The 72,089-nt window shown below is 46.0% G+C and overlaps 1 protein-coding gene and 1 non-coding gene across 2 annotated transcripts; both read left to right on the forward strand.

Moving 5' to 3' along the window:
• Positions 1-4,934: 4,934 nt before the first annotated feature.
• On the forward strand, positions 4,935-51,999 carry SLC7A5 (solute carrier family 7 member 5). Its single transcript, XM_040329382.1, has 10 exons — positions 4,935-5,708; positions 19,575-19,700; positions 33,649-33,754; positions 37,337-37,381; positions 37,527-37,650; positions 39,190-39,293; positions 40,863-40,959; positions 43,323-43,472; positions 48,744-48,921; positions 51,505-51,999. Exons 1-10 carry the CDS (start codon positions 5,198-5,200, stop codon positions 51,558-51,560), a joined length of 1,497 nt encoding a protein of 498 aa, XP_040185316.1. The 5' UTR covers positions 4,935-5,197; the 3' UTR covers positions 51,561-51,999.
• On the forward strand, positions 34,109-34,267 carry LOC120918013. The gene has a single exon (XR_005744258.1). It is a non-coding gene; the product is annotated as a U1 spliceosomal RNA (small nuclear RNA).
• Positions 52,000-72,089: the final 20,090 nt, after the last annotated feature.

Raw genomic sequence — 72,089 nt, forward strand, 5'->3', positions numbered from 1 at the left:
GAGTACCCCAGTTCCCCCTGCGGGCCCCCGAGATTGGTTTAGCATACTCCACTAATCTTCGTACACAAAACGATCATTCGAGCTGCGGTGGCTCAACGCGATTGGCACTGCGCTGACAAGCCATTCACCTCTGCAGCTAGGGGTTCGGATCCCGGTTTTGGCTACATGTGAATTGAGTTTGGTGGTCTCAGCCCGGCTCCCGGTGGGTGTGCTATGCGAGGTAAGCCTGCGCCTAGTACGCCCACCCCCTCCCACAAAAACCACCACACTTACACGCACTCGAAATTGGGTTAACATGCACGCACTTTGACCACGCGGTCTCTAAAAAGAGAGGCGAAGGACTAACGGGGCTGGTTGAGTGGGCTAGATCCTCTAACTCCCTTGTAGGGAGTCCCTCTGCCCTGTTGGGCTTCAAAGCGGAGCAAGTAGGGCGGGCTGTGTGGGAGGACCCCCTCACGCACCCGCCATTGCCACCCGGGGCATGGAGAAAGATGGCAGATTGCCTCTGGGGGAGGCCTGCCTACTCCCAACTCCTGCAGTCCGGGTCCTCTCTCGAGTACACGCACAAAATACACTAAAAATACAAAATACAAAAAAAACGATCATTCGTTTCCTTCCAAATACATCTCCCCTACACTGAATATGAAAGGCTGTGCTCCTCTCTTATATGCCTAGACATCTGCTTTTTGCTCTTTACGGTCTCATACAAGCCCTTACACATGATTTTCCATCCTATTAGCTAGATTCAGAAAGCTTTACGCCGGCGTATCAGTAGATACGCCGACGTAACTCTGAATCTACGCCATCCTAAATTTAAGCGTATTCTGGAAACCAGATACGCTCAAATTAGGCTAAGATACGAGAGGCGTAAGTATCCTACGCCGTCGTATCTTGGGGTGCAATATTTACGCTGGCCGCTAGGAGGCCCTTCCGTTGAGTTCGGCGTAGAATATGCAAATGCCTAGATACGCCGATTCAGAAACGTACGTGCGCCCGGCACATTTTTTTTTTACGTCGTTTACGTATGGCTTTTTCCGGCGTAAAGTTAGTCAAACAAATAGCTGGCCTAGTCAATGTTAAGTATGGCCGTCGTTCCCGTGTCGAAATTTGAAATTTTTACGTTGTTTGCGTAAGTCGTCCGTGAATGGGGCTGGACCTAATTTACGTTCACGTCGAAACCAATACGTCCTTGCGGCATACTTTGGAGCAATGCACACTGGGATATGTACACGGACGGCGCATGCGCCGTTCGTAAAAAACGTCAATCACGTCGGGTCACCACCCATTTACATTAAACACGCCCCCCTCATCCTCATTTGAATTAGGCGCGCTTACGCCGGCCCCATTTACGCTACGCCGCCGTAACTCAGGAGGCAAGTGCTTTGTGAATACAGCACTTGCCTCTCTGACTTACGGCGGCGTAGCGTAAATACGATATGCTACGCCGCCGTAAAAATGCGCGCATCTACCTGAATCCAGCTATATACCTGGATATGGTGCGCAGGCTTGGGAAGGGATCTCTCAAGGGCAGAGTGGCAGACTTTGTTTCATTTTACTCACAAATCTACTATCTCCTGTTATCCACAAGAAAATAATTACAAGATCCTATCCCGATGATATAGAGATCCCTTTACGTTGCACAAGATTTTCCCTTCTACCCCGGCCTCATGCTGGCGTTGTGGCGCGGCTGTAGGCACATATTTACATGTCTGGTGGGAATGTGAGAGGATACGCCTTTTCTGGACTCAGGTATTTAACATCTATAATACAATTTATGAAAAAATCCCTATCACCCACCCCAGCGATTGCCGTCCTCTCGATGCTCCCGGGCCTCTGGCATCGCAGAAAACGAGTCTTCTCCGGGTTTTTTTTGTCTGCAGCACGACAACTCATTCCATTATACTGGAAGGCTACTACCACACATCACAATGGGGTTCAACTGTGAACGATACCATGAGAATGGAGGAAATGCTGGCGTTAGACAACGACACCTTTAATAAATACAAGGTATTGTGGTACCATTTGGTACTAGATGTACTACATGGTTTTTCAGCTCTTTAGCGCCACACTTTGGGCAACTTCTGCTAATGTTGTCTTAGGCTACTTTCATACTGGGGCGTCACGGGCGTTGGCCGTAAAGCGTCGCTATTTTTAGTGGTGCTTTACTGCTGTTTTTGCGGCGCTTTTAACCCCCGCTAACGGCCGAAAAATGTTTAAAACCGCCCGCAAAGCACCGCTGCTGCGGCACTTTGCTGGCAGTTCGGAGGCGATGCTCATTGATTTTACTGGGCAGGGGCGCTTTAGGAGCGGTGTATTCACCGCACCTACAGCACCTCAAAGATGCGGCTGGCAGGACTTTTTTGAGGGTCCTGTCAGCGCACCGCTCCAGTGTGAAAGCCCGAGTGCTTTCACACTGGAGTGAAAGGAGAGGCTCTTTCAGGGCGCTTTGCGGGCGCTATTTTTAGGGCTATGGCACCTGCAAAGCTCCCCAGTGTGAAAGCAGCCTTATGGTTAGCATTGCCTCTGAGCATGTGTGTTTGTACTTTGGATTTTAGTCTGACAGATTTGTGTACACGAGATCGGATGATCCGACGTAACACATTTGTTGTCGGACAATTTGAGAGCATGCGCAGCCAACATTTGTTGTCGGAAATTCCGACAACAATTGTCCGATGGAGCACACAGACGGTCGATACAAAACACGTCCATCAGACAATTGTTGTCGGAATATCCGATCGTGTGTGCGGGCCTTTACGATGTCTTGTTTTTTATATACGATTCAAGCTGTGGGCGATAGCCATTGTGCTAACTCACTACCCCATATTAATACTCAAGGCCATACTTGTGTATTTTGAACGTTGTTGTTCTTTTTGATAATAACAATAAAAACATTTTCAACACAAAATTTAATTTTCAGAGATTCGCTCACGTAGACTTGTAAAGTTACCACCAGGTGGCGCCTGTGCCCAGTATCTGCTCCTCCACAGCAATCTCAGGCTGTTCTGATGGGAATGTTTGTACAATGTTGAGCCTTCTAAAACTTTCCATCATTGGAGCACCTGAAGGCTGACATCTTCCCATCCCTGGCCTTTACAAACAATTGAATGATTGAAGCCATAACACTAACACATGATGTAACCATGTCATTGATGAAGGTGGCAGTGAGCAGGGGCGTTGCTAGGTTTCTTAAAGTTATGGGGCTAGAGCATGGGCATCCGCTGACATTTTTTCAGAGGGGGGCGCTTCGCCAGCGGCGATACACAGTCGCTTTTTACCCTTTCTTCGACCGCTAGCGGGGCTTAAAAGCGACCCCCCCCCCACTGTTAAATGTAAAAACACCCCACTGTGCCCCCTGCATCTTTCAATATCTCTTTGTCACTACTGTGTACCCCCTCTCCACAACTGCACCTCTGGACCCCTTTACATTACACAGCACCCTGTAACACTGGCCCCCTTTATATTACACAGCACCCTGCATCACTGGCCCCCTTTATATTACACAGCACCCTGCATCACTGGCCCCCTTTATATTACACAGCACCCTGCATTACTGCGTTATTATTTATATATACTGTACATAAAATTAAACAATATATCTCACTTCAGATTTTATAATGTCTACTAATGAGATCGGGAGCGTGCGGCATGTGTCATAGTCAGTGCGCAGGCACCGTGTAGAGCTGACTCTCAGCTCTACCTCTTCGGCTATTTTCTGAGGCTCAGTTGAGTTCGTACTGCGCAAGCGCTGCACCTGCGCAGAACAAGGGGGGTCCTTATCCGCCTGGGGGGAATTTATTCGACAGAACACCGGCCCTGCATACAGGGGGTGTGTTACTGGCCAGATCACCAAGTGGAAAACCAGGTGAAAACAGTGAGAGAAAAAAGAAAAGAAATGATTGGAAACATTATATACAATGTATAATAAAATACAATACATAACATTGTTGGTTTCGGGTATAATACAATACAATATATAACATTGTTGGTTTCGGGTATAATACTGCTTTAAAGCGGGAGTTCACCCAATTATATATTTTTTTCTCTTTTCCCCTTAGATGGATGCTCGTTTTGTCTAGGGGAATCGGCTAGTTGTTTTAAAATATGAGCTGTACTTACCGTTTTCGAGATGCATCTTCTCCGTCGCTTTCGGGTATGGGTCTTCGGGAGCGGGCGTTCCTTCTTGATTGACAGTCTTCCGAGAGGCTTCCGACGGTCGCATCCATCGCGTCACTCGTAGCCGAAAGAAGCTGAACGTCGGTGCGGCTCTATACTGCGCCTGCTCACCGACGTTCAGCTTCTTTTGGAAAATCGTGACGCGATGGATGCGACCGTCGGAAGCCTCTCGGAAGACTGTCAATCAAGAAGGAACGCCCATTCCCGCAGCCCATATCCGGAAGCGGCGGAGAAGATGCATCTCGTAAACGGTAAGTACGGATCATATTTTAAAACAACTAGCCGATTCCCCTAGACAAAACGAGCAGGAATCTAAGGGGAAAAAGTGTCATGTACGGGTGAACCCCCGCTTTAAGCATTGGATATTGTCCAGTGACAGTTCAGCAGTGTGAATTCTCAGCCCAGCACTGGGATTGCACCTGCCGCCTCCAGTAGCAGCAGATGTCGGGGCGTAGTGACTACTAGCTGCCAGCAGGCGGCGACCTCACACCTCCTGGATGCATCTTCACAATTAATATGTGTGTGACGTCGCCGGTGAGGCCGGAGATAAAACGTGAGCCGGGAGAGGAGGATGGCACAGAGCTGAGACCAGCACCGAGCTGCCTGGAGGACTGCGATACAGGAGGACCAGAGGGCAATACAAGGGTACCAAGGGGCATCACAGAGGGAGAAGAAGAGGAGAGGGCAGCAGAGGAGGACCAGAGGGTAACACCGGGAGGGTAGAGGGGTATCAGAGGGGCTGAGAGGGCAATAAGGTAGGGGGAGGAGAGGGTGGCAGAGGAGGCTAGTAGGGTGGGCAGGATCGGTGCTGGTGACAGGCTGAGGAGGGGAACACGTGGAGACAGTATTAGGGACAGGTGGGGGAGGAGTGGTGCCCGGGGCCCCATTTAGGGTCATACAGCGCCGTCTGAAGGGATTTGCCCGGAGCTGTGTGCCCCCCCTTCAGCTTTCAGCACCAGGACAGCGCCGGGTTGTCACGTGGTCGCAGCCGGTCAGAGGTGACAGGTAGTGCCGCCAGGGCGGGATGTCGGTGGTGAAGCGGAGGCAGTCGGGCTCCCCGGGGGCGGAGGAGGAGGCCGGGGAGAAGATGCTCCAAGAGAACGGCGGGGGCGGGGCTCCAGAGGCGGTGGAGCTGCAGCGGAACATCACCCTGGTGAACGGGGTGGCCATCATCGTGGGGACCATCATCGGCTCCGGGATCTTCGTCACCCCCACCGGGGTCCTCCGGGAGGCGGGCTCCCCTGGGCTCTCCCTCATCGTGTGGGCAGTGTGCGGTCTGTTCTCCATAGTGGGGGCCCTGTGCTATGCGGAGCTGGGGACCACCATCTCCAAATCCGGGGGGGACTACGCCTATGTGCTGGAGGTGTACGGGCCCCTGCCGGCCTTCCTCAAACTCTGGGTGGAGCTGCTGATTATCCGACCCTCGTCCCAGTACATTGTGGCCCTGGTCTTTGCCACCTACCTGCTCAAACCCGTCTTCCCCAGCTGCCCTGTGCCCGACGACGCCGCCAAGCTAGTGGCCTGCCTGTGTATCTGTAAGTACCTACCTTTATTTACCCTATACTCCACCCACAATACACCTGTAATGTCTGAGTACCTACCTTCATTCACTCCTAATATACCTGTACTGCCTGTTTGTCTGAGTACCTACCTTCATTCACCACCCATAGTACACCTGAACTACTTGTGTGTCTGTAAGTACCTACCTACATTTACCCTATACTCCACCCATAATACAGCTGTACTGCCTGTGTGTCTGAGTACCTACCTTCATTTGCCCAATACTTTACTCCACCCACAATACACATGTACGTTTGTGAGTACCTACCTTCATTCACCCTACATTCCCCCCACAATACAGCTGTACCACATTTGTGCCTGTGAGTAACCTACCTTTATTCACCCGTAAAACGGCTGTACTGCCTGTGTGTCTGTGAGTAACCTACCTTCATTCACCCATATTACGCCTATACTGCCTGTGATCGCCTACCCTACTTTACCCTATACAATACTCCACCCACAATACACCTGCACTGCCTGGGTGTCTGTGAGTACCTGCCCTCATTCACCCTATAATCCACTCAAAATACACCTGTACTGCCTATGTGAGCAGTACCTACCTTCATTCACCTTGTACGCCAACCACAAAACACCTGTGCTGCTACTGTGTCTGTGAATACCCACCTTATACTCTACCCATAATACACCTGTGCAGTCTGTGGGTACCTGTCTCTACCCAATACTCCACCCACAATAATTTCTGTAAATGTTCGAACCCCCCCCCCCCCCTATATTCCACCCACAAAGTCTGAGTACCTACCTTCTTCCTATACTCCAATGTCTGTTAGTACCTGCATCCACACTAGACTCTACGTCCAACTGACCTCTTATACCTACTTATACTTTACTCCATACACCTGTACTCTGTGTGTGCGCCTTCACCCACCGATCCTCCACCCACAATACACCTGTACTCTGTGTGTGCGCCTTCACCCACCGATCCTCCACCCACAATACACCTGTACTCTGTGTGCGCCTTCACCCACCGATCCTCCACCCACAATACACCTGTACTCTGTGTGTGCGCCTTCACCCACCGATCCTCCACCCACAATACACCTGTACTGCCTGTGTGTGCGCCTTCATCCACCCACAATACACCTGTACTCTGTGTGTGCGCCCTAACCCATCTACAATACACCTGTACTGCCTGTGTGTGCGCCTTCATCCACCCACAATACACCTGTACTCTGTGTGTGCACCTTCATCCAACCACAATACCCCTGTACTGCCTGTGTGTGCACCTTCATCCACCCACAATACACCTGTACTCTGTGTGTGCGCCTCCATCCACCTATCCTCCACCCACAATACACCTGTACTCTGTGTGTGCGCCCTAACCCATCTACAATACACCTGTACTGCCTGTGTGTGCGCCTTCATCCACCCACAATACACCTGTACTCTGTGTGTGCACCTTCATCCACCTATCCTCCACCTACAATACACCTGTACTCTGTGTGTGCACCTTCATCTACCTATCCTCCACCCACAATACACCTGTACTCTGTGTGTGCGCCTTCATCCACCTATCCTCCACCCACAATACACCTGTACTCTGTGTGTGCGCCTTCACCCACCTATCCTCCACCCACAATACACCTGTACTGCCTGTGTGTGCGCCTTCATCCACCCACAATACCCCTGTACTCTGTGTGTGCACCTTCATCCACCTATCCTCCACCCACAATACACCTGTACTGCCTGTGTGTGCGCCTTCATCCACCCACAATACCCCTGTACTCTGTGTGTGCGCCTTCACCCACCTATCCTCCACCTACAATACACCTGTACTCTGTGGGGTAGATTCAAATAGCCTGGCGTAAATTTCTGCGGGCTCAGCGTATCTCAGATACGCTATGCCGCCGTAACTTAGTGAGGCAGGTTCTATATTCAGAAAGAACCTGCGCCCTAAGTTAAGGCGGCGTAGCATATGTGGTCCGGCGTAAGCCTGCGGAATTCAAATTATCCATGTAGTGGGCGTGTTGTAGGGTAATGAAGGCTGACCCCACGTAATTGACGTTTTTTACTAACGGCGCATGCGCCGTCCGTGAACGTAACCCAGTGCGCATGCTCCAAATTAACCCACAACAAGCCAATGCTTTCCACGTGAACGTAACTTACGCACAGCCCTATTCGCGAACGACTTACGCAAACGATGTAATCGACGGAAAATTTGACGCTGGCCCGACGTCCATACTTAACATAGGATACGCCTCATATAGCAGGTGTAACGTTACGCCGGAAAAAAGCCTAACGTAAACGACGTAAAAAAATGCGCCGGGCGGACGTACGTTTCTGAATCGGCGTATCTACCTAATTTGCATATTCCTCGTGTAAATCGACGGAAGCGCCACCTAGCGGCCAGCGTAAAATTGCAACTAAGATACGACGGCGTAAGAGACTTACGCCGGTCGGATCTTAGTCAAATCTATGCGTAACTGATTCTAAGAATCAGGCGCATAGATACGACGCCACACACTCAGAGATACGACGGCGGATCTGGAGATACGCCGTCGTATCTCCTACCTGAATCTGGCCCATTGTGTGCGCCTTCACCCACCCACAATACACTGTACTCTGTGAGTTGCTGAGTACCTGCATCCCCCAAATTCTCCACTTTGAACATAAACAGCCTTTTTTTTCTGTAATATTACAATCACTGAATATCATGTGTGGCCCTTTTGTGATGTAAGGGGGCCACGTATCATGTAAGTTGTCCACCACTGCTATTCTCCATCTCCTGTATACACGTGTATGTATTCCTTTGTGTCTGAGGACCACCTGTACTGTCAGTGAGCACCCTGTACATCCAATAGAAAAATGATCCATCCTCTACACTGTGTGTGTAATGACACCCTCTGTATGTTCTATATACAAGATCATTGTGTGTATCATATTTTGAATTTATACTGCAGCCTGAAATATACATGTGCAGTAATGTGTAGCATATTCTCCATCACATGCATCCTCCCGCCTGCACGGCTTTCATCATCTTCCGTTGTGAAATAAGCGTCTCTTCAGTAGCACATGTTGTGGGGCCCCGCCTCCCATTCATTTCCCAGCCATGGCCCCTCCCCCTTCCGCACGCTGTCATGTGTTACATCAGCCTGCATGCTGCTCAGGGAAACCGGTTCATTCTGGAGATCGGCCTCAATAGCAGTGATGTGACGAGGCCCCCCGCCGCCTGTGGCATCTGTCACCAGATTCTAAATATTTTTGGTGGGTGTGTGTACCCATTGCTGGCCGCAGAGCTCACGGTCATTGTCATGTTTAATTATGCACATTTTCTGCATTTTTTTTTTTTTTACTTTAAGGCTTTGACTTTTATGGTCGTACACTATAAAATCTGACTGTACAATTTTCTTTAGATCTACAATCAGCTATGTAGTGCAAGGGTCTGCCTGATTTGATACAAATCATATGGATTGTTTAGGTTTGTCCTTATCAGTGGCGGCTGGTGCTCACATTTTTTTGGGGGGGGCACATACAAACTGAAAAAAAACACATAATTTGCCGCCAGTGTGCCCATCAATTGCTGCCAGTGTGCCCATCAATTGCTGCCAGTGTGCCCATCAATTGCTGCCAGTGTGCCCATCAATTGCTGCCAGTGTGCCCATCAAATGCTGCCAGTGTGCCCATCAAATGCTGCCAGTGTGCCCATCAATTGCTGCCAGTGTGCCCATCAATTGCTGCCAGTGTGCCCATCAATTGCTGCCAGTGTGCCCATCAAATGCTGCCAGTGTGCCCATCAATTGCTGCCAGTGTGCCCATCAATTGCTGCCAGTGTGCCCATCAATTGCTGCCAGTGTGCCCATAAAATGCTGCCAGTGTGCATCCCCCACCTGCCCAGCACTTACCTGTCTCGCAGCTGGTCACAGTGGTGTCCTCCACGCTCCTCAATGTCTTCACCCATCCTCTCTATCAGGCATCCAATCACATCACCTGTCGTTCCCAACAGACCTGAGCACCTGATTGGCTGAGAGGCGGTTTAGTGTTAGGAAAGCGAATGAATTTGCATTCCTAACACAACGCTGAGTAAACAGCGAGCGCCCAGCATGGCGCCCGCTGTTCACCTTTTTGGACGCCTGTTAGAGCCTACGGCTTTAATCGGGTGCTTCCAAAAAACACCCCCTGCAGCTGTATTTCAGGTGCCCGGGTGGCAGCCGCGACCATAGATAGATTCATGCATTGCATTAATATCTATCTATGGTGGTAGAGAATTGGCAGGAGAGAGAGGGGTGCGCCTGTGCGCCCCTTATGGACGCACCATCACTGGTCATTGGATTTGGTTTGTGCATAGTGTCCAAGAACCCCTGTGATTTGGATTGGCTGGGCTTAGCCCTGACTCCTGGTCATCTATTAAAACTATAGGGATGAAGCGTTCAATAATCGGTTAAACAGATTTAAGAAACGATTTAGTAAAGTAAGACGCCTCTCCTGCCTACATGTCCTGGAAATCCTGTTTACCTCGCTGATCGGCGATTACTGATCCTGTGTTTTAGTGGCTGTTATGCCGCCACGGCTATTAAAAGTAACCGCCAGTTAATCTGAGAAAGGTAGGCAGAAAATAAATACAAAGGGCCTGAAGTTCACACCCGGGGCTCCTTTGTCTTGTCCTGATATTACATAAATCTGATCTCCAGTATTACCTTCAGTCTTGCACAAGCTCTCCTCCTGTGCTCAAATGGCTTACTCTGATTTCACTGCACACTGCGAGCTTCTCCCAATGTGCATTAGAAGCTGCAGAAACTCTGATAGAGCCCGCCTAATTTTCTGGCTGGAGGACATCCAGCATCATCTTGTGGCGGTGTACTCAACCTGTGGCTCTATGTAACCATATTGCTACACTCAGGCCCGGATTTCCCACAAGGCCACTGAGGCCAGGCCTTGGGGCGGCAAGGCGCCAAGGGGCAGCAGTGGCATGGATTCCCCTGACGCCCGTAACATACAGTTAAGGGCAGTAAGTTATGGGGGAATCCGCTCGCTCGTTAACAAGTGATTGCGGCGATGTCGCCTAAATCACTTGTAAAATGTGTGCTCCCATCCGTCCTCCCCTCCCCCCCCCCACCCCACATACCTCATTCTGCTGGCTCTGTCTTCGGGACTCTGTCCTCCCCCGAGTCTGTCTCCTCTCCCTGCTGCCGATGTACACAGTGAGAGGGGTGAGCTGTGCTCTTCCCATCTCAGCTGTGACAGGAGTTCTAACACAGTGCTAGGACTCCTGTTTTGGAGGTGACAGGGTCAATAAAGAGAACCTGTCACCTCCAATTGCTATCATACAGGGAATTGTTTTCTCCTGTGTGATAGCAAAACAGTTAAGTGAAAAACAATTGATAAAAAAAATAATAATAAATAAATAATAAATAATAATTAAATTAATAAAATAAAAAAGTAATTCAAAAGTAAATAATTTAGAAAAATAATAAGAAAATTATACAAAAATAAAAAAAAGTAAGCGACAAGCTACCAATAAATAAAAAAAGTGATAAAAAAGTAAAAAAATATTTGAACTAACCGTGCCGCCCCTGCCATCCGGTTGCCATTCTCCGTTGATTTTGGGGGGGGGGTAGTTCGGTTGGCGGGGAGGGGGTGCATTGTGGAACCTGGCCTTGGGGTGGCAGGGAGAGCAAATCCGCCCCTGGCTACACTTAGAGGCTCCTCTCTTCTATTTTATACTCCGTTGTGACATGACGCTACTCTTATATCAAGACATCGCTTGCATATCAAGTCAAAACTTATTTATTTTACTGTATTGGCAGCGGTTTTACAATTTATTTTATTTATTTTATTTATTTTTTCCTTTTATTTCCATTAATATTCTAGGTGCGTGTGGTGCTTTATTTTATTTTTTTATACACTAAAATAAAGTATGTAATGAGAATAGCAAAGTTTTATTTGTAATGTCATTGGTATGTTGATGGTGGGGGTGGCAGGGATGGCAAAATATAAGCTGGTTAAACTTTTAGTTTTAAAGAAATAGTTTCCAGTTGTCTGGAGTTACTCTTTAATTCTGCGATTCAGAGTCCGGCTCTCTGGCTGGTACATGGTGTCAGGGAGCCGGGTGCTGGCTGTGCAGGTTGTAGTTGGGGACTTGTAGCAATAACACGGCTTTGATCTCCATCAGAAGTGGGGAAGCCCAGTGACCTGTGTATGGCCTGCTATGCCGGGTCAGGGGAAGGACTCCGAATCTGAAATGTCTGCAATTCTCATCGCCACTGTTGGTTATTCCACACAGCTCCCGTCTGGCTGGGCTGCAGATTGCAACGGTTTATTCAAATGTTTTGTATTGTGGTAACCCCGCTGGGTAGAAAAACAAGTTGTTCTTGAGGAACTGATCCCGCCTGGGGCCTGAATGTCCGTGATAATGCAGCGGGCCGGGCTGGTCTTGTGACCATGAAAAACACAGACAGGAATAGCTCAGCAGGACACCAAGCAGAGACAGACGGGGGGCTTATTCCCTTGCAGCATCTGTAGTCTGTGTGAGCAGGGCTGCCATATGTGCTTATCATATGGGGATATACTGCACTGCCCTGCATATAGTGATATACTGCACTGCATATAGTGATATACTGCCCTGCCCTGCATATAGTGATATACTGCCCTGCATATAGTGATATACTGCACTGCACTGCCCTGCATATAGTGATCTACTGCCCTGCATATAGTGATATACTGCACTGCCCTGCATATAGTGATATACTGCACTGCCCTGCATATAGTGATATACTGCACTGCCCTGCATATAGTGATATACTGCACTGCCCTGCATATAGTGATATACTGCACTGCCCTGCATATAGTGATATACTGCCCTGCATATAGTGATATACTGCCCTGCATATAGTGATATACTGCACTGCCCTGCATATAGTGATATACTGCCCTGCCCTGCATATAGTGATATACTGCCCTGCATATAGTGATATACTGCACTGCCCTGCATATAGTGATATACTGCACTGCCCTCCATATAGTGATATACTGCCCTGCATATAGTGATATACTACCCTGCCCTGCATATAGTGATATACTGTCCTGCATATAGTGATATACTGCACTGTTCTGCATATGGCTTATGATTCACTTGGTGGTTCCAGAACACTGGCACTTTGGGGGGGGGGGTCCAAGAGCAATGACACACTTTGGGGGGGCTCAGAGCAGCGACACTTTGGGGGGCCCAGAGAAATGACACACTGGCACTTTGGCGGGGCTCAGAGAAATGACACACTGGCACTTTGGGGGGGCTCAGAGCAGTGACACATTGGCACTTTGGGGGGGGGGGTCAACAATGACACACTGGCATTTTGGGGGGGGGGGGGGGTCCAGAGCAATGACACACTGGCACTTCGGGGGGTCCCAGAACAATGACACACTGGAACTTTGGGGGGGGGGGGGGGTCAGAGCAGTGACACCCTGACACTTTGGGGGGGTTAGCAATGACACATTGTCACTTTGGGGAGGGGGGGGGGTCCCAGAGCAATGACTAACTGGCACTTGGTGGTCCCAGAGCAATGACACACTGGCACTTGGTGGTTCCAGAACACTGACACATGAGGGGTGGGGTCCCAGAGAAATTACACACTGGCACTTTGGACGGTCCCAGAGCAATGACACTGACACTTTGGGGGGGGGGGGGCTCAGAGCAATGGCACACTGGCACTTTGGGGGTTCCCAGAGCAATGACACACTGGCACTTTGGGGAGGGGGGTCAGAGCAATGGCACACTGACATTTTGGGGGGGGGGTGTCAGGGCAATGGCACACTGACATTTTTGGGGGGGGTGTAAGGGCAATGGCACACTGACATTTTGGGGGGGGGGTGTCAGGGCAATGGCACACTGACATTTTGGGGGGGGGGGTGTCAGGGCAATGGCACACTGACATTTTGGGGGGGGTCTCAGTGCAATACCACACTGACACTTGGAGTCCCAGAGCAACAACACTTTTTTGCCATAGAAAAGTTTCTTCATACTGTCTCAATAGACTCTCAGTTCACGGTAGTAAGTGTCTCTGTCCTCCCTGTCTGTAATAACCCCGCATTGACTCTCACAGACTATTACTAGTAGAATTATCGGGGCGGGGTTCGGGGGAGGGGGGGGGTCTGGTGGTTGATAAAAGACTTCTTATAGTAAATATCATGCTGAGTCAGATCTTCCAGTGAACTCTCTGCGGTTGTGTGTCAGTGACACACGTCACATGTATGAAGTCCTCCCTTCCTCGTGTTTTGGAGGCCCCTGACACTCTCTATTTATACGGAGGTTGAGAACATGCCGAAACTTTAATACCAGCTGTGTGACTAATCCAGGATATGGAACGCTGTGGAGGATGTAAAAAATGGCTACTGGCCAAAATATTCCGGCATCTCTCCACTCCATGGACATTTATTCAAAGTAATTGGAAGTGTATATAAGGGCAATTTTTTTTTTTTAGCTTTGGGTGGAGTGGGGAAGGTAAAAAGCCCTATTGCTGTGTGTGTTTCCACTGGGGAGGTTAACCCTCCCTCCTCTCCCCCTGTGAAAGATGAAAATGCCCGTAATAGGCATCACTACCTTGCCGCAGTCCTCTGGTCCTGCACATAGCGGATCCCCTGATGCATAGTAAACACAGGAAATTGCTCACTCAGCATTGGGCACCATTCAGGGACCACTTTCCTTTTTTAAATAAATGCAAAGTGTTCTCTAAATGAGGTGTAGAGGTGGGCTGGTGGCATATTGGTCTTCACCTTCATCCAATTAGGGAATGCTTGTGAAAATGCAAAGCATTCTCTGAATGGCACCCATGCCAAGGGAGCAACCTACTGTGTTCACTAAGCAGCAAAACCGACGCTCAGCACAGGACCCATAGGACAGCGGCAATCACTGTAGTAGGGTTGTCCACTACGGTGATATCCTGCTTCCACTGGGAGTGGCCAGGTATGGCACATAGTTGCATTGATCTATCCAGGGGCCTCCAAACAGTTGTTCAGGAACTACAATTCCCATGATGCCTAGTCATGTCTGTAAATGTCAGAGTTTTACAATGCCTCATGGGACGCGTAGTTCCTCAACAGCTGAAGGGTTGTAGTTTGGAGATCTCTGATCTAAGCTGTATGGATGCAAAACATCCATACCTGGAATCACCTTTAAAGATTATCATTGTGTAAAATTTAATTTTTCCTTTTTCTTCTCCCATACACTTCTAATATCTCCCTCAGAACTGTAGTATCACTCAGTTTAAGCAGCTCGTGGGTGTAGCTGAGCAGCTCAGGGGTGTGACTGAACAGCAGAATGTATGTTTAACAACCATCAGGGAGAGGGAGCAGATCCTCATTCTGGGGATGGTTTGACCTATATCGGTTATACATGCCATTAACTTCTTTTTTTTTTTAATGACCACCTTTTTTCATGTGTGGCTAAGACGCTCATGGGTGTGGCTAAGAAGCTCATGGGTGTAGCTGAGCAGCTCAGGGGTGTGACTGAACAGCAGGAATGTTTAAAAACCATCAAGGAGAGGGAGCAGATCCTCATTCTGGGGATGGTTTGATCTATACGGATTTCTATTGAGGAAAGGAATATAATAAGTGTGTATCGGTTATACATGCCATTAACTTCTTTAATGACGACAACAACCTTTTTTTTTTACTTTTAGTTTACACTCTTCTGCCCCGTACACACGATCGGTTTTCCCATCTGAAAAAGTCTGATGAAAGCTTTTGGTCAGGAATACCGACCGGGTGTATGCTCCATCGGACTTTTTGCAATTGAAAAACTGCCGGAAAAAGATAGAGAGCAGGTTCTCTATTTTGTTGTCGTCTATTTTGTCGTTTAGGGTAAAAATCCGATGGCAATTTCTGATCGTGTGTGTACAAATCCCGACACGCTAAATTCCGACGCATGCTCGGAAACAAATCAACGCATTCTCGGAAGCATAGAACTTAATTTTCTCGGCTCGTCGTAGTCTTTTACGTCACTGCGTTCATGGCAGTCAAAAGTTCACCGAACATTTGTGTGACTGTGTGCGCGCAAGACAAGCTTGAGTGGAATTCCGTCCAAGTTTTTTTCCGATGGGAATTCCGCTCGTGTGTACAGGGCATTCCTTAAAACCTTTCAAATTTTACCTCTTTATCTTTATTCATGGTACAAAGTTGTCACTTTTCCAAAAGCCCGTCAGTTCATTGCGGAGAGGTGGCATCCTTGAGGTGTGGGGTGGGCTTTTCCTTGTGCCTCGGCTATGCTGCTTTAGTGAATTCAGAGTCCGCCATCCTAGGGATTTAATTTCTTCTTCCACATTGTGTTCAGTGCTAATTGGCGCAGCAGTAAAAGACTGGCATACCTGGCAAGGGACACAATCTAACCTTTGTTGGGCTGTGACTGAACTGATCAAAGCATGGCAGCCTGGGGCCCTGTAAAGGGGGAGGTGCTGTGCGGTGGCACCATTCCCGGGGCTACAGAGGCTGCAGAGGGGATTTAAAGAGCCTCTGAATGGAAATTGCATAGTGTATTTAAAATTGGTTCAGGTATTTTAGACTTCAGTAATATTCATGGGTGTGCTCTGGAATTTTTTAGGAAATTATCAGATTAGAAGATATTTTAGTATAAATTGAATGTAAAATAAGAATTGTGTCCATTTATAGGAAGGAAATTCTCCTAACAAACAGGTAAATTGCAGGGCAAAGAGCCCCACAATGTTTCATCCAAAGACTGAAATAAACAATGGGCCAGATTCAGGTACAGCGGGCGTATCTGTGCGGCGGCGTAACGTATCCGATTTACGTTACGCCCCCGCAAGTTTTTCAGGAAAGTGCTTTATTCACAAAGCACTTGCCTGTAAAGTTGCGGCGGCGTAGCGTAAATCCCCCGGTGGAATTCAAATTCGGCGGGTAGGGGGCGTGTATCATTTAAATGAAGCGCGTCCCCACGCCGAACAAACTGCGCATGCGCCGTCCCTAAAATATCCCAGTGTGCATTGCTCCAAATGACGTCGCAAGGACGTCATTGGTTTTGACGTGAACGTAAATGACGTCCAGCCCCATTCACGGACGACTTACGCAAACTTTACTGTGTCGGCCGCGCGTACGTTCGGGAATTCGCGTATCTAGCTAATTTGCATACTCAACGCGGAAATCGATGGAAATCGACGAAATTGCAGTTTAGATCCGACGGCGTAAGAGACTTATGCCTGTCGGATCTAAAGGATATCTATGCGTAACTGATTCTAAGAATCAGTCGCATAGATACGACGGGCCAGATTAGGACTTACAACGGCGTACATGGCGCTGCGCCGTCGTAAGTTCTTTCTAAATCTGGCCCATTGACTAGTAAGACATGAATATATTGGTTACAGACCTGTTATGAGGTAGTGAGAAACCTATGAGATTTTTAGCATACAGATAAAATGGATTTTAGATACTACAATACAAGGGTGTATCCACAATGTATCTGACACTGTCCCTGAGGCACTTTTAACACACAATGGGCAGTGGGGAGTTCAAAGAAAAGAAGAATGCAGAGATAAAGATAAGTGCATTTTCCACTGTACTAAGAACATAGATCTCCTATTAATGTAAATTGCTTTATCACAGTTGCAGTGGTTGCTGGAGATCGCTGTCTGATGTGGCGTGTATTTTGTGAACACCGAGATAAATTAGCATTTCTTACAAAATTAGGGATGGTTCACAAAGCTGGTTCTGTCTTTTGTCTCAGGTTAAACTCGGTGTTTAAAAAAAAAAAGGTGCCCCACCCCCCCTGCAGGTTAATGCCATAATGTGCTGGTATGTACCACATACCAGCACATTAGGACAGACTTAAATGGGTTGTAAAGGTAAAAAAATTCCCCTAAATGTCTTCCTTTACCCTAGTGCAGTCCTCCTTCACTTACATCATCCTTCCATTTTGCTTTTAAATGTCCTTATTTCTTCTGAGAAATCCTCACTTCCTGTTCTTCTGTCTGTAACTCCACACAGTAATGCAAGGCTTTCTCCCTGGTGTGGAGAAGGCCTCCACGCGGCGGCGTAGCGTAAATCAGCTGGCGTAAGCGCGCCGAATTCAAATTGAGAAGAGGTGGGCCTGTTTTATGTAAATAAAACATAACCCCACGTAAATGACGTCTTTAACGAACGGCGCATGCGCCGTTCGTGAAAGAATCCCAGTGCGCATGCTCGAAATTCCGCCGCAAATCGTCAATGCTTTCGACGTGGACGTAATTTACGCAAAGCCCTATTCGCGAACGACTTACGCAAACGACGTAAAATTTTCTAAATTTGACGCGGGAACGACATCCATACTTAACATTGCTTACGCCTCATAATAGCAGGAGCAACCTTACGCCGAAAAAGCCTAACGTAAACGACGTAAAAAAAACGGGTGTAGGTACATTTGTGAATCGGCGTATCTACCTAATTAGCATATTCCTCACGGAAAACGACGGAAGCGCCACCTAGCGGCCAGCGTAAATATGCACCCTAAGATACGACGGCGTAGGAGACTTACGCCGCTCGTATCTTAGCCTAAATTAAGCGTATCTGGTTTCCAGAATACGCTTAAATTTACGACGGCGTAGATTCAGAGTTACGACGGCGTATCTACTGATACGCCGGCGTAACTCTACGTGAATCTAGCCCTGTGTGTCGGGGGTTCAGCCTTATACCAAGATGACATGATACAGTGGGGTAGATTCAGGAAAGAATTACGCCGGCGTATCTATAGATACGCCGCGTAATTCCAAAGCTGCGCCAGCGTATCGACTTTCTGTATTCAGAAAGCTTGATACGCCGACATTAGCCTAAGATACGACTGGCATAAGTCCCTTATGCCGTCGTATCTTAGGGTGCATTCTTACGCTGGCCGCTAGGGGCGCTTCCGTTGTTGTTGGCGTAGAATATGCTAATTTCTTAGATACGCCGATTCACAAACGTACGTGCGCCCGGCGTTCGTTTTTTACGTCGTTTGCATTAAGGCTTTTTCGGCGTAAGGCTGCTCCTGCTATTAGGAGGCGCAGCCAATGTTAAGTATAGACGTCGTTCCCGCATCGCGATTTGAAAATTTTACGTTGTTTGCGTAAGTCGTCCGTGAATGGCGCTGGACGCCATTTACGTTCACGTCGAAACCAATGACGTCCTTGCGACGTCATTTACCGCAATGCACGTCGGGAAATTTTAGGGACGGCGCATGCGCAGTACATTCGGCGCGGGAACGCGCCTAATTTAAATGATCCACGCCCCCTATCATTTGAATTACACACGCTTACGCCGGCCCCTTTTACGCTACATCGCCACAACTTACGGAGCAAGTGCTTCGTGAATACAGCGCTTGCTCCTGTAATTTACGGCGGCGTAGCGTAAAGACGATACGCTGCGCCGCCGTATCAGTGCGCGCCTTTACCTGAATCTACCCCAATATTTTCCAACACCTGTCCATCAGTTCTTGGTGGTAAAGATCCAGCTGTAGCTCTGTTTCGTTTTTGTAATTTCAGCGCACAAAAGGAGTAAATCTAAAAAAAATAAAAAAAATGGTGGTTTTTGGTTCTTTTATATTTGATGGAATTTCAGTGTGAGATGGAAATGTTGCGGTACAATGTATCATTTAAAAAATAAATAAATAAATAAATAAGTCGCCTGTTAGCTGATTGGACCTGCCAGTGATCTCACTCATTGCAGTGAATTGTAGCCGTTTCCAGACCGATATGAGTCACAAATGTAAAAAATGAAATTCATCTGTTACATAATTACCTGTCATTGTAACATTCCCGCCAGTCCAGGAATCAGAGCGGTTGGACTGCGGCTGTTATGTAATGTTTATATAAATCAGGTTGTCAGCGAGCGCCATTACTAAATACACTTCGGTTTTTGTTTTTCTCTTTTAGTGCTGCTGACCGCGATCAACTGCTACAGTGTTAAAGCGGCGACGCGTGTCCAGGACGCATTTGCTGCGGCGAAGCTGTTGGCCCTGTTTCTGATCATCATCCTGGGCTTCGTACAGCTGGGCAGAGGTGAGCCACTTCCTTCATGGAGGATGTTGTAGAGCTGCAAAGTCACGTGACTCTCATTATTTAGCTACCCATTTTTTTATTTATTTTTGCGTTACACACTCTTCCAACCAATGTATGTTGACAGGTCTTAAAGCGGAGTTCCACCTAAAAGTGGAACGTCCGTTTATTTGCCCCCCCCCCCCCTTTCACTGCATTTTTCGGGGGGAAGGGGGGGACAGGTACCCATTCCCCTCCCCTCCTCCTTCCTCCGCTGCCACACCAGTTAGAAAGCGCAGTGCGCAGCGCAAATGCGCAGTAGGGAATTGGCTGTAAAGCCAAAAAGCTTCACTGCTGTTTTCTCTTATGATGAATGGTGGGGCAGCAACCAGCAGCCGATCAGAAAACCGACTGGGGTGCCGACATCGTGGGCTCCCTGGACAGGTAAGTGTCCAAATATTAAAATCAGCAGCTACAGTATTTGTATCTACAATACAAACTTTTATTTTTCCCCAGGTGCAACTCCTCTTTAAAGCGGGGTTCCAACCACAATTAGCATTTTTTAAATGTATGTCCTTTCATCCTGCGTTTTTATGATATAAATCCGGTCACTTACTATTTTACAATCCGCCGCCGTTCCGCATAGTTATTCAAAAAAGATAGGGCTAGATTCAGAGACAGTTACGCCGGCGTATCAGTAGATACGCCGTCGTAACTCTGAATCTACGCCGTCGTAAATTTAAGTGTATTCTGGAAACCATATACGCTTAAATTAGGCTAAGATACGAGCGGCGTAAGTCTCCTACGCCGTCGTATCTTAGGGTGCATATTTACGCTGGACGCTAGGTGGCGCTTCCGTCGATTTCAGCATAGAATATGCAAATGAGCTGGATACGCTGATTCAGAAACCTACGTGCGCCCGGCGGATTTTTTTTACGTCGTTTGCGTAAGGCTTTTTCCGGCGTAACGTTACCCCTGCTATATGAGGCATAGCCAATGTTAAGTATGGACGTCGTTCCTGCGTCGAATTTTGAACATTTTACGTCGTTTGCGTAAGTCGTTCGCGAATAGGGCTTTGCGTAAATTACGTTCACGTCGAAAGCATTGACGTGATTAGGAGCATGCGCACTGGGATACGTTCACGGCCGGCTCATGCGCTGTTCGTGAGAAACGTCATTTACGTGGGGTCATGTTTTATTTACATAAAACACGCCCACCTCTTGACAATTTGAATTTGGTGCGCTTACGCCGGCAGATTTACGCTACGCCGCCGCAACTTACGGAGCAAGTGCTTTGTGAATACTGCACTTGCCTCTCTAAATTGTGGCGGCGTACCTGAATCTAGCCCATAGTTTAAAAACTGTTATGACTGTTGTCATTTTGCTTGTGGGCATTGTAAAGCCCACAAGCACTTACTTCCTGGAAGTCTTGGATGGGGAGTGATAATTGGGTAGCGCACTGCATCCTGGGAAATTATGACACACATTTCCCAGGAGCATTAGAGGGAGATGATGTCAGGATCCTAGGTGATTCCAAAGGCAGATTTTGTGGGACTGCATAGCAACAGGCATCTTTTTTTTCTTTTTTTAGGTCTAATGAGCACAATAATGAAAAAAAGAATTTGGGATGGAAACTCCTCTTTAACCACTTGCCTACTGGACACTTTTCACCCTTCCTGCCCAGGCCAATTTTCATCTTTCAGCGTTGTCACACTCTGAACACCAATTGCGCGGTCATGCAACACTGTACCCATATGACATAATTTTTTTTTAATTTTCAAAGAAATAGCACTTTCTTTTGGTAGTATTTTTAATCACCACTATTTTTATTTTTCTGCTAAACAAACGAAAAAAAGCCTGAATTTAGTAATAAAAACAAACAAACATTTTTTCATAGTTTGTTAGAAAATTTTGCAAACGGTCATTTTTATTTATTTTTTCTCCTTCACTCATGGGCACTGAATGGCGGTGATCTGCCAATATGGTTCCGGCTATCAGGATGGTTCCTGTAAGGCCTGCGCAGGCGCAATCCTTGCTAACGGAAATCTCTGAACCTCGGCCGGCATCCAGGGCGACATGGAATTTGAGGAAATTCCGCTCGCTCGGCCTCCTGGCTCTTTTTTTAACATCCTCCAATCCACGGGGATGTTAAGGAATGAGCCTGGAAGCCGGCCGAGGTTCGGAGATTTCCGTACAGGAACCATCTGGATAGGGGAACAATACCGACAAGTCACCGGCACTGTTCAGACTGCACTGACAATCAGGAAGGACTCTGGCCCTTTACCCCGATCTGTTATCAGCTGAGTTTGAAAGACTCAGAAATCAGAGTACGCAGGGGTGCATGGGCAGTGCAATCAAGGGAGGACATTCATGTATGCCCTCCCAGCAACGTAAGCCCACACTGGAGCTGTCCTTCGGCTATAGCGCGGGCGGAAAGTGGTTAAAGAAGAACTCCCTTCTTTTTCTTCTTCGTACCATTGCGACTGGCCCGTCTTCCGCTTTGACTGCACCCACAGCCCACCTGCCCCCTCGGCTTTTATTCCTACTGAGCCCTGCTTCAGCATGCCAGCCTGTCTAACCCTACCCCACCCTTTCTGACTTTGTATAGGCCTGGTGATCGGCAGCTCACTGTCACATGGTCCACCATACTCAGAAGCTCTGCACCCCCTAGCAGGGGTTCTAGGGGTGTGGTTGAAAAGTATAACTGCTTTTGGATTTGTTTTTTACTTGACCCCAGCAGGCAAATGGGGGGGGGGCTCCTTATTTTGCCACCCCCCCCCCCCTATTGGCTCTGCTCCTCATTTCCTCCTTCTTTGCTTGCTTTCTCATGCCAGCCGTGGTCCACAGGTCCCAGCCTGCCTCTAGACCTGGCAGGAAAACCCGGAAGACAAACCGTGGCGGCGCGCTTGCTTAACACGCCAGCGGCTTGCCGGCGCGTGCACAAAGATTCTTCAGTATCAGCCGCAGATGAGCTTTTCCAAGTTACTGAGGGCCAGATTCAGAAAGGAGTTACGACGGCGTATCTCCAGATACGCCGTCGTAACTCTGAGTGTGAGGCGTCGTATCTTGGCGCCTGATTCAAAGAATCAGATATGCCAGAATTTGTCTAAGATACGACCAGCGTAAGTCTCTTACGCCGTCGTATCTTAGTTGCATATTTACGCTGGCCGCTAGGGGCGCTTCCATAGATTTACGCGTAGAGTATGCAAATGAGCTAGATACGCCGATTCAGAAACGTACGTGTGCCCAGCGCATTGATATACGTCGTTTACATAAAGCTTTTTCCGGCGTAAAGTTACCCCTGCTATAGGAGGCGTAGCCAATGTTAAGTATGGACGTCGGGACAGCGTCGATTTTTACGTCGTTTGCGTAAGTCGTACGCGAATAGGGCTGTGCGTTAGTTACGTTCACGTCAAAAGCATTGACTATTTGCGGCGTGATTTCGAGCATGCGCACTGGGATACGTTCACGGACGGCGCATGCGCCGTTCGTTAGGAGCGTCAATTACGTGGGGGTCAAGGCTCATTATAATACAACACGCCCACTGCCTGGACAATTTGAATTAGGCGGGCTTACGCCGGCCCATTGACACTACGCCGCCGTAACTTAGGACGCAAATTCCTTGTGAATACGGTACCTGCTTCACTAAGTTACGGCGCCGTAGTGTAACTGAGATACGCTACGCCCGCCTAAAGATAGGCAATTCTATCTGAATCTGGCCCTGAGTGTGTGGTTCCTTTAGGAGGAATGTAATCGGATATCTGAAACTGTTATGCACATTCAGGAGCTGAGAGACGGTCACAAAGCAAAGGAAGAGAAACCGGCATAAGTGAGCATGTACTGCTATATTTATATTCAGAATAGAACATTGTTACATCATCCCGCTTGTGACAAGTTCTTTTCAAAGGAAAGAGCCAGATACCATCCCGAGGAACGTCTCCTGCACTCCGAGGTGAATGTTCCCTTTAAAGGCGAGGGGTATTAAGTGATTTTCCAGCACTTATTAGTTTTGGAAGAATTATAAAATTATTCCTGGGGTGCTGCGAAGCGTGCGCGCGTTCCACTGGCCCTCCCTCCCCCCCTGACCTCTCGCTGCTGCCGCTCGCTCTGCCAGCAGCCGTCACAAGAGTTGAACACCTCGATTGGAATTAACATGATAGAATCACTGCTTGCCTCATCAGAAAATCTCACCCTAAGAGGATTACGGAACAAATCCTGAGCTCTCGGGCTGGCTTTGTACCTAAAGCAACCTGTTTTCTGTCTGCGCCGGTGCTTTACTCGCCCGCGAGTCTGCTCAGACTAACAGCGATTGTTTATCTAATTCCTGGAGCCTCGCGGTTCTCTCCAACCAAAGTACAAATTATAACAAATTGCTGATTAGCATTCCAAGAGGAACCGCAGTCAGAAGAGCACAAACTTTAGAGCGGCTTCTGGTTGGACCTCTCTGCAAGCCTACATCAGCACATAAAATGTGACACTGTCAGAGCTGCATACAGGTGGTGATCACCACCAATCTTCTTTTTCCTTCCTTCAGCGCCCGGCTGTTCCACCTTTAACCCTGGTTCACGCTGATGCAATGCGGGAAACACCACAAAGACTGTGCGTTTCCCGCATTGCAATCGGCATGCGATCTGCTGCGGGTGTTAGATTAACGATACCCCAAAACAAAGCGCAAAACGCAGTGCGATTGCCAGAATCACATCCCATGGATGTGAACACCATTGCGATGCAATTCAGGTATGGAGAAAAAAAAAAGGGTCCATGCACCACTATACAGATGTAGGTCACCGAGAAGGAAGAGCACGCAAGTTACTGCCGAGATATATTTGCATTGCAAAGCTGCCAGAAATGTGATAGCTGAGACCTTTACATAGTGCGGCATAGAGGGAGCTGTGACATCAATTGCAGGTCAGACCGGCTATAGAGATTTGTAGAAAACAAAATGAAACTGTACAGACTTTGTAGTTGGATGATATGAAAGAAATCATATTTTTATTGAGACCTGCCAAAAAAAGAAGCCATGACTTAAATCTGACCTCCGGCTCCTCTCCTGGACTGAAACGGCTTCCTCTGATTTCACCGCACACTGTGAGCTTTTCTCAATGAGCTTTAAAGGTTGCAGAAAGTCAGACCCCGCCTCATTTCCTGGCTGGAGGACGTCCAGCATCATCTAGTCCTGTCCTTGGCCTACCTCTTTCATTCATTGGGTTTCAATCATAGGACCTCTGCATTGCATGTGAAAAGAAAGCTTGGCTAGGATCGCAATGCCCACTCCTCTCAACGGGCACCCGTTTTGATATTTGCGTATCTCCTCCTGCTTCTTGCATCAGGGATGAGGCCGGGGGCTGGGATGTTTTTAGGAAGCTAGGTACAGCACCCTGCAGGCCCCTCCAACCAGCCATGATCTGCCTGCATTGCATAGAGATCCAGTGATGACATCACTGGGTCTAAAATAAGGAATGTAATGAAATTTAAAGCTTTTTTTTAGGAATTTAATCAGCATGATGATAAGGGGAGGGAGAATTTGCATAGGTAACATATAAGCAAATTACATTTTTACTTTAGGAATTGGCAAAAAATGTGTCACTTTACTTTAGCAGAAAACTTTCAAAAAATGTCATTGAATATAGTTGATGTCTCTCTCTGGTTGAATGATGATCAATCTTGGCTGCGGTGTCATTTGAACATTATTAGATAATGGTAATCGCACAGCTGGGCGGCTGACCTTGGCCAGTTACATTTGGGAAGGAACCATCTGTGCATTTTTGCAGCAGATAAGACGTCTGTTACTGTCTGGAAGTGTCCGATGTGGAAAGAACTTCTGATAATCACAGATGACACTTAATCTACGGCCTGCAGTCTCTGGCCATCTCTTGTAGCATGTCTGCAGTCTCTGGCCACCTCCTGTAGCATGTCTGCAGTCTCTGCCCACCTCCTGTAGCATGTCTGCAGTCTCTGCCCACCTCCTGTGGCATGTCTGCAGTCTCTGGTCATCTCTTGTAGCATGTTTGCAGTCTCTGGCCATCTGTAGTATGTCTGCAGTCTCTGGCCATCTCCTGTAGTATGTCTGCAGTCTCTGGCCATCTCTTGTAGCATGTCTGCAGTCACTGGCCATCTCTTGTAGCATGTCTGCAGTCTCTGGCCATCTCCTGTAGTATGTCTGCAGTCTCTGTCCATCTCGTGTAGCATGTCTGCAATCTCTGGCCATCTCCTGTAACATGTCTGCAGTCTCTGACCATCTCGTGTAGTATGTCTGCAGTCTCTGGCCATCTCTTGTAGCATGTCTGCAGTCTCTGGCCATCTCCTGTAGTATGTCTGCAGTCTCTGACCATCTCCTGTAGTATGTCTGCAGTCTCTGGCCATCTCCTGTAGTATGTCTGCAATCTCTGGCCATCTCCTGTAGCATGTCTGCAGTCTCTGCCCACCTCCTGTGGCATGTCTGCAGTCTCTGCCCACCTCCTGTGGCATGTCTGCAGTCTCTGACCTTCTCCTGTGGCATGTCTGCAGCCTCGGACCTTCTCCTGTGGCATGTCTGCAGCCTTGGACCTTCTCCTTGACATCCACTGGTAGAGACAGATCTCCGAGGCTCAGACGTTGACCTGTGTACACCATATTTTAGTTGCAGTACTGGACACATTTTCATTTCAATAACAACCTTTTGTGTGTCAGTCCTGTACAGTTGACATCCTCCAGTTTTTGGTCCTGTCCTCGTAGGGCGGTCAGGGAGATCGCTCAGATTAGACTTCTTCCTAAATTCAATCCTCTGTGTTGTCTGATAAGCAGAATGCCGAGTCAGCAGAACAGTGTGAAACAAAAGCACATTCACACAGTTCAGTGATGTCTATGAAGAGTCTGTTCTCCGCCTCTGATAACAGAACGCTGATTATGAGGATCAAGCGGAACATTTAGGCTTCATTCACACAAGTGGCGTGTTGAGCAAAGTAGGAAAACTTTTTTTTTATTTTTTTTTTAACCCATTTCTATATACTTTTGCTCAGCGTGTGGTCCTACAGCTATTGGAGATTTCCAAACCCAAGAACAACAGAGAAAACATTAGTCAACCAAAGCTAAGATATGTCAGAATCCCCCTTACATCAGGGTCCCTATCAGAATCCCCCTTACATCAGGGTCCCTATCAGAATCCCCCTTACATCAGGGTCCCTATCAGAATCCCCCTTACATCAGGGTCCCTATCAGAATCCCCCTTACATCAGGGTCCCTATCAGAATCCCCCTTACATCAGGGTCCCTATCAGAATCCCCCTTACATCAGGGTCCCTATCAGAATCCCGCTTACATCAGGGTTCCTATTGGAGTCCCTTGTACATCAGGGTCTCCATCAAAGACTTGTTACATTAGGGTCCCCATCAGGTCTGGATGAAGTGCTATTCTCCTGTGAATGGTGGGGAAAGCACATGATTGGTTGTTGGAACGTCGTCAGTCCTAGCAGCCAATGATGGTTCAGTGACAGCCGTGCTGAAGAAATTAGTGATGGGGGTGAAAAAACAAACTGAACTGAAGACCCATGTGATAAAATCTTGTATCAGTCCGTAGTTTGAAGACCTCGTGCATTATAGTGATGGAAGCCTTGTGCTGCTCGTTCACTTGGCAGTTTTATGGTGTTTTTTTTTTTTTTGGAAGCCTGTGTATTGTCACATCTATCGTAGAATGCTGCGGAAGTCACGTGGCGGCCAACTGCGCATGCGTGATGCGTTCCAAACGCAAGTGCGATGCGTTCCAATTGATTCACGACAGTACACACCAGTGAAAACTCGGTCGGCATCCAGGCTCTTTCCTTAACATCCCCGTGGATTGGAGGATGTTAAAAAAAGAGCCAGGAGGCCCAGCGAGCGGAGCGAGCCGTCCGAGCGAAGCGAGGACGTGAGGCCGACTGGCCACTTTCCTCTAATTCCACATCGCCCTGAATGCCGGGTTCGCTGGTGTGTACTGTCATAAATCTATTGGAACGCATCGCACTTGCGTTTGGAACGCATTGCGCATGCGCAGTTGGCCGCCACGTGACTTCCGCAGCATTCTACGATAGGCAGAAGACTGTGACACTACACCTGCATTTAGCTCCCATTTAAATTGTCTAAAGGACCTTTTGAATTATTGTGTTTAAAAAGGTGAAGGGTTATTTTTAGGAGTTGGGTTATGATAGGGTTCAGGTGAAGGCCGGGGTCAGTGAGTTAAAGTGGTTGTAAAGCGTTGTGTTTTTTCACCTTAATGCACCCTAAGCATTAAGGTAAAAAAACACCTTGCACTCGCCGGCACCCCCGAGCCCCCATTTTACTTACCTGAGCCCCGATTCTCCATGGGCGCGATCCAGTGTTGCTTTCCCCCAGGTCTTGTTGGCTCTTCATTGGATAGATTGATAGCAGCGCAGCCATTAGCTCCCACCGCTGTCAATCGAATCCAATGACGTGGCCACCGGGGGGCGGGGCAGAGTCATACACTTGGCGGCTATGGATGCCGATTTTATGGCACAAGAGCGCGTCCGCAAGCTAACCCCCTCGGGACAGAGCTTCCCAGAGGGGGTTAGCTTATGCGGGGACGAGCCACGAGAGATGCCGTGTGACCCCAGAAGATGACAATTGGGGCCACTGTGCAAAATTAACTGCAAAGTGGAGGTAAGTATGACATGTTTGCTTAAAAATTTTTTTTTTTGTAATGAAGCACATTGAGTTTTACAGCACCAGAAGGTCCTACTGAGCTTGCTCCGCAATAGAGACCCTCATGCTGAATCTGACCATATTTTATACTGTGGGCCGGATTCAGAAACGAGATACGACGGCGTATCTCCTGATACGCTGTCGTATCTCTGAGTGCGTCAGTCGTATCTATGCGTCTGATTTAGAGATTCAGTTACGCATAGATATCCCTAAGATCTGACTGGTGTAAGTGTCTTACACCGTCGTATCTTAGGCTGCATATTCACGCTGGCCGCTAGGTGGCGCTTCCGTATAGTTACGCGAGGAGTATGCAAATGAGCTAGATACGCCAATTCAGAAACGTACGTCCCGCCGGCGCATTTTTTTACGTTGTTTACGTTAGGCTTTTTTCGGCGTATAGTTACCCCTGCTATATGAGGCGTAGCTAATGTTAAGTATGGCCATCGTTCCCGCGCCGATTTTTTACATTTTTACGTCGTTTGCGTAAGTCGTTCGCGAATATGGCTTTACGTCATTTACGTTCACGTCTAATCCAATACGTCCTTGCGGCGTAATTTGGAGCAATGCACACTGGGATATTTTACGGACGGCGCATGCACCGTTCAAAAAATACGTCAAAAACGCAGGGTCAAGTACAATTTAAATAAAACACACCCCCAACATCCCCATTTGAATTAGGCGGGCTTACGCCGCCACACATACGTTACGCCGCCGTAACTAAGGGCGCAAGTTCTTTCTGAATACAGAACTTGCGCCCAAAGTTACAGCGGCATAACGTATCTCCAATACGTTGCGCCGGAAGAAAGATGCGCGGAAGGAGACACTGGGGTTGGTTTACTAAAAGGAAATCCACTCTGCACTACAAATGCACTGCAAGTGCTGTAGATCTGAGGCATAGGTGTGTGCAGCCTTTGGCATTAGGGTGTGCACCCCAAAGCTCAAACGCTTTCTACCGATCACTCACGATGTTTATTCAGAAAGAGAAGGGGCCAGTAAATGGCATATTTACTGGCCCCGTCCCCCACTCATCCTAAAACATCCACAGCAACAACCAGTGGGAGAGGGGGAAGCCGGCAGTGCTGTGGGGGGAAGGAGGGGGAGCCAGGTCAGTAGGAGGAATCTGTTCTGCCCAGGGTGATTAGGGTGTGCCTTGGCACACCCTGTGCGCACACCTATGAAAGGGGAAGCATTGCTGATTTTATCATCCAATTATGTACAAGCAAAAATGTTGTTTTTTATTTTCCTGCATCAGATCTACAGCGACTGCACTTGAAAGTGCACTTGTCGTGCAAAGTGGATTGCCTTTCATAAATAACCCCCATTGTCTAGGGGTTGCCCGTCATGTGACAAGCCATGCCGTAGATTAGGCTGAGAAGCCTCACATGGCCTGAGAGGCGTCCGTCAGATGCTTCAGCTCCTTACCGGCTTCAGGCGCACCGGAGTTATTCCACACAGTCGAGGAATGCAACTATTTCCCCGAGCGTCCAGCCATCCTCTCTTAGAGGCAAATCTGTCTGTTCCTCTCTCCTACACGGATGTGTCGCGGGGGGATACATTTCCTGATGACCTCCTAGTCCTAGGAGTCTTTCTAGTGCTCTTCTCTTTATTTCTCACACTGGGATAAAATAAATATAGCAATCCTTCTTTTAGCAGCTGCTCAAATGTTACTTTTCATTTCCTAACTTATTTTATAGTTGTATATAAAATGCACTTTTTATCTTTCAAAAAGTGATTCCCAGAGCTAAACCTTTCATCCAATTTCTACATGGCTACGTTTGTCAATTTTAAAAGCCAATATAAAGGAATAGTAGAGGTAAAAAAAAAAGCACTTGTGGATTTACTTAACTTTTTTTTGGGGTTAATTCTCCTTTAAGGGGGTGTGGCAGGGGGTGTGTCCTATGCCTACATACGTTTGCTAGTAGGTGTCCCTCATTTCCATCTTAAAATGTTGGGAGGTATGTAAACCCATCGATTTTAACGGTTTCAAAAAAACTTGTTACATTCCAGGATTGCTAACTTTCACATTTGCTTGTATCCTCAACCAAACTGTCAAACCATCAAATGGCTGGTGTCATAACTGATCACATGTCCAGCACCATGGCAGTTGCAGCTCAAACAGAAGCAGCTTCCTTGGCTGTAAGCAATGAGAAGGTTTAATTCTGCTCAGCAGATCAGCCTCTACAAACTCGATGGTGCCTAAAAATAGATGGCAACTGAGCATGTGCAGAGCAGGGTGAGACAGAGTATTGCTGGGTTTTAAAGTGTATAGGCACTTATTTTTTTTTATGTTTTTTGCATAGCTATATACCTGCAAAAGGGGCCAGCCTGAAGTGATTTAGCAGGATTTTCAGACTAAAGTTCCACTTTACAAAATGTAACTTCAACTTCTCAAAACTGAAACCTGAAATAGCAATAGGCTGCACAAAAGTAAACTTGTCATTTTTGGACTATTACCTGATATTTGAACACTTGCATGTTTTTTTAGCACTTTTTACATTTTGCATTTTGAATTTAGAAGTCCCATCATATCCTTGGCAGCTGTTGGAGGGTGGGACTGATCATATGACATTATTCATTCCATCTGAAAGCCGTTCGCCTGGAAGGTGATGGGGGTTTATCGCCGAGTCACTCTGCCCCAGTCATCCAAGGACACTCCCATGTTGTGGGACGGATGTCCTCCTATGCTGAGTGTTTTTGAATAACTTGAGGATAGGTCTTGTAATCTTTGTAGCATTCTCAGTCGAGTGCTAAACAATATAAAAGTTTGGAATATCCTGCAGCAAAAAACAAAAAAAATCAAAGCAAGGAAGTTTATAGTGGAGCTCATTTTAGAAGTTACAGTATAACTAAAGGCAAAACTTTTTTTTTGTGTTTGTTTTGTTTTTCGTTTTGTATAGAGTGCAGAGTGATTAGAATGCTTGTCAGTTTTTATTGCTGTCTGTGCCGCCATTAAAGTAATAAATTATTTTAGATTTTTTTTTTTTTTTGTATAAAATAACAAATATGGGGCTAGATTCAGGTAGCCGGGCGCATTGTTAAGGCGGCGTATGGTATTTACGCTACGCCGCCGTAAATCAGAGAGGCAAGTGCTGTATTCACAAAGCACTTGCCTCCTAAGTTACGGCGGCGTAGCGTAAATGGGGCCGGCGTAAGCGCGCCTAATTCAAATGAGGGGGGCGTGTTTTATGTAAATGGATGGTGACCCGACGTGATTGACGTTTTTTATGAACGGTGCATGCGCCGTCTGTGTACCTTTCCCAGTGTGCATTGCTCCAAAGTACGCCACAAGGACGTATTGGTTTCGATGTGAATGTAAATTACGTCCAGCCCTATTCGCAAACGACGTAAAAAATTCTAAATTTTACGCGGGAACGACGTCCATACTTAACATTGCGTACGCCTCATAGAAGCAGGAGCAACGTTACGCCGGAAAAGCCTTACGCAAACGACGTAAAAAAATTCCGCTGGGCGCACATACGTTTGTGAATCGGTATATCTAGGTCATTTGCATATTCTACGCTGAAAACGACGGATGCGCCACCTAGCGGCCAGCGTAAATATGCACCCTAAGATACGACGGCGTAAGAGACTTACGCCAGTCGGATCTTAGCCTAATTTCGGCGTATCTTGCTTTCTGAATACAGAAAGAAGATATGCCGGCGCAGCTTTGAATTTACGCGGCGTATCTATAGATACGCCGGCGTAAATTCTTGCTGAATCCGGCCCATGATGTTCTTACCTGCTCAGTGGTTTTGCACAGAGCAGCCCCATCCTCCTATTCTCCTTTCCCTCGCCGGCGATCCTGGCCCCTCCCTCTTGCCCCCAGAGCAAGCAGCTTCCTCTGGGGGCACCTGAGCCAAGCGGCTGCTCTGCGTCCATTTAGTTCGGCCCCTGCCCCCTCTCTCCTCATTGGCTTACTGCCTTTGACAGCAGTGCGAGCCAATGGCGCCCGCTGCTGCATCTCGGCCAATCAGGGAGGAAACTCACAGACAGCAGAGGCTCTCGTAAAACATCGCTGGATGGAGATGGGCATCAGATAAATCTGAGGGGGGTTGCTGCATACAAAAGTATATTTTACGTTCATCCACAGAATGCATTAAAGCGGAGCTCCACCCTAAAGTGAAACTTTGCGCTCATCGGAGTCCTCTCCGTGGGGATTCTGCGAGAAGTGCGTCACTTCCCGCCCCCACCCGTTGTGTTCTGGGAAACACACGGCTCCCAGAACACAGCGGGGACCAGTGAGGACGTCGATGCGCGACTCGCGCATGCGCCGTAGGTAATCGGGCAGTGAAGCCAGAATGCTTCACTTCATGATTCCCTCACCGAGGATGGCGGGGGGGCAGCAGAGTGACGAGCGATTGCTTGTCTTCTGCTGCAGACGTCGCTGGACTCCAGGATAGGTAAGTGTCTATATTAAGTCAGCAGCTGCAGTATTTGTAGCTGCTGACTTTTAATATTTAACAGCGGAGCTACGCTTTAAGATAATAAACTTTCTGTCTGTAGAACCACTTTAAGAAGATTCATTGTTTCTATATGTCCTGTTTCAAAATTGAAAAAGTGGATGTAAAAGGAAGTGGATGTCCCCAGAAAAGTAATAGAGGGGAAATCTTCCAATGGTGACCTGGGGGTCCCCAAGACATTCCCTTAATTTGCAGGGATTTCTTCTCACTTCCTGTTTGGCTGTGGTGCAGAAAGTGAAGGGAAATCTCAGAAATTGGCTACAAATGGTGAATAAAACTAACAGGGGTTATAACTCTCCCTAAAGCCCCGTACACACGGTTGGACATTTGTCCGACCAAAATCACATCGGAATTCAGACGGAATTCCATCTGAGTAAAAGAGAACATGTTCTCTATCTAAACTCCGACGGAATTTCCGATGGAAAAAGTCCGTCTGACTTTTTCCAATCGGAAATTCCGATCGTGTGTACGGGGCATTACTCTATACAAGCTGAAAAAAAGTTTTGCCTATAGTTCTACTTTCATTTTATAGTTTTGGACAGAACAAAAAGTATTAGAATTTGTCGTTTTAATTCTATGACCTCAATTGTTTCTTAAAAATGTGGCCAGAGGACCAGATTGGAAAACGTATTTCTTATGAAAAGACGTTACTTTTGTATGTTTATATGGAAAAATGTAATAAACATTATTGAAATACAAAAATGTGGCCAGAGATTTTCCAGCGGTAGTTTGTGTCTCTGCCCCTCCCACAATGAGGAGGATTGTGAGATTGAGTCACCTGTATGTAAGCTGCGGGTCTGTATGACCGTCAATTGTAATCAGATTTCTGTTCCCTTTCGCAGGAGACATCACCAGTCTGAGTCTTGAACACTCCTTCGATAACACCAGTAATGATGTCGGCAAATGGGTCTTGGCGTTATACAGTGGGCTGTTTGCATACGGCGGATGGTGAGTGCCCACTTACTGACACTGTATTGCTGTGTTGCCCTGTTACGTGGTAGTTTCTACAATGGGAGCAGACCATTACCTAGCTTCTTTAAACTCTAAAATATTAACAATCTTTAAAATATTACCACCTTTTCCAGAGGTCTACAAATTGGTCACAGTGTCCTCTTCACCACCTCAATGCCGAGTGTGGTGCTCTCAGCACTGTTCTACACTAAATGGGGGTGGGTCCATGACTCCGAGTTCTCACAATATGTCCTCAGTCTTTCAATTTGAATGTTGTGCATCAAACCCAGAAGACTGAGGACATCTTGTGGTTAAAAGTAGAAATGCACCGATACCTGTTTTTGTACCGGCTTACTTACCTGGCAGGGGAGACACCATGATCATGAAGGTGGTTCTCCCAGGGCGAGGCACGGCTATTGCACACTCTAGGCCGTGCTGATCGTGGTTGTCTTCCCTGCCGCTTCTCGGCCTTTTGGCTGGGACTGGGTGTGGTATCTGTCCTTATCAGTTGTCAGCGGAGTGCTGAAGCACCTCCTACATGGGGAGGGTGGATGCAATCCAATGACGTTATTGCACCTGGAAGGATGGTTTCAGCAGGGACTACGCTGTGCTGCCCGACAGAATACTGGGGGCCGGCCCATGGTTGAGTCTGAGCCATCTGGAAGGGTGCTCCTGGTGAGGATGGGTGCTGCGCTTGGTCTTGGTCTTTTTGCCGAGTTCTAGTCTGGCCTTCTGGCTGGCTGGTGTAAGTGCTATCTCTGTCAGCGGTCCGGTAGGAGGAGCTGGTAATGCCCTGTGGTAGGACGGGGCAGAGCCATGCAAATCCGCTGGGTTGGCTGGTAGGGGTGGAGGGCTGCACTGGCCGGTCGGGGGGTCGGATATGGAACGAAAAGCCTATGGTGCATGTGCCCCTGGAGTGGCAGTCCAGGGGTGTCTGAAGATCACTGTGTGTGAGGGACACATTGATTTAAGATACCACGGTCACTGCACCAGATACACGCTTTTTTTAGCACCTGCCTCCTGGGCCGGGCCTTTTGGCTAGGACCGGAGGAATTTTTTATTCCTGGCCGGAGGGCCTGGTCATTGTTTCACCACAATGGCCACTTCTTTCACTCTCCTCTCCACTATCCCTTCCCCCACTTTATTTTATTTAAGCCTGTGTTTGTCACTTTTTTGTCTTTTTTTGTTGTGCACGTTTTGTCACTGTGTGATTAGTAGGGTGCGGGTCCTCGGGCCAGCCCTGAACGTCTTGGGAGTGGGTGGACATGGCCTTCTGGCTTAGTTCGCCTGCTCTCATGGGGTCTCGCTTCGGGGGAGCCCCACCTAGTACTGGGAGGGTTCTGTTTCGGCAGTCCCTCCGAGGAAGTTGGGTCCGTGTCGGCTTCGGTTGCTCGGACCACAGTACCTCAGTCCCCGTCTGGAGCCTAACGCCCCGGGGGATCAGGGTTTGGGTCCCTCTTCACAGGAGGACCACTTGACGTTGCACCCGTCTGCACGTTTTTGTGAACACTCTTTATGTGTGTGCACATTTTTTCTGCACCGGGTGGAGTTTTTTGGGTGTGTTCACACGCCATAGGCTTTTCAAAAAAAAAAAAAAACTGTTTTTGTACCGGCGAGTACCGATGCTTGTAGTCAAGTACGCGCCGATACCTTAACAGTGCGATTTGAGCCCATACAAAATAAATGGGCTCAATTTGAAATGCAAAGAATCGCATGTAATTTGAATAGGAATGCTGTGCGATTCCTGTCCAAATCGCATGCTGTTTGCCATACCACTCCTCTGTGAACCTATGCTGAAGTCACTATGACAAGCCTGGGATCACACAGACGCGGTGGGGAAACCGCATGTGATTCAGACAGGAATCCCACCACATTCCTGTTCAAATCACATGCGATTCATTTGCACTGCGATTTGCACCCATTCATTTTGTATGGGCTCCAATCGCACCGCAAAGATATTGGTTTTAGGTATCTGAGCATTTGCTCAAGTACGTGTACTCTTGTAAATGCTTAGTATCAGCAGCGGTATCAGTGCAACTCTAGTTAAGAGATTACTGTGGGGGACATAGCCGAAGATGGAATGCTATGGACAGGGCCACCATCAGGGGGGTACAGGCAGTACACCTGTAAGGGGCCTGGAGGTCCCCAGGCCCCCAGATGGCAACCCCCCTTTTTTTTATTTATTTTTTATAAAAATAATAAATATATTTTTTAATATATTTGTATTTTATTTTTTATTAAAGGGCCAATTTTATTTTTTACATTTTTTTAGGGGTCCGGAGATCCCCAGGGCCCCGGATGACATCCCCCTTTTTTTATAAAAAAAATCATTTTTTTTATATATATTTTTTTATTTATGTGTGTATATATATATATATATATATATATATATATATATATATATATATATATATATATATATATATATAAAATATATATATTATTAAAGGGCCCAGAGGTCCCAGGGCCCCGGATGGCAACCCCCCTGTTTTTTATATATATAAAAAAAAAATCTTTATATTTTTTTTTCTTCTTTTTAGTTCTTTTTATATATATATATATATTATGTTTTTATTAAAGGGCTCAGTAGTCCCCAGGGCCCCATGTGGCAAACCCCCTTTTTTTTATATATATAAATGTTTGTTTTTATTTTTTTGTTTTATATATTTTTTATTTTATTATTTTATAAATGTTTATTTTATTTTTTATATATTTGTTTTTATTTATTTTTTATTGAAGGGCCCAAAGGTTTCTTTTTTTTTTTATTATTAAAGTGCCCAGAGGTCCCGGATGACAACCCCCCTTTTTTTGTAATTTATTTTTATAAAAAATACTAATAATTTGTATGTATAGTATATATATGTAGGGACCAGAGGTCCCCAGATGGCAACCCCCCATTTTTTATATATATTTTTCTTTATTCCTTCTTTTTTTGTAAAGCCCCCCCGCTTCTCATTTCGCGGTAGCCCCCCCCCCGCTTCTAAATTTCAGGCGGCAGCAATCCCCCCCCCCCGGTTCTCTGCTCCAGGGGGCCCATGCCTGAAGCTGTGTAAGGGGCCCCATAATTCCTGATGGCGGCCCTGGCTATGGAACATTTAAAAGAAATATATATTGTACAGTTGGCTCTTATAATGCAACCAGTAAAGTAACTTATTTGCATCTGGCTCCTCCCTCTTTCAGAATTGGAGTTTAAAAAAGCCCGGACATTTTTAAACATGGCAGTGTCGTAGAGGGGGGGACTGAATTTCCCCTTTAAGTGCTGAAAGCAAAAGTATATTAACCCAAAGGTTGGACTATAAATTACATTTACAGCACTTTGCATTAGATGGATGTGCAGGAATAAAGTGCAAAAATTCATCAATATATTTGATTGTTGAAGCTGAGTTTTCTGATTGGCTGCTTCTGGGTTGGGTTCTGTTTTGTTGCATAGATATGAGTTCTGATTGGCTGCTGTGAGTTGCATTCTGGTCTATTGAAAAATTATGAGTTCTGATTGGCTGCGTTGGTTTGCGTATTGTTCTATTGAAAAAAAAATGAAATCTTCTCTAACATTTTCCTCCACTCTGTTTCTGTCTGCAGGAATTACTTGAACTTCGTCACTGAAGAAATGATAGAACCTTACAAGTAAGTGAACTGGCAGCTTTCACTACCCTGACGTGGCAACGCCATGTAGATTCACCCGTTGAGGGCTCATACCTCTACTTATGTTACGTGATCCAGGAGATACAGTATTTATATAAAATAATTGTATCACTTCCCTTGTCTGCAGAAACCTACCTCGTGCCATCATTATCTCTATGCCCATCGTGACCTTGGTGTACGTCCTCACTAACCTGGCTTACTTCACCACACTTTCACCGGAGCAGATGCTGACCTCTGAGGCCGTGGCCGTGGTAAGTCATTGTTTTTTTTGTGTGGGGTGCGTGTTTGTTTGTTTTTTCGTTTTTTTATCCTTTGTTATTAAAGAGAGCGTATGTACAATCCGGGGAAAATCACAGAACAAATATTTTTAAGATTTACAGTGTATCGCATAACAAACAAAAGGTAGGGCAGCCTTACCCTCAAGAGCTTACAATCAAAATGAACTATAGAAGAATAGGTCCAGATGGTAAATGAATCCTGTCAGTTTATAGGCTTCTATGGGGTCAACAGGTATATGAAGAGATTAGGAATGACTTGAATCAGTCTTGTAGGGGACGTTCAACTGAAGGAGCCAGCTAGACCACTGACAGCAGTAAAGCGTGAGAAGTTAGATGCCAGGTGTAACATTCCACACTGACCTGGTACCTCTGTGTTTGCCAAGTTTATTATACGCTACTTAAATTACATAAGTTAGATCTCAAACAAGGTGCGGCTGGTGCTAAAAAAATTTGGGGGGGCGCAAACTGAAAAAAAATCATCAATTGCAGCCTCTCTGTGGCCCATCAATTGCAGCCTCACTGTGGCCCATCAATTGCAGCCTGTCTGTGGCCCATCAATTGCAGCCTCTCTGTGGCCCATCAATTGCAGCCTCTCTGTGGCCCATCAATTGCAGCCTCACTGTGGCCCATCAAATGCAGCCTCACTGTGGCCCATCAAATACAGCCTCTCTGTGGCCCATCAATTGCAGCCTGTCTGTGGCCCATCAATTGCAGCCTGTCTGTGGCCCATCAATTGCAGCCTCACTGTGGCCCATCAATTGCAGCCTCTCTGTGGCAAATCAATTGCAGCCTCTCTGTGGCCCATCAATTGCAGCCTCTCTGTGGCCCATCAATTGCAGCCTCACTGTGGCCCATCAATTGCAGCCTCTATGTGGCAAATCAATTGCAGCCTCTCTGTGGCCCATCAATTGCAGCCTCTCTGTGGCCCATCAATTGCAGCCTCACTGTGGCCCATCAATTGCAGCCTCTATGTGGCAAATCAATTGCAGCCTCTCTGTGGCCCATCAATTGCAGCCTCTCTGTGGCCCATCAATTGCAGCCTCTCTGTGGCCCATCAATTGCAGCCTCTCTGTGGCCCATCAATTGCAGCCTCTCTGTGGCCCATCAATTGCAGCCTCACTGTGGCCCATCAAATGCAGCCTCACTGTGGCCCATCAATTGCAGCCTCACTGTGGCCCATCAATTGCAGCCTCACTGTGGCCCATCAAATGCATCCACTGTGCTCCGCCCACCATCTGACCAGCACTTACCCTGTCTCGGTGGCAGGTCAGACAGCGGCTTCTGTGTCCTCTGTGCGTCTCTTCCCTTCCTCCTGATAGGTGAGCAATCGTAGCGCCTGTCCTTTCAGCCAATCAGGTGACGGGTAACAGACCCGCGCACCTGATTGACTGAGAGGCGGTTCAGTGTTAGGAAAGCGAAGTACAAATGTCAACATAGGCTCACTGAACTTACTGCATATTTTGTTTTGTAATACATTGTGTCTAATGCCTTCATTTTTATTTTCTCTTGCAGGATTTTGGAAATTACCACTTAGGTGTTATGGCCTGGATCATCCCCGTTTTTGTTGGGCTCTCCTGTTTTGGATCCGTCAATGGGTCTCTCTTTACCTCTTCCAGGTAATCTGGCTATCCATGAAACCTTTGTACCGACATCTTTTTGGTGCCTAGTTTACCTTTACCCGTACACCTATATATTCTCTCTCTTTTTTTTCTTTTTTGTTAGGCTGGGTTCACATATCCCCGCATCCAATTCATTTGCCAGGCGAGTGTGAATGGCTCTCAATGGAGCCGGTTCACACAGGCCCGGGCGGGCTGTGGTCCAGATTGTAGAAGGGTCCTGTGCATCTTTGGGTCCATTTCAGGTGCAAATTCAGGCAAAAACTTGGACGTGAACTGGGATGCACTGGACCTTATGCCAGAGATATGTGATATATGTGAACTCGGCCTTATATAAAATGAAACCTGATTGGTTGTCCTTGGAAAAACACATTTTTTGTACTCATTTACTTTATTGGTTAAGTGGAATTCTTGGATTTTTTTTTTTTCTTTCACCCCCCTTCAAATTTTCCACTTAACCCCTCCATGTTCCACAGCTGTCCCTGACTTTCTAGTCTACCGCTTCAAGTAAGAATGACATGTCATTCTGCCCATTAGCTGTGAGCCCAAACTGTCGTTTACACCCCCCCCCCTACAGGGGTGGTGTCATCATATAGGCAGGTGGTGGGGTAAACATTCTGGTGTAGAAGTATGGCATCTGTCCCCCACCGGCTCTGTAGTGAGAACTAAGCAATCAAACACCGCTGATCGCTCAGTTCTCCCCTCCGGGCAAAGAGATGGGATTGCCAGTCACCGGCTTTCTGCCTTCCCCCTTACCTGCAGATAAACAGACATCAAGTAGGTAGGAGGCAGACTGCATCCCCTATGTATCTATCACTCTCAGTGCCATCATGGGCCCCCAATTTCAGGGCAGCGTGGGCTCAAGGACCAGCTGCTTTGGGGGAATGTGCAGGGGCCCCCATGCAGCTAGAGCCCCTGGGCAGTGCCCATGTGTGCCCTCTCATTAGGACAGCCCTGCACTCCTGTGATCTATAGAAGTATTGCAAAAAAAGCTTAATCTATTTGAAGAAGAGTCAGCCTGGCTAGGAGAAATAGGACAGAGGAGAGAACAGGCTGTATATGGAAGCCGTCTCATAAAATGGACATTGTAGGCCTGACTCTCAGCTGAAAGGCAAGTGTTTCTATGAAAATTGGTAATTGAATATGGACATTTGTGGTAAATAAAATCTATCAAAAAAGTCATAACTTGCAACCATAGGCATGCGAACAGGGTGTGCTGGATGTGCTTGGCACACCCTAATCACCCCATGCACATTGGCATTATTGCTCTGTGTGCCAGCAGTAAGATTGGAAAGATCTCCATCTTACCGGCTCTGCCATAAGTGGTGCTTACGCACTTCTCTTTCACTGTGCCGGCGGGAAGATTGATCTCCCTGCCTGCACTATATATAGACACACATGTGTGCTTGAGCTTCAGGGTGCGCAACCTAATGCAATAGGCTGCCCACGCCTGTGCTGGAAACTGATTATGAATGAGATATTTTACAGATTTACAATAAAGAAAGTGAGACAATTGATCAGGGTGTCAGATGTTCGTTCTTAGTAAAATCCTGTTTTTTTTTTTCCCAGATTGTTCTTCGTAGGAGCCAGAGAAGGTCACCTACCATCTCTCCTGGCGATGATTCATCCACAACTGCTGACTCCTATGCCATCTCTCATCTTCACAGTGAGTTCAGTTTCCATGGATTTATAGTCTGGGTTGAAGGAAGAGCTGTTTTTTTTTTATTGTAGTAGAGCTCAAGGAGGAACCATGGAAGGCAAAATAGAAGCAGATTTGTCAGTTTTACACTCCCTTCACACTGAATGCGACCTTGAAATCGTGTGACTTCACTAGAAGTCGCACGATTTCAAAGCCGCAGGTCATTGTGATTTCAGGTGGCCTGCTGAGCCCCTCCCACAGCTCTGCTCTCTGCACAGGCTATCTACATTAAAAAATACTTACCTTGGAACGAGGTTAGGGGAACTTACCTGGTCCACGCCGAGGGAGATGTCAGCTTTCCTCGGCGTGTCTTCCGGGTATCGCCGCTCCAGCGCTGTGATTGGCTGACATGCGCGCGGGAGACTTCTGTCCGGCAAGGAAAGTGGAAATAAAACAGCATATCGATCAATATGTCCGTGGCAGCAGTGGAATCACCCGAAGCGTTTTCGACGAAGCAAGTTTTTGTGAAACGCGTCGGGTGATTCCACTGCTGCCACGGACATATTGATCGATATGCTGTTTTATTTCCACTTTCATGTAAGTGTTTATAACCATTATTAAATATCCAGTTCCTACGGTATTATGCTATGTGCCTCTTCTGTCCACCTCTCTCCATACATCGGTGTTATGGTTTGACCATTCGGGAGTGATTATCTTATACCATTGAACATCTTCTTCTACCTTGGCGGTGTTGTCGTATGAAGATTGAGTTCCATCCTGATACGGCCCTTGTATACATCCAGCTTGGTTGACCCTCTGGGCGTAGGCTCATTTGGGTTCTATATATCTGGCAAGCCTCTGCTTTACTGGTGGCGGGTTTATCACCAGTGTTTATCACGCTCAAGAGAAAATCACCATTGATTTGGAACTATTCACTGTGTTCACACATCAATCTAGTTTTCCTCCACTACATACATTTGGAATTTTTTCCCCTTTTTTCTGGTTCATATATCAGACATCTGGTTTTGGAACTATTCACTTTGTTCACTGGACTACATTACCCCATAACAAAAATACCAGAGCGCAGGAGAATTTTTGTACAGGACTGTGATGTCACAACTACATTTAAATGTAAATATCTCGGTTTACAAAGGTATCTGGTGCACACAACGTGGATTTATGCTCTGTGCCTGGAGTTCAGCTTTAAAGCGGTGGTTCACCCTCAGTAACAACATTCTACCATGTCATTCAGCATAGTAGCGCGTGCTACAGTATGCCTTTATTTTTTGCCCCGTACTCACTGTTTAATCCTACAGTGAAGATTCAGACTCCCCGCGGGGAATGGGCGTTCCTATCCAGAGGGAAGTTGATTGACGGCCGGCTATGGCGCGTCACACTCCCCGAAGATAGCCGGAGTATGTCTCGGCTATATGGCGCCTGCGCACAGACATCGGAGCTGACTGCGCAGGCGCCGTGAAGGGCAAACACCTATTTCGGCTATTTCCGTGAAGCGTGATGTGCCATAGCCGGCCGTCAATCACAAGCCCTTTGCATAGGAACGCCCATTCCCCTGAAACTTTACAACCCGATTAAACAGTGAGTACGGCGCTAAAAAAAATATAAAGGCATACTGTAGCTCATGCTACTATGCTGAATGACATGCTAGAAAAAAAAAAAAAATTTAGGGAGGACCCCCACTTTAAGTGAACCTGGTTGGGTGAGCCTGTTGCATTCCTTAAAAAAGAATACAAGTTTACTTTAGAAAAAAAAAAAAAAAAATAAAAAAAAAAAAAGCTGTGGTCAGAGTGAGGACATCATGTGTCTGAGCACAAGACAGGCACCATGTGATATTACACTAATACTGGAAAGCCTTGTGGTGCTCTGTGTAAGAAAGAACAAGTAAATGACAGAACACTAAAATGATCGAAATCTCTACAGTGTATATATAACTTTTTTTTTTTTTTTGGATGGAATGAGGTTGGATCCCCCTGTCAAGTTTTTATTCTGGAAAGATTCACCTTCTTAGTCCTGGTAGAGCCAACATAAGGAGCCCATCATGTGCTAACAATGGGAATGCTCATAGTAGGAGAAAGCAGAGTGACAGAGATGAGCTCATCAGTCTGCTGCTTCTCCTTTCATGGTCCAATCACAAGCTGGAGGAGGGACATGATATGTATGTTTACCCAACGGCAGCAGAGAAAAATCAGGTCTTCTGCCCTGCTCTGTGCTTTTTGACAAAGCTGGGTAAATCTAAGGACCGGGTGGACAGAAATACAAATCCTTTGGCATGTGAAACAGTTTAAAGTCACAATTTAAAGCGAAATAAAACTGTAAATGTTATTTTTGATGACTTGCTAACATTGCGTGTCCTGCCTGATTCTCCCCCGCAGTGCGCTATGACGCTCCTCTACGCCTTCTCAAACGACATTTTCTCCGTCATCAATTTCTTCAGCTTCTTCAATTGGCTGTGCGTGGCTTTGGCGATCATTGGCATGATGTGGCTCCGGTACAAGAAACCCGAACTGGAGAGACCAATCAAGGTAAGAAAAGAGTTGACCACCCATAGAACATGATTGTAATAAAAGAGGACCTGTCATGAAAGTAAGAAGACTATAGGAATCTGAGATTGAAGAGCCAAGTCACGAGTTAATAAACACAAAGTCATTCCAATGTAAGACCACATAGAAGATTTTTTAAAAAGACTTAACAATGTTTTTCAAGGGAGAGCACCCCATTTATCCCATTTATCAGGGGTATGAAAAGTACAACAAAGGGATGAATAAATCAGTATAATGTATAGGTTCACATTGGACATAAGTAAAATAGAGTGTGTGTGTGTATAATAATAATAATAATATATATATACATGTGTGTGTGTGTGTGCCCACCATAAATCCAAATCTATTTTATATATATTTTTTATAATATTTAGCATACAGTAAAAAACAAATTATATATATATATATATATATATTTACAGTATGCTAAATATTATAAAAAAAAAAAACATAAGAGGGATTTGGATTTATGTGTGTGTGTGTCCCTTTTTATGTTTTTTTTTATATATATAAAATTCAGCATACTGTAAAAAAAAAAAGAAAATTAATTATATATAATATTTTTTTAATGTATGCTAAATATTATAACAAGGATTTGGATTCATGGTGGGCACCCAAATGCAGCATGTGCAGGATTAGAATCTTTAGAGCTTTTTTTTTTTTCAGTTTTAGTTACTAATTAAATTTTTACTTAATATTTACTTAGTTCCTATATTTATTTTATTTATTCTAGTATATATATATATATATATATATATATATATATATATATATATATATATATGTGCGCGAGTCTTAAAAATAATTGATTTTGAGGGACTTTCGAGATTCACATTCAAATTTTTATGGAACGAATGTCACCGCTTTGAGAAATTTTGTCATTCAGGGCCATACGATATATATAACAGATAACCAACTGGATCTCTGAGGTGCTTGCGTCTACCACTTGTTATAATATTTAGCATACATTAAAAAAATATTACCGGTATATATAATTTTTTTTTTTTTACAGTATGCTGAATTTTATAAAAAAAAAAAAAAAGGGGGAAACACATATACAGAAAGATGTAGAGAAGTAGGAACCGGGTCATTTGATCCACCAACCATCACACGGAACACGTGCCTTATAGGAGATCAGCCACAGGAGTCAAGGCTTCATCATATTAGGCTTCTCGTCTGGCTTGTCAAGGCTTGAGGGCTTATGTGCAATTATACCTATAAAAGATTAAGCCAGGCCATTAAATCTCAATAAGTGTTTGGAATTCGCGCTTTTCGCACAGACGATAATATCAGCCCCCGGGTGGCTTTTATCTGCGGTGTGGAGACACGATGAAGCCGGTTTATGCCCGCTCTGCTGCATGGCAATAAAACAGAAATAAGAGCAGATACAGTAAGGCTGGAAGGGAAGGGCCCATTTAAGGAATTTGTCCAGGACTTGGAGATTTAACAGCTATGCAGTACCAATAAAAATGTTTATTTTGTTTATTCCTCCTAAAATAGCGCACTCCTGTTCTGTAGCCTCATAGCTGTATATCTGCAGCATGAGAACATATAAGGCACTGCCGTCTCTGACGGCTAGTCTCAGTTTGGTGATGTCACTACTGTGCTGCTCATAATTCTCCTTGCTGGAAAGGAAGCTGCACCTGAGGACCTGCAGTGCAAGGATTTTCCTTCTGCTTAATGAATTCTGTGGATCTGTGCTTTTTTCACCCCTCCTGCTACTTTTAGGCATTACCTCTCCAGCAGTGGCGGCTGGTGGTAAATGGTAATTTTTTTGGGGGGGGGGGGGCAAACAGTGCACCCCCCCCCAGTCTTTCGGGTCACCCGCAGCCCCCCCTCCCCTGCTCAGACCCACTCCATGATTTGCTGGGAGGAGAGGAGAATCCGTGTGACAATAGCGAATGTTCTTTCGCTATTGTCAAACTGTGTGGGTTCGGGGGACAGTGCTCTGCGCCCCGAGCTCACCATTTTTTGGAGCCTATTAGAGACTCAGGGGTAGATCCACATACAATTAGATGGGCGCAGCGTATGTGAGATACGCTACGCCGCTGTAACTTACTTTTGGCAGCTTCGAATCCACAAAGAATTTGCGCTGTAAGTTACGGCGGCGTAGTGTACCTCTCGCGGCGTAACGGCACCTAATTCAAATCGGCGAGTAGGGGGACGTGTTTCATTTAAATGAAGCGTGTCCCCGCGCCGAACGAACTGCGCATGCGCCGTCCCTAAATTTACCGCCGTGCATTGCGCTAAATGACGTCGCAAGGACGTAATTTTTTGTGACGTGGACGTAAATTACGTCCAGCCCGATTCACGGACGACTTACGCAAACAAATATTTTTTTTAAATTATACGCGGGAACGACGGTCATACTTAACATTGAGTACGCCACGAAACAGCAGCTTTAACTATACGCCGAAAAAAGCCGACTAGAGACGACGTAAAAAAATGCAACGGCCGCTCGTACGTTCGTGGATCGTCGGAAATAGCTAATTTGCATACTCGACGCGGAAAACGACAGGAACGCCACCCAGCGGACGCCGAAGAATTGCATCTTAGATCCGAAGGCGTACGAAGACGTACGCCTGTCGGATCTTACCCAGATGCCGTCGTATCTTGTTTTGAGGATTCAAAACAACGATACGACGCGGGAAATTTAAAAGTACTCTCTCTGTGGATCTGCCCCTCAGGCTCTAATCACATGCTTCAAAAACAAAAAAAAATATTGGAATGCATGCGTCCGGTGCCAGGCATGTAGATTAGGGGGCCGGACCCATGGCTAAGGAGAGCGGCGCCTGTGCCCGTTTAGCAAGAACCGGCCGAATTTTGATCCATGCATGGGCTTGCTGGTTGTACATAAGTGAATCTATCCATTTACTTGTATACAACCAGACTGTTGGGTTTTTCCCAAATGATCAGAGCCGCTGGCAACACTGATCATTGCATTCTGGCGGCAGGGAAGGTTTACCACCAGAAGAATACAATAGCTTAGTGTGAGTTATTTTTTTCCATCCACACATTTGATGAATCAGTTCATATTTTTTTTTGTTGAACCGTCTAGTTGAATGAAAGAAAATAAATCCTGTATGACCTGCCTAAGTCACCTAACACAAAGGAACATTTTCCCACCAGGAATACAGGCAGCAATAGAGACCTATCCCAGGATCAGACCCTTTCCCCTCTTTGTCCACAAAGAAAATAATTGGCCGCTGTTCCTCTTTAATAGTGTGCTTTATTTTTTTTTTCTTTGTATAGTTTTTGATCTTTCTGTGTAGCAGATCACACATCCCATTTTTGCATTTGAAGATACAAGAGCAGAAATGGGTTAGCAGGAAGAAAAACACAAGAAGTCCATTTGAAGTTTTTTTAATAATGGCAGATCACAGAGCTTCCCAGGCTGCAGGAAAATGGTTTGGAATTTGTTTATCTCCGATGACTATTTAAAGTGTCTCTTTCATTGGCCTGCCGAGTGCAGCAGGTTCACTCGAAGCGGGCCGACGGCGAGAACTGACCCTTGGTGTTTGAGGTGAGAGAGAATTGCTGGAAATACAAACAACTGCCTCCCCATTCAGGTCCTCCTCTATACTGTGTGATCTCGGCCGGGGCCGGTGTCAGGGGCCCCTGTTCCTGCAGAGTCAGTGTTTTTGTTGTGGCTTCCTTCAGACCCCGTGGCCCTTTTTTTTATAGTGGTGGAGTTCCCTGATCCCACGGCCTCTATTGTCAGGCTTCCTGAGGACGTTCACCTGCTGCGGTGAGGTGTGGTCCACACATGCATGGGGCCCGGAGATCTGGAGGAGAAGCTGCAGTTTAATCTCTGAACAAGGCCTGAGGAGATAGGCGGGGATCTGCAGGCTGACACATAGGAAGAGAATGTGTATAGGAGAGAAATGAATGTGTGCACCCCATACACAGCACACTCTGCGACAGCGCCATCATCAGAGGGTGACATCATCGCTCTCTAGATATGAGATATATCAGGCATATGCAATTAGCGGACCTCCAGCAGAACTACAAGTCCCATGAGGCATAGCAAGACTCTGACAGCCACAAGCATGACACCCAGAGGCATGATGGGACTTGTAGTTTTGCAACAGCTGGAGGTCCGCTAATTGCATATCCCTGAGATATATTATACAGGAGTGACCTCACCGCTTTCCAAATATAAGATATATTCTACATATTGACATCACCGCTCTGCAGATATAAGATATATTGTGCAGGAGTGACATCACCACTCTCCAGATATAAAATATATTATACAGGAGTGACATCACCGCTCTCCAGATATGAGATATATTATACAGGAGTGACATCACCGCTCTCCAGATAAGATATATTATACAGGTGTGACATTACTGCTCTCCAGATATAAGATATATTAAACAGGAGTGACATCACCGCTCTCCAGATATAAGATATATTATACAGGAGTGACATCACCACTCTCCAGATATAAGATATATTATACAGGAGTGACATCACCGCTCTCCAGATATAAGATGTATTATACAGGAGTGACATCACCGCTCTCCAGATAAGATATATTATACAGGTGTGACATTACTGCTCTCCAGATATAAGATATATTAAACAGGAGTGACATCACCGCTCTCCAGATATAAGATGTATTATACAGGAGTGACATCACCGCTCTCCAGATATGAGATGTATCATACAGCAGTGACATCACCGCTCTCCAGATATGAGATGTATTATACAGGAGTGACATCACCGCTCTCCAGATATAAGATATATTATACAGGAATGACATCACCGCTCTCCAGATATAAGATATATTATGCAGGAGTGACATCACCGCTCTCCAGATATAAGATCTATTATACAGGAGTGACATCACCGCTCTCCAGATATAAGATATATTATACAGGAGTGACATCACCGCTCTCCAGATATAAGTTTTATTATACAGGAGTGACATCACCGCTCTCCAGATATAAGATATTATACAGGAGTGACATCACCGCTCTCCAGATATAAGATATATTATAGAGGAGTGACATCACCGCTCTCCAGATATAAGATATATTATAGAGGAGTGACATCACCGCTCTCCAGATATAAGATATATTATACAGGAGTGACATCACCGCTCTCCAGATATAAGATATATTATACAGGAGTGACATCACCGCTCTCCAGATATAAGATATTATACAGGAGTGACATCACCGCTCTCCAGATATAAGATATTATACAGAGTGACTTCACCGTTGTATCGTTTCTGCTCTCTTGCAGGTTAATGTGTCTCTCCCGATCTTCTTCATCTTGGCCTGTGTATTCCTGATCGTTGTGTCATTCTATATGACGCCGGTGGAATGTGGGATCGGCTTCATCATCATCTTATCGGGGGTCCCTGTGTACTATTTTGGAGTCTGGTGGCAGGATAAGCCGGCGTGGATCCAGCAGGGTATATGTAAGTATCTCTTGGGGTGATGGGATCAGTAGTCCTGATAATGATAATATTACCTATTTAGACATCAAGTGTATCAAATGCTCTTTTCAGCTCTCTGTGGTAACGTTTATATAGTCGTGCAGCCTGTGTTGTACTGCATTATCTCGGCTTATGTGGTGCATAGAAACAAATGAAAATGTATTTATTTGTATTTATGTTTCTTTTTTATAACAAGGTGAACAGTGCATTGCGTTGTAAGAACACAAGCACCGCCCCTCGCCGCTGTTACATAGCGGACACCAGCCAACATGTGAAAAGGGGCCATTTATTTAGCATGCAGGCTGATGTGAATGAGCCCCAACCAAAACGTCTCTCATTAGTATGAGGGGTGAGGGAGGAACCAAGGAGCACAAAACATAAGCAATTTAATCTTCAGCCTTAATGGCAGCATTTCAGATTTACCAGATGTATTTTTACTGCAGCATTTCATATAAACTTATTCCTGAGATTACTTGACAAGTACATACAGCAACATAAATAGCAATAAAAAAAAACAAAACAAACTATAATAAAACAGAGAGCATGCCCATGCCAGCCCCAAGGGAGTTCACCGCCTGAGTGTCTGTCTCTGCGGTTATCGGGGGCGTTCGGAGCCTTTGCTGTATACCCGCTGCCACAATGAATAGAATCATTTACAGCACGAGGTACAAGTGTGATGGGAGTTGGAGGTGAAGTGTTGCCTCGTCACCCCTTGTTTTAACCCTCTAAATGCTACACTACCACCGCAATGCGGCGCAGCCTTGTTCACTTGAATGGGTTTCATTCGGTGGGCCGCAGTGTCCGCTGAATGTAACAGGGGGTACAATTCCTGCCACAAAGTAAAGCCTTGCAGCTGCAGCATGTGCACACCCCCAGCTGCTGCCGCTGCAGCTTAACGGGATTGTAAAGGCAGAAGGTTGTGTGCAGAACCTTTGTGCAGCAGCCCCACCCCAATATTAACCTGAGCCCATCTTTATCCAGTGAGGTTGCAGGAGTGCGCGGCACTATTGGCCCCTGCTGCTGTTAATTTAAAATCATTCCTCCAATCAGGAGAGAGAGGGGTGGTGCCAGGTCCCAGCTCCGCGTCTGAATGGACACAGGGAGCTGTGACTCATCGAGGGTGCCCTCATAGCAAGCTGCTTTCTGTGGGGGCACTAAACAGGAGGGAGGGGCCAGGAGCACCAAAGAGGGACCAGAGAAGAGGAGGATTCAGGCTGCTCTGTGCAAAACCAACTGCACAGAGCAGGTAAGTATAACATGTTTGTAAAGTCTTGTGTTTTTTTTGTGTTTGTTTTTTCACTGCGAATTGGATGAGGGTTTCCCCGCATCATTTCACATGACAGGAGATTGTGACAGGCTCACATATGTCCGTGGCGGCTGTGGAGCATCTTGCACAGGAACTCTGTGCATCTTTGGTTCAGTTTCAGGGACAAATTCAGGCAAAAAATCCACCCTGATTCGTCTCTGAAATGGAGAACAGGGACGCATTTGTCGGAGGTGTGAACCCAGCCTTAACGTGGAGGTTCACCCTATAAAGAATTTCTAACACTAGATCCAGCCCAGTTCTGCATATAAAATGACACTGACCTTTCCCCCCCCCCCCCCCCCCCCCCCCCCCGTAGATAGCGTTTAGCCGTGGAATTCATTGCGGCTTCCGGGTATGGAATCCCGCGGGAGTGGGCGTTCCTATTGACATGCCAATTGATTGACATGCTAAACGACGGCGCACACAGCGCGTCACAACTTCCCGAAGGAAGCTCGGGTCGGCTCTATTCGGCGCCTGCGCACCGGCGCCGAATAGAGCCGACCCGAGCTTCTTTCGGGAAGTCGTGACGCGCTGTGTGCGCCGTCGTTTAGCATGTCAATCAATTGGCATGTCAATAGGAACGCCCACTCCCGCTGGATTCCCTACCCGGAAGCCGCGATGAATTCCACGGCTAAACGCTATCTTTAGGTCAGTGTTATTTTATATGCAGAACTGGGCTGGATCTAGTGTTAGAAATTTTTTATAGGGTGAACCTCCACTTTAAGGAGGAGCAGTTAGAGGGCAGTAAGAATGCGGCTCAGCCATGTGTTTTTTCCACGCCCCCCCCCCCCCAACTGGAAGAATAAATGACCCCTTTACAGTGTCTTTAGAAAGCAGACACAGCCTGCGTAGAAAAGCCTACCCTATGCCAGCATGCTGCAGAGAAGGACAATTCTTCTCTTATTATATAGGATTTATATAGCCCCAACGGTTTATGCAGCACTTTACATTCTAAAGGGAGATAGTACAGTTGCAATACAATAAAATGCAAGCGGGTTAAGAGGGCCCTGTTTAGAAGAGCTTACAATCTATTGCTCTCTGCAGAGGTCCAATATGCTCCCTGCTGAATTAGACCTCAGTAATAATGGGGAGTTGGATTCCTAGATTCACCTTTCATATTTTGTGTCCCCTCCAGTTACTAGTGGCCCTATGGAGCTATTTTGTAGTTCAGCAGTAGAGCGTCCCGGATACACGGGTCTCCTATTGCTTTGCCCCCTCCACAGGCCTTGATTAATCTCGTGTCATCCTTTCCTCCATAGATTCCAGCACTGTTGCATTTCAGAAGGTATTGGCGGTCGTACCTCAGGAGTCCTAAGCTGCGGCCCGCGCCCTGTCTCCACCAACACGCACAAGAAGAACGGTATTTTGTAACGCAATCGAGAATTTTCACACAAATTCTTTTTCATTCTTAACTCCCACCCGAGAGGGCACATTTTTCACATGCAGTGGTCCAAACACGGACCGTTCCACCACGTGGCCTGTGCGGGCAAGTTCTTCATTTGACCAACAAGTGACTCCAGCACCCAGCCCCTGACCGCACCATGGCCGGGTGGCGAGGTGCGTTTTTTGTATCTCCGACGTTTTTTCTCTTGTTACTCAGAATCCAGTTACCTCATTTGGAAAAAAATAAGGCTACAGAGAAAAAACACAGCTTTTTCCCCGGACGGCGCCTGAGACGCAGACCGACCAATCCCATCACGGCTACTGCAGGAACAGTCTATGAAAAAAAAAAAAAACACTGGACGCCGCGACCACATATCCCGAGACTGGATACTTCTGATGCCCCCCCTTGTCCTCTCTAATGATATCAAGGAAAGATTTTGCTCCTTTTTTTTTTGGTAAAACCTTTTCTATTTTTGTTCCATGAAGAAGAAAAACAAACAATCTCAATTTAACTCTATAGCACTTAAAATAAAACTACTGACAGTTCATTCCCGCAGAACTCCGAGAAATGTTACTTTGTTATTTTTGTATTCACTACCGATCGATCGTCAATAACCGATATCCTCTATAGAGATTCCGGGACTGCAGGCTGTTCTGTATGCAGCATGTGCAGGATTAGAATGTTTAGAACTTTTTTTTTTTTAATGCCGTTTTATGTTTTAGTTACTAATTTAATTTTTACTTAATATTTACTTTAGTTCCTATAGTTATCTTATTTATTCTAGTATATATATGTGTGAGCAGTCTTAAGAAGAAAAGATTTTGAGGGACTGTCGAGATTCACATTCAAAGTTTTATGGAGCCAATGTCACCGCTTTCAGAAATGTTGTCATTCAGGGCCATACACTATATATATATATATATATATATATATATATTACCAATTGTGCTCATTTAAAGTAAAAATAAACCTCTTGCTGACCATGTAACGCATATGTACGGTGACAGGGAGGGTGGCACATATGGGTCAGCAGCAGACAGCTCCTGATCCCAGTTTATCATTGGGAGCTGGCGAAACGGGCTCCCGACCAGGGGCGGACTGACCATTGGGACTCTCGGGCACTGCCCGAGGGCCCCATGCCACTAGGGGGCCCCATCAGGGTTGCCAGGCTCAATAAAACCAGGGACAGTATGTAAAAATCTGTGGTTTTTTTTACATCTGTCCCTGATATGTCCGAAACCGACATGCTTTTGATGTGGAAATCCTGAGATTTTAGCTGCCCTGCCTCTGCACTGCCTCCTGGCGTGGTGGCCACCTGTAAGCCCGGGGGCCCCATAATCTTCTATTGCCCGGGGGCCCCATGAGTTGTAAGTCCACCCCCTGCTCCCGACCACCACACATGTTCAGGAAGTCCATTCCACTTTCTGGCAATAATGTATAACTAAAGGCAAATTTTTTATTTTATTTCTTTGAATTTTGGTTCTGCCCCCAGTCACCTTTTTATTGCTGTCTGTGTTCACAGAAAGGTAAAATTTGAAATAAATTTCAAATTTTGGGTTGTCACCGAAACAGGAAGAGTGTGAGTACCTCGTTCTGATTTCCTCTCACTTCCTGTTTTGGCTGTAAGATGGGGGAAGGTAAGGGAAAGATCTCAATGGGACACAGATGGCAAAAAAAAAAAACCTGACGGGGGTTATAACTCTCCCCTACTCCATCCAAAATGAAAACGCCTTTAGTTCTACATCAAGTAAAAGGCTTAATAAGACTGCTATATAGTGCTGATGAGAAAATGTATTTAGCAGTTTATATTTACTAAAATAATTGTATTCCTATGTTCTGTGGGAGACCAGATATAGTGAACACAGGGTCTGGGGTTCAGTAACACTATAAACATATATGTGCTCTTGGAAGTATTCAGCAGAAATACATTTATACTGTATTTGTGCATACATTGCTATGTCCATACAAGCGTTCCATAGACCCCTATGGAAGTGAGCAAAACTGGATATGGAGTACTGCGGATACCTCAAGAGTCTGTACATTTCACTGGTTTCCTTGACCATTGAGAAAGATGGAATTACCCTTGAAGCGTCACACAACCGGCCCCCTGGACCTGGCTGGGCATTATGCGAAATGTAGTTTAAGAGCAGTACAACCACCAATGGAGTTAGCGTCAGGATTTGTGTTTTTTAGCCCAGTGCACTGCAGTGTTTTTTTTTTTTATACAGCATTTTGACAGCGGGGGTGGGGAGCATTTTGCTTTTTTTTATGCTGATCACATGGCATTGCAGTTTTTAAATCTGTTTCATTGTTTACTAAACCGGGGCAACCCAACTAGAATTGTTACTTTTTTTAATGTTTACTTTTTTTTTTTTTTTAGAAATGTTACTTTTTATTTGTTACTTTGTGTTTCATAACTGTTCTTGTAGTTTTTTTTTTTTTTTTCATTAAAGCTGAACTCCAGGCAAAGCCACGTTTATAACCTACAGATGGGAACTCTGGCCTGCCATAGAATTCTCTTTTGCCAGTATTGTGATCCCGGTAGCTAGGGGGCCTAGACCTCCATTGCGGTCAGAGACACGCCCCCCTCCTTCATATCCCGGGCTTGTTGATTGGACAATGTAGTAGCGCTAGCAGCAGCATGGTTATGACTCCGCCCTCTCCTCGCGCTGCTTTAATGCCTAGTTGGCCCCATAGCTCTGCCCTTCCCTCTCTTAGTCTGAGTGCTGCTGTACAGGGCATTGCAGGAAGCTGATGCCAAGAAAGAATCAGGTACTTGCACTAGCTGCATTCACATTAGTGGTTACGTTTCTGCATTATTTGGAGTTTTTTTTGCTAGTGTCTGCCTGGAATTCGGCTTTACCTGTGTTCATCTCTGATTATGTACAACGCCTGTTACCTTGACACACTCCATTTAAAATGTGTTACTGTCTGAAATGATGAATCATTCAAGCAGCTTATTTTCTAATGTAAAGACTCCAAAACTGGTCACTTACATTACACTAATACTGTAATATGGAGCATTGTCATCCTGGGAGGGTGTTTTAGGACTACAGAACACCTCCACTTATCTCCATAGCAGGGGTGGGGGATCTGTAGTTAATAGAGGTGAATTGGGTAGTGCTGGGTTTCCATATACTTTATAAGTCCAGGAAAAAACTAACTCTAAACCTGCTCTCTGCTACATTCTAAGCCTAACCTCTCTAACCCTGTAAAGCAAAAATTGCTGTACTTACCCATTCTGCAGCCAATCCGGTCCAGTTTCCAATGTCGGAAATGGATGGGAAGTGACGTCACCCATAGACTTGCTATGGGGCTTCCGTTGTCGGCTGCCTCTCCTGCACAGTGAAGCTGATGCTGGGACCAGACCAGGTCGGCTGCAGAGTAGGTAAGAGCCCTTTCACACTGGGGCCGCCCATGCGTTCGCAATAAAGCGGCGCTTTACTGCTGTTTAAGGCTGGATTCACACCTATGCAGTTTTAGTGCTTTTTGCATTTTGGCGATTTGCACTACAGAACGTGTTCCATAGGAAACCATATTAAATGGACTGTAGTGCAAATCTACAAAATGCAAAATGCACTAAAACTGCATAGGTGTGAATTCAGCCTTAGTGGCGCTTTTGTGCCCCTTTTTCAGCCGCCCCAAAGATGCTGCTTGCAGGACCTTTTCTATCGTGCCGCCCGAGTGTGAAAGCACCCATTGCAATGAATGGGAGGCAGTTTTCAGGCACTTTACAGGTGCTCTTTCTAGTGCTAAGGCTGCATTTACACCTGAGCGTAGGTCGTTTTTTTCCGGCGTTTTGTCGCGCGTATTCATGCTTATTTGCGCGTTTGCATACAGCGTCGTCCGACGTTTTTGTACTTCAACGTTTTTTTATTTTAGCCAATAGGAAAAATTATCATCTTTTCATCACTTGTTGCTATGTTGGTAGATTTTTTTTATCTTCTGCCTGGGTGAAATGTTCTATTGATTAAAGCGACAAAACGCCCGTAGCAAACGCTCATTGTCGCACTAGTCGCTTGAATCGAGCATTTCCATTACTTTCTATGGGAAATAGAAACGCTCAAAAACGCCCGATTCGCGCGACAAAAAAGGGTCCGGAACTTGTTTGAGCTTCAGGCGACAAAAAGCTCAGGTGTGAATGCAGCCAAAAATGCCTGAAAACTGCCTCAGTGTGAAAGGGGTCTAAGTATAGCGATATTTGCTTTACAGGGTTAGATAGATCAGGTTTAGAATGTGGCAGAGAACAGGTTTAGCATTAGTTAGGTTTTTCCTGAGCTTCCTCTTTAAGCAGAGCTGTAGCGTGAGAGCCTACATAACAGTCCAATCAATATGTAATCAATCATAAAGAAGATTGTACAATCAGATTGTAATGTAAATGGCCAGATGTAGGATCTTCCTGCTGCTGTGAACCTGACATTCATGGGAAATGGAAACATTTCTGGAACGGGATGACACAAAATGCTGAGTAAAACTGTTACAGCCATAATCCATTCACCAAAAACCCTCAGATATGGCACCTTATTGGCAAAATAACCCTTTCATCTATGGTATCCATGGGCCAGGCCACCAAACACTGATATTTCGGTTACAGTTGGGTTCTGGTAGGTTGTGGCACACACTGCCATATATAGTTTAGAAAATCCACAGCCAGGTCTACCCATGGAACCCCCTTCCCATTGGCGTTAATGGCGTCTTCCTCCTCTTGCTGCAGCATTTGAATTAGGGAATTCAGTGGTGGGAGTTGAGTTGCCTACATAAGGTTTAAGCTAATTGTTTTGCCAAATTTCTGATATGCCTATCAGATTTATTAAGGACAAAGGGCCAGATTCACCAAAGAGATACGACGGCGTATCTGCTGATACGCCGTCGTATCTCTGTTTCTATCTATGCGGCTGATTCATAGAATCAGTTACGCATAGATAGCCAGAAGATCCGACAGGTGTAATTGTTTTACACTGTCGGATCTTAGGATGCAGTACCGCGGCCGCCGCTGGGGGGAGTTTGCGTCGTAAACCAGCGTCGGGTATGCAAATTAGGAGTTAGGCCGATTCCCGACGGATTTTCGCGTTCGCTACGTCGCCGCTAGTCTAGTTTTCCGTCGCAAAGTTAGTCGTCTTTTTTGGTGCCTTAACTTTACACAGCAATCGTATTGCTGTATAAAGTATGGCCGTCGTTCCCGCGTCGAAATTTAAAAATGAACGTCGTTTGCGTAAGCCGTCCGGGAATACGGAATTACGCTACGGGCGTCGCCGTTAGAAAAAATGACGGCGCGCAAAGCACGACGGGAATTACGAAACGTAGCATGCGCAGTAGGTCCGGCCTGGGAGCGCGCCTAATTTAAATGGCACACGCCCATTTGAATTGGCCCGCCTTGCTCCGGAGGCCGCCGGCGTAGGTTTTCATCGCAAGTGCTTGGCGAATCAGGCACTTGCGATGAAAACTTGCGGCGGTGTAACGTATCTACGATATGTTACCCCGCCGCACTTCTACGTGAATCTGGCCCAAAGTGTCTGGGAACCTTTCAGGCTATGTGTCTTTTACTCACGATGTTGTGTCTATTCAAATTAATGGAAGAACATCCAAATGCATATCAACGCACTTTGTCATGGGTTGCAATGCACTTTGCATTGGACGTCAATATGCATCATCATTCACATTGATACACATCGTGGTGCTTTTGCTTATGACCTGTCGATGTGCGTCCTGATGCACCTTGATGTGTGTCTTAATGCATGCCCTGGGATTCATTCGGATGTGTTTCCATTGATTTCAATCCAGCAAAAAACACACAAAAGCATATCAGGGCTAATTTACATTTTAGGAATGCAAATGTCAATGCGTGGAAACACACATTCACCACGCCCATTTTTTGGGGGACATTTTGGTGCATCGAAAGCCCATTGATTTTGATGGACTGCCTTAAAGGGGTTGTAAAGGTTAATTTTTTGTATTTTCTAAATAGGTTCCTTTAAGCTAATGCATTGTTGGTTCGCTTACCGTTCTGGCTGGGGGGTTAGTCAGCATGCTCGCCCCCCTCCCTTGGGACTACACAGCGTCTCCCCGCAGGGATGTAGTCCCAAGAGAGGGGGTGAGCACGCTGACTAACCCCCAGCCAGAACGGCTCGGATGATGGGGGCAAGCCTACTGGGGAGGAACAGGAAGTGAGAAATTCAGACTTTTAGAAGGGAAATCGAAGGAAACGGTAAGTGAACCAACAATGCACTAGCTTAAAGGAACCTATTTAGAAAATAAAAATCGAACTTTTACAACCCCTTTAATGCAGCGCACGTTAACACGTGAGATACGTGGAACCCGGGCAGTAGGGGGAATCAACACTGCACATAGTGATTAGGGTGTGCCCAGGCACACCTGGCACACCCCCTGTGCATGTCTATGATTAACACACATGCCTTAGCTCACCACACAGATGTAAATGGATCCTCAGTATTGGATCTAATCTAACGGCAGCTGGATACGTAGGAAAATGATTCTGTTGGGTTGTAGTTGGTGGAACAATTTTAAGAATTTGTTCATAGCAGGGTAAATATGAAAAAAGTGATGTGGGTGCCCGCCATTCACACTTCATGGGTTGTAAGGGATGTGAGCGAATTCAAGATGGGCAGCAGTCAGAATGAGAAGGGCTAACAAAGGGGAGGGGGGAATAATGTCAGTTTTTGGTGGACTTTCCCTTTAAATACATTTGAAATGGTCAAATACAAAATGAACATAAGAAGAAATCAATCCTCCAATCATTTTCATCCCCGTTTACAAGTTGTGCCAATTGTAGATTTGCCGAATTAAAAGGAAAACGTTTTGTATGGACGCAGATTAAAGGAGAAACCTTTTTCTAGGTGTCGCCCCCTCAACAGTTTCCAGAAATTTGGGGACCATTGTGCTCCTCGCTAGTCTTGTTTCCTGGAGAGGTCGCCGCAATGAAACTTTCTTTTTTGTCTTTTTTTTATTAAAGTTGTGTTATTTGTACTCCTTAGAGGAAACGGTATTGATGTGTTTTTATACTTTAGACCTTTTGAATGGTATTGGAGGCCTTGCAGTATTCTAGAATTGGATGTAGTGTTAGCTGATATTGTGCTTTTTATGTTTTTTCTTTTCCCCCAAAATAAAGTCCGATGCTCATGATTCTGTGTTCTGCTTGAGTTTTTTTTGTTCCCTGGAAATCAAAATCAAATATTTATAATGAAAACTCAAAATTAATTGATGATCTGTGAATTTGGTGCTCAGATGAAGGGATCTGGACATGCAAACTGGCAACCTCATTATAAATCATTTAACCACTTCCAGCCCGGTCCATAGGGGATTTACGTCCGGGAAGTGGTTCTGAAATCCTGACTGGACGTCCTTGGACGTCCTGCAGGATTTCATGCCGCGCGTGCCCGTGGGGGCACGCAGCGACCGGTGATGCGGGGTGTCAATCTGACACCCTGCATCTCCGATCTCGGTAAACGCTGATCACGATGTAAACAGGAAGAGCCGTTGATGGCTCTTCCTCACTCGCGTCTGACAGACGCGAGTAGAGGAGAGCCGATCGGCGGCTCTCCCGACGGGGGGTTCACGCTGATTAAAAATATAAATAATAGTGCGCTATATTACAATGTGTTGGTGAAAGAAATATGTGAATCAAAAAATGTGTAAGGCTGCCAGCACAACATGGAAAAACTGTGAAACAAAATATAAAGAAAAGATGCGGCGCCAATAAAAACACAAATGCCCTGTGGGGCAATAATGAATGTAGACTCAGCAAGATCAATGTGATTTGAACAGTGAGTACATAAGGAGCGATCAAAAGGGGCTCCACTACATTGAAGGTCAATAGGGTGAGTCCCTAGATCACTAAAACAGTGAATGTTGAGTGTGTCAACCCAAACAGCATTCCAGATCAACAGGAAAGGTGAAATTCACAATACAAAAAACTGTGCACATGAATAAAAACAAATGACTGTGGTATTCATAAGGTGTCAGTAATATGTGAAACGAACAATGATTGTCATGAACCACAAAGTCCCATTTCCTGCATGTAAATGGCTTGTATTCATAAAGTTTATACAGTCCAAAGGAACATCAATCTTTTTGGTAAGCGGTGTCTTATCTCCAGAAAGAATCAGCAGTAGAAATAAATAAATTATGCCCTTACCGGATGGAGTAGACCCACATCTCACCATACGGTGGGGGGTCTTCAAGGCTTGCGTAGGCCGATTGCCTTACAGGGGTAACCCTCCGGACACTCCTAAAGCGCTTTTCCGGTAGGACCTTTACACTCTGATTGGACCAGGAATCTGGAACTGGTGATGATGATGATGATGTTCCTAGAGGTGGTTGGAGTTCTCAGGGGATCCAGTGTACCAGTATAAAATTAAAAGAGAAAAGAAAACACCTCCTCATCGCATAAAAAATTTATTTAAAAAACTTCAAAATAAGGACAAGCTCCCAAAAGTCTCAAAAAGGGGATCTCAGTAAACCATTATCACACCAAAAAAGAACAGCACTGCAAAAGCAATCTCAGCATCAAGGCACACACACTTCAGAGAAGGATAAAGTAACTGTGCGCAGTTTGGGGTGGATATGATCAGATGCCCGACCGGTTTTGTATAAAAATACTTCTACTGGGGTGCATATATTATTGGCGCCGCATCTTTTCTTTATATTTTGGTTCACGCTGATTGTTTATCAGCGCAGCCCCCCCTCGGATCGCCACACTGGACCACCAGGGAAGCCCACACTGGACCACCAAGGAAGGGCAAAAAAAAAAAAAAGTCAGTGAAAAAAAAAAAAAAGAGCAGTAAAAAAATAAAAAAGATGCCAATCAGTGCCCACAAATGGGCACTGACTGGCAACATGGATAAACCAGTGCTGCCCCACAGTGTCCATCAGTGCCACCCCACAGTGTCCATCAGTGCCACCCCACAGTGTCCATCAGTGCCACCCCACAGTGCCCATCCATGCCCAGTGCCCACCTATCAGTGCTCATCTGTGCCACCCATAAGTGCAGCCCATGAGTGCCCATCTGTGCCGCCTATGAGTGCCCAGTGCCGCCCATGAATGCCTATGAGTGCCCATCTGTCCCGCATACCAGCGCCGCCAATCAGTGCCACCTCATCTGTGCCCATCAGTACTACCTCATCAGTGCCCATCAGTGCCATCTCATCGGTGCCCATCAGTGCCGCCATATCAGTGCCCGTAATTGAAAGAGAAAACTTACTTATTTACAAAAAAATTAACAGAAAAAAATAAAAATGTAATATTTTTTCAACATTTTCAGGCTTTTTTTAGTTTTTGCGCAAAAAAAAAATCGCAGAGGTGATCAAATACCACCAAAAGAAAGCTCTATTTGTGGGGAAAAAAGGACGCCAATTTTGTTTGGGTACAGTGTAGCACGACCGCGCAATTGCCATTCAAAGTGCTACAGTGCTGAAAGCTGAAAATTGGCTTGGGCGGGAAGGTGCGTAAGTGCCTGGTATGGAAGTGGTTAAAGACTAACGCCACAAATTAGTTCATAGTAATATACAATATATACCTGCTACCGAAACTACAACAACCAATCAAACAAATACAATATTCATTTCTATAAAGTAAAATACATGCCATAAACCACTGGGCCGTGGCCCTCTGGGGCTCCAGACCTCTGCAGATCCCTTCGGTCGCTTACACACTGGGAATTCGCTAACCTCTTCTAAATGCCTTTACTTTTGTCTGAAAAAATGCGCTTAGATGTGTTTAGGTGCGTCAAGCGAATGGACATTAATTAGATCATCTCATTGGCCAGAATTCTGGTCATTGAAATTAATTAATGCTCAAGTGCTTGACGCGCCTGGTGTTAAATCGCATCTAGACGCGTTTACACTAGAGTCGCACTGATACCTGATTTCTATTGGCGAGAACTGATACTTTCAGTCAAGTACTCACCGATACCGAGTATATAAACTGAATGGGCTCAAATCGCACTGCAAAGAATTGCAATGCAGTTTGAACTGGTTGTGTAACCAGACGGAAAGATCATTTGTAAATATAGAGAAGGATGCAATTAGCAACAGGTCGTAATATTATTTTTAGTTCTTTTCCTGTGACAAGCCGTCTGTGATTGGTCCAGGACAGGACATCTGGGATCTTCTGTGCTGACAGATATGTTGGTGTTTATTCCCAGTACTCCTCACACTATATACAATCCATAGCTTTGGTCTACACTGAGCTGCATGCTATGATGTCATACAAGCTATGCCATGAATTTCCCAGCAATAACCCCCAAATCCTGTGATGTCATCGTACATCCATCGTACATCCATCTCACACTCCTAAGTTGTCCAACAAGATACTGCTTTACCGCGTTTCAGCCTTTTCCCCATATCAGGGCTGCTGATCTCCTCCAGCCTCTTTCAGCCACTTCCTGACTACAAGCACTTAACATGCGAGCGGAGCTGAATGGGCATGCGCCCAAAACTGAAGAAATAGTCCCTCCCCTCTAACCAGCACATGATCATCAGAAAGGGACACAGATAATGGAAAAAATACACCCCCTAGGCTAGTAGGAGCGGCGAGGTGGGGGTAATTCAGATTTTTTTTTTTAATTCTGCACTGACAGCCCCTGTTCAAATCCAATCCGGGGACGAAACGGGGAACAGACTTGATCCGGGAACAGTGTCCTCAGTCTGGGGACTGTCCCCGGAGACCGGGGACGTCCGGTCACCCTACGTTAAGAGGGCAAATAAGTGATTGAAATCCTGATTTTAGGATTAATTAAAGCCGGACATCACATTAATCATTTACCCCAGTCCCCAACCCCCGAAAGATATACACCCTTTTATCTTACATTTCTGGCTAAATCCATACCTCCCAACTTTCTGAGATGGGAATGAGGTACACCTATCAGCAAAAGTATGCAGGCATAGGACACACCCCTTGCCACGCCCCTTAAAGGAGAATTGTACAAAAAAATAAGATTGGTTAAACCCACAAGTGCTTTTTTTTCCACTACTATTTCTTTATATTGGCTTTTGGAATTTACAAATGGAGCAATTTAGAAATCAGATGAAAGGTTTAGCACTGGAAAACACTTTTTGATAGATAAAAAGTGCATTTTATATACATCTATATAGATCAGACCAAAATGAGGGACAAATGAGGAGAATGAGGGACAGAGGGACATTGCCCCAAATCAGGGACAGTCCCTCAAAATCAGGGACAGTTGGGAGGTATGGCTAAATCACTTTTTCAGGAATATAATGTAATGATCACATGATTATTCCAGCTCTGTTAGTATGGTGGTGAGGAGAAAGCAGCGGCGAAAGGACTACATGTCCCAGAAGTCTATGCAATTCAAGAAACTGTGGGTGTGGCTACTCCACTGCTTAGACCAATATTAACGACTACAGGCTGCAGCTGCTTCATCTCTATGTCACCCCGGTACTACGGTAGTACTATGAGCTACTGGGACGGGCAATAAAAGAACAGAAAGCGGCTGCTGAGGCTCAATGTTGTGCAGCCAAAAGTTCCCGCAAAGCAATAGGGCCAGATCCACAAAAGGGATACGCAGGCGTATCTGCTGATACGCCGTCGTATCCCTGTTTCTAACTATGCGGCTGATTCAGAGAATCAGTTACGCATAGATATTCCTAAGATCCGGCAGGTGTAATAGTTTTACACTGTCGGATCTTAGGATGCAGTACCGCGGCCGCCGCTGGGGGCATTTCTCGTCGAAATTCCGCGTCGGGTATGCAAATTAGCACTTACGGAAATCCACGAAGCGTTTTCCCTTCGTGAAGTCTCCGTAAGTTGCTAGTTTGATATCGCAAAGATAGGGCTGCTTTTACAAAGTGTAAAGTTAGTACACCTTGTAAAAGTATACCCTTCTTTCCCGAGTCGATGTCACTTTTTTTTTTTTTTCCTGCCGCAACTTTTTTTGACCCGTCGCGATTCACAAAACTCGGCGCAACGTAACTTCGCGCAAAGCACGTCGGGAAAATTGCGTTGGGAGCATGCGCAGTACGTCCGGCGCAGGAACGCGCCTAATTTAAATGGGACTCGCCCCATTAGATTGGGCCCGCCTTGCGCCGGACGGATTTAAGTTACACCGCTGAAAATTTCTAGGTAAGTGCTTTGTGGATCGAGCACTTAGGTAGAAATTTTGCGGCGGTGTAACTTAAATCGGAATATTTAAGTTACACCCGCTGGCTGTGGATCTGGCCCATAGTTCCCAACTGTCCCTGATTTCGAGGGGCTGTCCCTGATTTGGAGCAATGTCCCTCTGTCCCCCGTTCCTCCTCATTTGCCCCTCATTTTGGTCTGATCTCTATAGATGTACATAAAATGCGCTTTTTATCTATCAAAAAGTGTTTTCCGGTGCTAAACCTTTCATCTGATTTCTAAATTGCTGCATTTGTAAATTCCAAAAGCCAATATAAAGGAATAGTAGAGGTAAAAAAGCACTTGTGGGTTTAGCCAATCTTGTGTTTTTGTACAATTCTCCTTTAAGGGGGCGTGGCAAGGGGGTGTGTTCTATGCCTGCATACTTTTGCTTATAGGTGTCCCTCATTCCCATCTCAAAAAGTTGGGAGGTGTGCGCAAAGCCATTCCTGGAGGAGAGTACACAGAGAGGCCCAGCATCCAGAACATGGAGCTGTAATGACCAGAAATAAAGAAGAGGAGTCCAGAGCAGGGGCGGACTGACCATTGGGACTCTCGGGCACTGCCCGAGGGCCCCATGCCACTAGGGGGCCCCATCAGGGTTTCCAGGCTCAATAAAACCAGGGACAGTATGTAAAAATCTGTGTTTTTTTTACATCTGTCCCTGATATGTCCGAAACTGACATGCTTTTGATGCGAAAATCCTGAGATTTTAGCTGCCCTGCCTCTGCACTGCCTCCTGGCGTGGTGGCCATCTGTAAGCCCGGGGGCCCCATAATCTTCTATTGCCCAGGGGCCCCATGAGTTGCCAGTCCACCCCCTGGTCCAGAGCCTCTCCACAGGTAAGAGAAGATAAATCCAAACTGACGTTCTGCTTTAAGAATAGCACTGCTGCCCTTAGTTTCATACTGCTGCGTCATGCACAGAGAGGCAAAAAAGAAAAAGTGTCTGCAGCATATTAGATTGGATTGTTTTGCAATACCATAGAAGTAAAAAACAAGTCGGCTTCTCATCAAGGCTGCCGACAGCTCTAATGTGAACAAGCTGCGCCCGCAGGGACCCGTCTGGATGTAATTGGCCTGTGGATTTTTTATTGAAGTCCACCCCAAAAGCTCAGCCAACCGGTAGAGGCCCTGAAGATCATCCCCTGTCCCTATTGTCGGGAGCAGCGCCATGCACACAAGGGGCTAGATTCAGCAAGAATTTATGCCGGCGTATCTATTGATACGCCGCGTAAATTCAAAGCTGCGCGGCGTATCTTCTTTCTGTATTCAAAAAAGCAAGATACGCCGAAATTAGGCTAAGATCCGACTGGCGTAAGTCTCTTACGCCGTCGTATCTTAGTTGCATACTTACGCTGGCCGCTAGGTGGCGCATCCGTCGATTTCAGCGTAGAATATGCAAATGAGGTGGATATGCCGATTCAGAAACGTACGTAGATTTTTTTACGTCGTTTGCGTAAGGCTTTTTCTTGTGTAACGTTACTCCTGCTATATGAGGCATAGCCAATGTTAAGTATGGATGTCGTTCCCGCGTCTTATTTTGAAAATTTTACTTTGTTTGCGTAAGTCGTTCGCGAATAGGGCTTTGCGTAAATTACGTTCACGTCGAAAGCATTGACTATTTGCGACGTGATTAGGAGCATGCGCACTGGGATACGTTCACGGCCGTTCGTGAGAAACGTCATTTACGTGGGGTCAAGTTTTATTTACATAAAACACGCCCACCTCTTGACAATTTGAATTCGGCGCACTTTGAAGCCGGCAGATTTACGCTACGCTGCCGCAACTTACGGAGCAAGTGCTTTGTGAATACTGCACTTGCCTCTCTAAATTGCGGCGGCGTAGCGTAAATAACATAAAGTACTCCCGCACAAACTTACGTCCCCCTACCTGAATCTAGCCCCTTGTTTATCTGGGCTGGACTCATTACCCCATTGGTTAGCGATATAAAAAAAGGTCTTCTCCATAAGTCTTCCCCCTCCCCCACCCTCCAAAAATCGTCCTTCATTGACAAGACTCCAAAACCAGAGATCTGATGGAGTTCTCAACGATTCACCAACTTTGCCTGTTTTTGACAACGATCCCCCAGTTTGTGAGTTGTCATTGAATCTGCCATCGGAAAATAACCTCCCTTGTGTTCCTTGCCTCCCCATTAATAAAGCAAAGTCAGCGTCCCAATACACACTCCATATAACCACTTTCCTTGTAGCGCGGCCCCTCATCGACAATCAGAGCTTGCCTGAATTATTAATCACTCTCTAAAACAGTTGTGGTCAACTTACTAGATGAAGTGCACCTCAAGTGCGGCCCCTGACATCACCAAAGGGCCACACATAATATTCAGTGAAAGTAATGTTACAGGAAACTGTCAAGAGGCTGCAAATATTGCAACAGGAGATGGTCAAAGACTGCAGACATGATACAGGAGATGGTCAGAGACTGCAGACATGATACAGGAGATGGTCAGAGACTGCAGACATATACAGGAGATGGTCAGAGACTGCAGACATGATACAGGAGATGGTCAGAGACTGCAAACATATACAGGAGATGGTCAGAGACTGCAGACATAATGCAGGAGATGGTCAGAGACTGCAGACATACTACAGGAGGTGGTCAGAGACTGCAGACATAATACAGGAGATGGTCAGAGACTGCAGACATACTACAGGAGATGGTCAGAGACTGCAGACATACTACAGGAGATGGTCAGAGACTGCAGACATACTACAGGAGATGTCAGAGACTGCAGACATATACAAGAGATGGTCAGAGACTGCAGACATATACAAGAGATGGTCAGAGACTGCAGACATACTACAGGAGATGGTCAGAGACTGCAGACATATACAGGAGATGGTCAGAGACTGCAGACATAATACAGGAGATGGTCAGAGACTGCAGACATATACAAGAGATGGTCAGAGACTGCAGACATAATACAGGAGATGGTCAGAGACTGCAGACATATACAGGAGATGGTCAGAGACTGCAGACATAATACAGGAGATGGTCAGAGACTGCAGACATACTACAGGAGATGGTCAGAGACTGCAGACATACTACAGGAGATGGTCAGAGACTGCAGACATATACAGGAGATGGTCAAAGACTGCAGACATAATACAGGAGATGGTCAGAGACTGCAGACATACTACAGGAGATGGTCAGAGACTGCAGACATATACAGGAGATGGTCAAAGACTGCAGACATAATACAGGAGATGGTCAGAGACTGCAGACATAATACATGAGATGGTCAGAGACTGCAGGCATACTACAGGAGAGGGTCAGAGACTGCAGGCACACTACAGATCTCCTGCACTAGTAATTTTTGTTAAGGAGACTCTGACCATCTCGGTCAGAGTCTCCTTAACAAAAATTACTAGTGCAGCATTTGATATTCCCTCAACATCATAATAGATCACACCAGCACAGGGACAATATGCAGGCTCATACTATATATATATATTCTAATTGGAATAAACTAGAACTATAGGCAAATCTTTTTTTCCCCATTTTGGATAGAGTAAGGGAGGGTTAAAATCCAAGTCAGATTTTTTTTCCGCCAACTATGTCCCAGACCTAGTGTCCCCATCAGAAGATATCTTCTTTCTTATTTTACTGGGGACAACCCAAATTTTGGGATTTATACTATAAAATACATATCAAAGCTCCATATGTGGCCCCCGGGGCTGCAGATTGGGCCCCAGGACTCTACGATCTCCAGGAAGGTTGTGATTGAGGCGTCTCTGCTCTCCATAGAAGGAAAGCATGTCTCTGGAGCAGAGGATGAATTTGTGACTAGTTGGAACTGGAAATTCAAGTAAACAAGAAGAAATTCCATCAGGATAACACGTTCCATATATCCCCCCCCCCCCCCCGCCAAACCCCCGGCATCTGTCTGGCTCATGTGCACTGCCATCATCATAATGTCACTTTTCTCCGGGATAACCGGGCTGCTGGCATTGAAAAACAAGCTAGAGGTGGCTTTGTGAACAATGTGTATGTAATTAATACATGTAATAATAGCATTCAGTGCTTCCACCTTACAGCACTGGGGTCCCGGGTTCAAAGTCCAGCCAGGACACCGTCTGCATGGAGTTTGCATGTTCTCTCTGTGCTTGTGTGAGTTTTCTCCCATGATCCATCGTCATGTTGATAGATTGATTGGCTCCTGTCTTTATCATCTCTGGTATGTGTACAGTATGTGTATGAGATAGGGACATCATTAGATTGTAAGCTTCTTGATGCAGGGACAAATTTGAAAGTACAGTATGTAAAGCACTGCGTCACTGTTGTCGCTTTATACAGAATAAATATTCATGATATGTGTAACGGTCACCACCGTTTACGATATTCATTCCATCAACCACGACAGCTTATCTGACACTCCAACCATCCAACAGACACGATCCATAAGAATTCCCTCAGAGAGACGAGACATACGCTCTGTGAGTCAAATGAATGAACACCTTTTAATGGTAACTTAGCTTTCTTATATACCGTTTTAGAAACCAAGTGAATAATGAATCAACTCCACCCACAAGGCACTTCAATACACACTCTCTTAGACAATGACATTCAGTTGAGTTGATTATTAGTCATCCCCCAGACGTCCCGTCTCCGCAAAAATAAGCTATTCACACCTGATCATCAATAGGCTTCTCACACCAACAGTGTCATTAGCATCACACAATGGAATGTCTAGGAGCAGACGCAATTAACACCTCAAAAGCATGTGTCCCCCCCATTGAATGAAAACAAACAGGTAAGAGAGCTGCCGCTCCAGGTGAGCTCACTAGGGTAATTGATGTCCACTCAGAAGCAGATGGGTGCTGGCAATGCACAGGATGTGCAAAAACAATAAGGATATGGACAGCCGCACTCCAGTAACTTGAAAAAAGACGTGCCCTTTATTGGGTACAGGAAAAAATGCACTACAGGTATCAGCACACAGTGGGATAAACAGCTGACGCGTTTCGCATTGAGTGTCAATGCTTAATCATAGCTATGAATGAAAACACTCCATTTGGAGTCAGACTTTAACAACTTGTAATATTCCAAGATATCCTGCAAAACATGAATTATCATTAATGTCCCATCTCATGTAATTTATAATTAATATTTCTCAGTCACCCTATGCCCAAAAGGGGCACAGGATGACCCTAGACCCAAGAGTCATTAGTGACGCTGGCACAGGATTACCCCCCCATCCTTTAAAAGTCTCTGGGTGTCACGGGTCATTCCGTTACAATATGGATTCCTTTTTCTTTTACCGTTATTCTCCTCCCTATTGCATGCAGACCAAGCTGTCCAGTGGGGGTCCAATGACATTTCAAAATAATTGATTGGAAAGGCTTTAGACACCTGCATAGGTGTGCACCCCAAAGCTCAAACACACAAGGTACCACTCACTCGTTGTGTTCATTCAGAAAGGTAAGGGAATGGTAAATGGCATTACCAGTTTCCCCATTCATCCTGAAACATCATCTGCAGGTGCCTGCAGCAGCAGCTGGTGGGAGAGGAGGGAAGCCAGCACTGCGGGAGGGGCTCCCAGGGCTGCAGGGGGTAATTAGGATGTGCCTGGGCACATCTGGCACACCTAGGGTTGCCAACTCATCCCTTTAAAACAGAACACATATTAATTACACAGGTTCTGAGGCTAATTTAATGCAAATAAGGCACCAAGTGAGTTTAATTACCTCCTTAATCAGCCACAGAACCTGTGTAATTAATATGTGTTCTGTTTTAAAGGGATGAGTTGGCAACCCTAGGCACACCCTGTGAGCACGCCTATGGACACCTGGGTAAGTACCCCTTCTTCTTTGGGGCCACATATTGTGCTGGTTCTTTAGAAGCACTTTAAGATTTGTTTTACCTTTGGGAATTAAAGTAGAACTAAGTGCAAAACTTTTTCCTTTAGGTTTGGGTGGAGTAAGGAAACATTAGACCCCCTGCAGGGTTTTTATCATTGCCTGTGTCCCCAGTGGAGAGGGTCACACTCTCTATTTGTCCTGGTGGCCATTATCAATGAAGGGGGCGTGTCCATGACAGCTCGGGGCTCACAGGAAGTGAGTTGGATGACACTGGGCATCACTCATCCCAGAAGAGATTCAGTGCTTGTATAGGGAGTAATGAGTATGCAGGGGGACAGCTCTGGACAGGAGGGGAATATTGCAGCCAAAGCATTATTTTTTCTATATAATTTTTATTTATTTTTTTACGCTTATTGACCCGGTGATCTTTTTTGCCCACTGGAGAAGTCGGGTTTACTGTACCCGTTCTATCCACATTCCATTATCTTCCAAACTTTCTTGCTGATCACACCCTTGTGTCTTTCCCTCCCCCCTTAAGAGGTAAATATTGTATATTACCTCATTAAATCCATTAAACAGCCATTAAACTTATTGGTAGCTCAGGAAATACACCCCGCGGTAACATTTTTGCGTCTTCTTGCCTAATACCTAAATTACACCGCTTATACTCAACTTAATCACACCAACATTATGTGGCTAGATGATGGATTAATCGGTGAGTGGAGACAGGGTGTGGTGAATGCTTGTTAAACAACGGGCATGTTTATAGAATTGTATAGATGTCTTTTTATAGACCGTTAGGCCCTATTCTGTAAAATGTCTGAGGCCCCATACACACCATAGAATCCATCCGCAGATAAATTCCAGCAAATGGGTTTCAGCGGATAGATCCTATGGTGTGTACACGCCAGCGGATCTTTTTCCGCGGATAAATCTCCCCTGGGATGGATTTCCAGCAGATGAATATTTGCTGACATGCACAACATATCCATCTGCTGAAGTCCATCCCAACGGATGGATCCGCTGGTCTGTACAGACTCACCGAATCCATCCGTCTGAAGGGATCCCCCGCATGCGTCGCAATGATTCAACGCATGCGTGGAATTCCTTATATGACAGCGTCGCGCACGTCGCCGCGTCATAATCGCGGCGACGGCGCGACACGTCATCGCCAGAGGATTTCGGCGCGGATTTCAATGCGATGGTGAGTACACTCCATCGCATTAAAATCGGCTGAAATCCTCGAGAGGATTTATCCGCGGAAACGGTCCGCTGGACCGTATCTGCGGATAAATCCTCCCGTGTGTATGGGGCCTGATATAAGAGCGGGTCTGTGCAACATCAGAGCCATCAGTCACATTCACACTCTTCAATGGTGTCATACAACTGACTACAGGACAATGTGTGACTGTGGGGGACATTAGAGTGTAAGCTCCTCTGGTGCAGATATTAATGTGACTGACTCAGTGTTCTCTGTACAGCACTACAGTATATGTCAGAGCTATATAAATATATAATAATAATAATAATAATAATTATAGTGTGACTGTGGGGGGGGGGGTTGGGCGACTGCCCTCTGACCAACGACCAGACCGGTACAATATCTTATGGGCAGTAGCGACACTCGTGCATGCAGATCCACCATCTCGATCTCCCAATGTGAAGCTTGGTACACCGACTGGCAAGCAACCAAAGCGGTGCTGGATGGATGTCCGACGTCAAACGGCAGCGCTAGGCCCCTCAGGTATGGGTTGGAAGGTGGTACTCCGCGTGGTAGGCCATGTACGGATTGGCCCGGGAGGAAGAGAGCTCCATGTGGGCTTTTGCTTCTTTTATAGCTACTCTCAGCAATCTCCTTAATGGCAGCAAAGGTCCCTGGGATATGTAGTCCAGGCACATAATCATGCAAAGCAATTATCGGACGGGAGAACTACTCATCCCACAATCCCTTTTGTTTGGCGCACAGATATGATGTCATCTGATACACTGATCACTAGAGGGACAGGCGATGCTTTGAAACACCGGTGGGTACGGTGCTTTACAGTTGTAGTCCATATTGCTACATCTTGTTTTGACATTTTTTAAGTTTATGAAATTTTGATTAATAATTAATAAAAAGGAATTTGATACAAAAAATAATAGTGTGGGGCAAAGAACAGCAAATATTTTGCAGGTTGCAGGACGATGTAAAAAAAAGGGCAGACGTAATGAGAACACTCAGGATGGGTCATATCATGCCGATCACCGGAGACAAATGTGAGTTTTTATTACAATCTGGGCAGCTGAAGCAGCAGAGTCATACCTGACCTACTTGCGCACGACGTTGAACAGGTAACCGCAGTCTGGCTGGAGACGTCTGTGTGACTCACCAGAATCTCCACCAAATAATGCCAGTTGGGCTCTATTTTTATGTATTTCTCTGAAACATTAAGCCCTGGTTCACACTGGGTACGATTTGTTACGATTTGAGATGCGATTTGACATGTCAAATCGCATCTCAAATC

Source organism: Rana temporaria, chromosome 11 (genome assembly GCF_905171775.1).
Source record: "Rana temporaria chromosome 11, aRanTem1.1, whole genome shotgun sequence".
Lineage (NCBI taxonomy): Eukaryota > Metazoa > Chordata > Amphibia > Anura > Ranidae > Rana > Rana temporaria.

Coding starts and splice junctions, on each gene's coding strand:
- SLC7A5 (XM_040329382.1), top strand. CDS start 5,198: ATGTCGGTGGTGAAGCGGAGGCAGTCGGGCTCCCCGGGGGCGGAGGAG. Junction 5,709..19,574: donor AGTGGCCTGCCTGTGTATCT/GTAAGTACCTAC, acceptor TTTCTCTTTTAG/TGCTGCTGACCGCGATCAAC. Junction 48,922..51,504: donor GTGGATCCAGCAGGGTATAT/GTAAGTATCTCT, acceptor TTTCCTCCATAG/ATTCCAGCACTGTTGCATTT.